We start from the raw sequence: 72089 nt of genomic DNA, 5'->3' as shown, positions 1-72089 counted from the left end.
GTCACAAACAACCTTATCTCTATATCCCATCATATCAAACTGCCAGCGTGATGAGGAGAAAGAAAGGGGTGGCAATGAGACAAAGCAATGTTGCCACAACGGAGGAGTATAGACAGTGCAAGAACATGTGGGAGGGGCACAGGAGCACATAACCTATTGCCTTAAAATCACATGTACGCATGGTTAAAACAATTTTGTCATGATCATTATGTTTTATTTTTTCAAACATGCACACATATACAAGGTTCTTATCAGAGCAAATTGAAAAGTATGCTAGTTGTAGAAACCTCAATCAAGAACCTTCACCACCAACGCCCAAAAAAAGTATGGATCCCAAAGAGAAACCCTATCACACGAGACATGGTGAAATGGTGAAGCTTCTACACCAATAAAGGGTATAAAACCATTGCTGACTATCCAAGCCTCAACCCCATTGATTTCCCTAGAGTGATCCACTATGCAAGTGTCAACTCCATTTCTCCATTGATTTCCCTAGAGTGACCCACTATGCAAGTGTCAACTCCATTGCTCATCTATAAGGGTGAGCCCATAAGCTCCATCTGGTCTTATGAGAGCCCTTTGCTACCATTAAAGCTAGAATTTGACATGCCACAACAAGTAACAAAAGGTGCTTGCAAAAAAACAATGATGGAGCAAAGTTAGAAGGGATGGTTACAAAAAAACCTACAATACCTTCCACCAAGGTCAAGGTATGATAGAAAGTAAGAAGTGGGGACTTATGCTAATATCATTACTTTCAACCTCCACATTTTACTCCTTGACAAAAGGTGCTTGCAAAAAAACACTGATGGAGCAAAGTTAGAAGGGATGGTTACAAAAAACCTACAATACCTTCCACCAAGGTCAAGGTATGATAGAAAGTAAGAAGTGGGGACTTATGCTAATATCATTACTTTCAACCTCCACATTTTACTCCTTGACAAAGTTCCTGTTCATATCAAGAGGGAGCCTATTGGAAAAAGCTACCCCATGGTAATATAGCTTGTACCAACATGTACAGCAATATAGCACCTATACACATTCTAAATATCTGACTAACCATTAAAAAAATGGGAGATGGTGGTTACTGCAGGGCAACTAGGTGAGAGAGAGAGAGAGAGAGAGAGAGAGAGAGAGAAGGGGGGGTAAAGGGGGGGTGTCGGTGGGGTGGGAGAGAGAGAGAGAGAGAGAGAGAGAGAGAGAGAGGGGGGGGGTGGGAGAGAGAAAGACATAGCGAGGAGTGGAGGAGACACAGAGAGAGAGAGAGAGAGAGAGAGAGAGAGAAGGTTGGTGCCGGCGGGGTGGGCGAGAGAGAGATGGGGGTGTCAGCGAGAGAGAGAGAGAGAGAGGGGGGGGGAGTCTTAGAGCCAGAGAGGGGGGTGTCAACGAGAGAGAGAGGGCGTGTGAGATCCCTGACCCCATTGTGCAACGAATTCTGGGGTGCTAGCAGCGGAAGCAGCACTTCTTGTGCGGGGCAGGGTCCCACACTCGGGGCCTCGCCCAACAGATATCCAGACAAGAGACTAATCCATCGGTTCTTCCAAAACCAAACTCGAAAAAACTTCCCTTGCCCGGAAAGCACGGGGCGATTCCTCCAGGATAACTTTTCTCTAACATAGTCAAAAGCCTTAACTAATTAAACTTATTTGACCGAACCCGTAAGTCCCATAGTCAGATCAAGGGAAAGATTGCACTTGGATCATAGAGACCAATGCTTTTTTCCTCATTGAGAGGCAGAGCCGTTGATTCTTTTCCATAGAACAATTTTTATCCGGGATTTACTTCATCTATCGTACCAATAGAAATTTAGTCTCATTTTAGGGATTCATCAGTCCAGCCTAACCCCATCCAGTCCCATGGGTTAGAGCCAACCGCCCAACCACTGTAGTGAAGGGATCCAATTAGGAATTTGGTTAGGTTTTGTCCCAGGTACCAGGGAAAAGAGTTCCCAGGTTCCCTAGCCGAATATTCATGCAATCATAAAACTAGTCACACCACTTACACACCCAATATGAAATTGCCTTTTTCACAAATTCAGTTGTCTTTAAAACAATCATTTAATGAAATCATAGAGTCACTGATCATAATCCTCCAAAATATCCGGTTTGAATTCTCATTTTCAATCTTTCCTTCATCGGTGTACCTATGGCATCATTGGCAACCAGAACGCTCACCACCTATCCACTCAAGGGCCTTTTCGATAGTTTCTAGCTCATAGTACCCGGTAATATATTCACTAATAAAAATCCAGATGTGTACCTATGGCATCAAACCGAGGCTGGTCAAGATCTTACTACACGAGACGTCCTCCATTGACTCTCCGTCAGCAGTTGCAACTTTAACAGATAGGTCTCCACGACCTCATTCACAAGACGGTCAAAATGCTTCCTCAGCATTCTTGACATAAAACAGTCATTTAAAAACAGATTTCACATACAAATACAGTTCCAACAATATTTCCATCTTTTCTCATCACTCCACATCCTTTCACATTAGTCCCCATCTTTTCTCATCTTCCCACAATTTTTTTTCCTTCATTGATCCCTACTATCACATCACATCATTCCCACATCAAATCACATCTAATCGCATCATCCACACATCAAATCACATCATTCCCACATCAAATCACATCCAATCGCATCATCCACACATCAATCCACATCATCCATACATCCATTCACGTCAATCCACATTACCCACATTCATTTCATAAGTATTCCCATTCTCATCTAATCACATCTTTTTCTATCTCATCACTTATTTCCTCATTTATCCTCATCAGATCACATCCACTTGCATCTACCCATACATCTCGTCACTTCACATACATTAACATCTATTGAGTTTACATCGCATCTTATCACATCCATTTCACATCACACCTCATTCATTCACATCCCGATTCACATCACATCACATCCATTCACATCCCTTATCATTCATTCACATCTTGATTCACATGCTATTACATTCATTCACATCCCATATCATTCATTGACATCCTATATCATTCATTCACATCCCTTATCATTCATTCACATCCTATATCATTCATTCACACATTCATTCACATCCTATATCATTCATTTACATCCTGATTCACATCACATCACATCCATTCATATCCCTTATCATTCATTTACATCCTGATTCACATCACATTACATCCATTCACTTATCATTCATTTACATCCTGATTCACATGACATCACATCCATTCACATCCCTTATCATTCATCTACATCCTGATTTACATGACATCACATCTCATCTATTCATTCACATTTATCTGATTCACATCACATATCATCACATCTATTTACCTCTCATTCTCATCACATCCATCCATCAATTCTTTCCCATTTATCTGATTCGCATCCCATCTCACACATCTATTTACTTCTCATTCTCATCACATCTATTCTCATCACATCCATCCATCCATTCATTCCCATCTATCTGATTCGCATTACATCTCATCACATCTATTTACTTCTCATTCTCATCACATCTATTCTCATCACATCCATCCATCCATTCATTCCCATCTATCTGATTCGCATTACATCTCATCACTTCTATTCACCTCACATTCTCATCACATCCATCCATCCATTTATTACAATCTATTTGATTCGCATTACATCTCATCACTTCTATTCACCTCACATTCTCGTTACTTCTATTCTCATCACATTCATTCACATCTATCTGATTCATATCACATATCATCACATCTATTTGTAGAATGTAAGAGAATTCTTATTTTTGATATAAAGATTCTTTACGCATCTATTTATGCATAAGAACAACTTCAGTGGGAAATAACACTTTTATAAAAATCTGTTTATGCATCTTTTTATGCATAAACTCAATTTTAAGGAGAACAACACTTTCGAAATAAAAATAAACCTTTTATACACCTTTCCATGCATAAATTCAATTTTAATGAGAATAACTCTTTTGAAATAAAAATAAATTTCTTTATGCATCTTTCTATGTATAAAATCAAAATTGATGAGAATAACTCTTTTGAAATAAAAATAAATTTCTTTTTGCATCTTTCTATGCATAAAATCAAAATTGATGAGAAAAACTCTTTAGAAATAAAAATAAATTTCTTTATGCATCATTTTATGCATAAAATCAAAATCAATGAGAATAACTCTTTTGAAATAAAAAGAATTTCCAATATGCATCTTTCTATGCATAGAAATTAATTCTAATGAAAATCTCACTTTTATAATAAAAAAATTATCTAATATGCATTTTTCTATGCATAGAAATTAATTCTAATAAAAATCACACTTTTATAATTAAAAAAATTCTTTTATGCATAAAAATCAATTTTGATGAAAGTAACACTTTTATAATCAAAATATTCCCAATATGCATCTTTCTATGCATAGAAATTAATTCTAATGAAAATAACACTTTTATAATAACATCTTTATAATATGCGTTTTTCTATGCATAGAATAAAAATAACACTTTTAGAATACACAAGCGGTGGGGATTACTCTTTTTGAATAATAAAAAGATAAAACTTATTTCACCAAATTTAAGAAAAATTTGCCATAACCTCCTTTGTATGGCCGACCATTTTTCAAATTTTTCACTCTAAAATTTACTAGAAATTATCCAAGATGATTTAAATCATTCTAATCTAATCAATTTCCACTTTATTAAGAGTAAACAATATGAAAAGTTTAATTCTATCAATTTGATTACACATCTAGGATAAAGAGAAAAAGTAGAATTTCTAACTTACTAGGAGTTTTGTGAGCTTTCCTTTGGCTTGATGGTTTGAGGAATCTACTCTTGTTTGCAACAAGAGTGGCCACCAATTCTTTTGAAGAGGAAATGGTCAAAAACAAATGAATTATCAATGAATTCACTGTTTTTGGCTCTGGGGAGAGGAGTAGAGTAACAGTGCATAAAACACTATTAAGCTTTTACAAAGGGGGAGGCTTCTATTTATAGGAAAAAGTGAGCCTCTAACCAAGCAAACTGATTCTAGAGTTTTCTAGATCAGTTTGGTCACTTTTTGACCATTTTTAGGTCAATTTAGCTTACTTTTTGGTTCTAATTGAAACAGTTGAGAGGAGAGATGAAATATCTCATTATTTCAGAGTTTAAAACTCCACCACACATGTGAAGTAGGCACCTCCTTCATGAGGGGAATTCCCCCACACTGAGGTGTAAAAAATGCATCATTTCCTCTAAATATCTCTTCTTTTTTAACTAATAACCTTGTCCTTAGTCAACTCTTCATCTTATGTGAGTATTTACTCATTTTTGGGAGGGATTTTCTTTATTTATTCAATTTATCTCCTCCCTACATTTGGATTAAACTTATTGGTCCATAGGAACCTTAATCCAAAATTTTCAGAAAATCTGGACCCTCAGGCTAAGGTCCTTTTTACGTATTTTCAATTTATTCCAATTGCATACAGGAAAGTTCTTTTTGAATTTTTGTTTCAGGGGAAATCATTTTGATAAGAAGGGATATTTTTCCATCCAAAGATATCTAGAAACTGGATTATCTCTCTCTAGAATATTTTCTCTCTCTAGGCCAAAACAAATAGAAACAAGATCTATTATTAATCTGAAAAGGGGATTGATTACAGGGGGAGAAACTGGACATCTTGAGGGCTGGGGGGGAATCTTACATCTTACCCCACTTAAAAAACGCGAGATGTCCTCATCTCACAACATTAGAGGACAACTCTTTTCCTTAAAATCCAACTGATTCTGGGGTTCCATTATAATCTGGTGAACCCAATAGAATCCTCGGATAAAGATCCCTTATATAATCATACATTAACATCTATCCAGTTTACATCGCATCTTATCACATCCATTTCACATCACACCTCATTCATTCACATCCTGATTCACATGCTAACACATTCATTCACGTCCCTTATCGTTCATTCACATCCCGATTCACATCACATCACATCTATTCACATCCCTTATCATTCATTCACATCCCGATTCACATGCTATTACATTCATTCACATCTTATATCATTCACTCACATCCCCATTCACATGCTAACACATTCATTCACATCCTATATCATTCATTTATATCATCTTGATTCACATCACATCACATCCATTCACATCCCTTATCATTCATTTATATCCTGATTCACATCACATCACATCCATTCACATCCCTTATCATTCATTTGCATCCTGATTCAGTGACCTCACATCTCATCTATTCATTCACATTTATCTGATTCACATCACATATCATCACATCTATTTACCTCTCATTCTCATCACATCCATCCATCCATTCTTTCCCATCTATCTGATTCGCATCACATCTCATCACATCTATTTACTTCTCATTCTCATCACACCTATTCTCATCACATCCATCCATCCATTCATTCCCATCTATCTGATTCGCATTACATCTCATCACTTCTAATCACTTCACATTCTCATCACATCCATCCATCCATTCATTCCCATCTATCTGATTCGCATTACATCTCATCACTTCTATTCACCTCACATTCTCGTTACTTCTATTCTCATCACATTAACTCTCTATTCATTCACATCTATATGATTCATATCACATATCATCACATCTATTTATAGAATGTAAGAGAATTCTTATTTTTGATATAAAGATTCTTTACGTATCTATTTATGCGTAAGAACAACTTCAGTGGGAAATAACACTTTTATAAAAATCTGTTTATACATCTATTTATGCATAAATTCAATTCTAAGGAGAATAACACTTTCGAAATAAAAATAAATCTTTTATGCATCTTTCTATGTATAAATTCAATTTTAATGAGAATAACTCTTTTAAAATAAAAATAAATTTGTTTATGCATCTTTCTATGCAAAAAATCAAAATTGATGAGAATAACTCTTTTGAAATAAAAATAAATTCCTTTATGCATCTTTCTATGCATAAAATCAAAATGGATAAGAATAACTCTTTTGAAATAAAAATAAATTGCTTTATGCATCATTCTATGCATAAAATCAAAATCAATGAGAATAACTCTTTTGAAATAAAAAGAATTTCCAATATGCATCTTTCTATGCATAGAAATTAATTGTAATAAAAATCACACTTTTATAATAAAAAATTCTTTTATGCATCTATTTATGCATAAAAATTAATTTTGATGAAAGTAACACTTTTATAATCAAAATATTCCCAATATGCATCTTTCTATGCATAGAAATTAATTGTAATGAAAATAACACTTTTATAATAAAAATATTTCTAATATGTATTTTTCTATGCATAGAATAAAAATAACACTTTTAGAATACACAAGCGGTGGGGATTACTCTTTTTTAATAATAAAAAGATAAAACTTATTTCACCAAATTTAAGAAAATTTTGCCATAACCTCCTTTGTATGGCTGACCATTTTTTAAATTTTTCACTCTAAAATTTACTAGATATTATCCAAGATGATTTAAATCATTCTAATCTAATAATTTTCACTTTATTAAGAGTAACCAATATGAAAAGTTTAATTCCTTCAATTTGATTACACATCTAGGATAAAGAAAGGCTGAATTCAATAATGAAGAGAAGGGGGAAAGCCTTTCCAGCAAGGCATAACATCCATTTTCATTTTAAAGAAAGCAAAAATAAAAAAACCATAAAATAGAATAAGAAAAAGTAGAATTTCTAACTTACTAGGAGTTTTGTGAGCTTTCCTTTGGCTTGATGGTTTGAGGGATCTACTCTTGTTTGCAACAAGAGTGGCCACCAATTCTTTTGAAGAGAAAATGGTCAAAAACAACTGAATTATCAATGAATTCACTGTTTTTGGCTCTAGGGAGAGGAGTAGAGTAACGATGCATAAAACACTATTAAGCTTTTACAAAGGGGGAAGGCTTCTATTTATAGGAAAAAGTGATCCTCTAACCAAGCAAACTGATTCTAGAATTTTCTAGATCAATTTGGTCACTTTTTGACCATTTTTAGGTCAGTTTAGCTTACTTTTTGGTTCGAATTGAAACAGGAGAGAGGAGAGATGAAATATCTCATTATTTGAGAGTTTAAAACTCCACCACACATGTGAAGTAGGCACCTCCTTCATGAGGGGAATTCCCCCACACTGAGGTGTCAAAAATGCATCATTTCCTCAGTGTGGGAAATTCCCCCACACTGAGGTGTCAAAAATGCATCATTTCCTCTAAATATCTCTTCTTTTTTAACTAATAACCTTGTCCTTAGTCAACTCTTCATATTATGTGAGTATTTACTCATTTTTGGGAGGGATTTTCTTTATTTCTTCAATTTATCTCCTCCCTACATTTGGATTAAACTTATTGGTCCATAGGAACCTTAATCCAAAATTTTCAGAAAATCTGGACCCTCAGGCTAAGGTCCTTTTTACCTATTTTCAATTTATTCCAATTGCATACAGGAAAGTTCTTTTTGAATTTTTGTTTCAGGGGAAATCATTTTAATAAGAAATGATATTTTTCCATCCAAAGATATCTAGAAACTGGATTATCTCTCTCTAGAATATTTTCTCTCTCTACGCCAAAACAGATAGAAACAAGATCTATTATTAATCTGAAAAGGGGATTGATCACAGGGGGAGAAACTGGACATCTTAAGGGGCTGGGGGAGGAATCTTACATCCTACCCCACTTGAAAAATGCGAGATGTCCTCATCTCGCAACATTAGAGGACAACTCTTTTCCTTAAAATCCAACTGATTCTGGGGTTCCATTATAATCTGGTGAACCCAACAGAATCTTGGGATAAATATCCCTGATATAAAACTCATCTATCAGATAACAATCCATTCATATCATAACATTCAAATCTTTATCACAATAATGGTCCATTAGACCGAATTTTCTATCTGAATTATCCTTCATGGAAATTTTCAATTATACAGGTTTTTAATTTGACATCCCTTAACTTGATCCACTGGTCGAGTGTTAACAGCAGCAATCTGCCAGCACAATCCACTAATCTCATAGTTATTTGCTGAAGTCATTAATATCATTCCAACTACGAACATCATCACAGGGACTCGTCCCATTCATCCTCATTGTTGTTTTGCTTAGTTTATTACATTTCAACCAAAATTCAGGAATCTTCATTTTTCAATCATAATCCAAATCAACTCATCAGTTCTCAACCAGAATTTAAAATCATATCAACCACATTCGAATTCATTATCTGGATAGTATTAATGCTTATAATTTCAAGTCTTAGATTTACTCGTATATACTACCAGTAAAGAGCTGCAGTTATACCCTCAGTATATACGGGTAGTCACGATCCTTGGAACTATAAGGTAAATACCATCATGTCTAGGCCTCAAGCAAGTCGGGGATTCCATACAATTGCGGTACTTCCATCTAAAGACCCAATTACCAATTTATGAATTTCAATTTGAATATCAATTTGTATGAATTTCATCACACAATTACAACCTTTTACTGCTTCTTCATAAATTTTCACATTTTTGGCTTCTCGGTTGATCCTCATTAGCCAATTCGCTTTGATACCAGCTGTGAGATCCCTGACCCCACTGCCAAAGAATTCTAGGGTGCTAGCAGCGGAAGTAGCACTTCTTGTGCGGGGCAAGATCCCACACTCGGGGCTTGGCCCACGGATATCCAGACAAGAGACTAATCCATCGGTTCTTCCAAAATCGAACTCGAAAAAACTTCCCTTGCCCGGAAAGCACGAGCGATTCCTCCAGGATAACTTTTCTCTAACGTAGTCAAAAGCCTTAACTAATTGAACTCATCTGACCGAACCCGTAAGTCCCATAGTCAGATCAAGGGAAAGATTGCACTTGGATCATAGAGACCAATGCTTTTTTCCTCATTGAGAGGCACAACCGTTGATTCTTTTCCATAGAACAATTTTTATCCAGGATTTACTTCATCTATCGTACCAACAGAAATTTAGTCTCATTTTAGGAATCCATCAGTCTAGCCTATCCCCATCCAGTCCCATGGGTTAGAGCCAACCGCCCAACCACTGTAGTGATGGGATCCAATTAGGCATTTGGTTAGGTTTTGTCCTGGGTACCAGGGAAAAGAGTTCCCAGGCCCCCTAGCCGGATATTCATGCAATCATAAAACTAGTCACACCACTTACACACCCAATATGAAATTGCCTTTTTCACAAATTCAGTTGTCTTTAAAACAATCATTTAATGAAATCATAGAGTCACTGATCATAATCCTCCAAAATATCTGGTTTGAATTCTCATTTCCAATCTTTCCTTCATCGGTGTACCTATGGCATCATTGGCAACCAGAACGCTCACCACCTGTCCACTCAAGGGCCTTTTCGATAGTTCCTAACTCATAGTACCCGGTAATATATTCACTTATAAAAATACCAACATATCTATATAAAAGAGCCATGGACTCATCCGTTGAGGACCAGCAAGGTCAATCAACCAGATCTATGCCCGAATTCAGAAAACAACTCTTACTCCTTATTCCAATATCTTCCCCGATGTACGTGTGGGTTTCTTCGGCGACCGAGAGCCCGAGCACCGTATGGTCAACACTCTCTAGGATCCTTCGGAGGTCCACATCATCCACATCAATCCACATCATCCATACATCCATCCACATCAATCCACATTATCCACACATCCATCCACATCTTTCATACATCCATCCACATCAATCCACATCATCCACACATCAATCCACATCATCCATACATCCATTCACGTCAATCCACATTACCCACATTCATTTCATAAGTATTCCCATTCTCATCTAATCACATCTTTTTTTATCTCATCACTTATTTCCTCATTTATCCTGATCAGATCACATCCACTTGCATCTACCCATACATCTCGTCTTAAGTATTCCCATTCTCATCTAATCACATCTTTTTCTATCTCATCACTTTTTTCCTCATTTATCCTCATCAGATCACATCCACTTGCATCTACCCATACATCTCGTCACTTCACATACATTAACATCTATCGAGTTTACATCGCATCTTATCACATCCATTTCACATCACACCTCATTCATTCACATCCCGATTCATATGCTAACACATTCATTCACGTCCCTTATCGTTCATTCACATCCCGATTCACATCACATCACATCCATTCACATCCCTTATCATTCATTCACATCCCAATTCACATGCTATTACATTCATTCACATCCCCATTCACATGCTAACACATTCATTCACATCCTATATCATTCATTTACATCTTGATTCACATCACATCACATTCATTCATATCCCTTATCATTCATTTACATCCTGATTCACATCACATCACATCACATTCACATCCCTTTTCATTCATTTACATCCTAATTCACATGACATTACATCCATTCACATCCCTTATCATTCATTTACATCCTGATTCACATGACATCAAATCTCATCTATTCATTCACATTTATCTGATTCACATCACATATCATCACATCTATTTACCTCTCATTCTCATTACATCCATATCCATTCTTTCCCATGTATCTGATTCGCATCCCATCTCATCACATCTATTTACTTCTCATTCTCATCACATCTATTCTCATCACATCCATCCATCCATTCATTCCCATCTATCTGATTCGCATTACATCTCATCACTTCTATTCACTTCACATTCTCATCACATCCATCCATCCATTCATTCCCATCTATCTGATTCGCATTACTTCTCATCACTTCTATTCACCTTGCATTCTCGTTACTTCTATTCTCATCACATCCATTCTCTATTCATTCACATCTATCTGATTCATATTACATATCATCACATCTATTTATAGAATGTAAGAGAATTCTTATTTTTGATATAAAGATTCTTTACGCATCTATTTATGCATAAGAACAACTTCAGTGGAAAATAACACTTTTATAAAAATCTGTTTATGCATTTATTTATGCATAAATTCAATTCTAAGGAGAATAACACTTTCGAAATAAAAAAAAATTCTTTTATGCATCTTTCTATGCATAAATTCAATTTTAATGAGAATAACTCTTTTGAAACAAAAATAAATTTCTTTATGCATCTTTCAATGCATAAAATCAAAATTGATGAGAATAACTCTTTTGAAATAAAAATAAATTTCTTTATGCATCTTTCTATGTATAAAATCAAAATCAATGAGAATAACTCTTTTAAAATAAAAATAAATTCTTTTATGCATCATTCTATGCATAAAATCAAAATCAATGAGAATAACTCTTTTGAAATAAAAAGAATTTCCAATATGCATCTTTCTATGCATAGAAATTAATTCTAATGAAAATCACACTTTCATAATAAAAAAATATCCAATATGCATCTTTCTATGCATAGAAATTAATTCTAATGAAAATCACACTTTTATAATAATAAAAATTCTTTTATGCATCTATTTATGCATAAAAATCGATTTTGATAAAAGTAACACTTTTATAGTCAAAATATTCCCAATATGCATCTTTCTATGCATAGAAATTAATTCTAATGAAAATAACACTTTTATAATAAAAATATTTCTAATATGCATTTTTCTATGCATAGAATAAAAATAACACTTTTAGAATACACAAGCGGTGGGATTACTCTTTTTGAATAATAAAAAGATAAAACTTATTTCACCAAATTTAAGAAAATTTTACCATAACCTCCTTTGTATGGCTGACCATTTTTTAAATTTTTCACTCTAAAATTTACTAGAAATTATCCAAGATGATTTAAATCATTCTAATCTAATCAATTTCCACTTTATTAAGAGTAAACAATATGAAAAGTTTAATTCCATCAATTTGATTACACATCTAGGATAAAGAAAGGCTGAATTCAATAATGAAGAGAAGGGGGAAAGCCTTTCCAGCAAGGCATAACATCCATTTTCATTTTAAAGAAAGCAAAAATCAAAAAACCATAAAATAGAATAAGAAAAAGTAGAATTTCTAACTTACTAGGAGTTTTGTGAGCTTTCCTTTGGCTTGATGGTTTGAGGGATCTACTCTTGTTTGTAACAAGAGTGGCCACCAATTCTTTTGAAGAGGAAATGGTCAAAAACAAATGAATTATCAATGAATTCACTGTTTTTGGCTCTAGGGAGAGGAGTAGAGTAACACTGGATAAAACACTATTAAGCTTTTACAAAGGGGGAGGCTTCTATTTATAGGAAAAAGTGAGCTTCTAACCAAGCAAATTGATTCTAGAATTTTCTAGATCAGTTTGGTCACTTTTTGACCATTTTTAGGTCAGTTTAGCTTACTTTCTGGTTCTAATTGAAACAGGAGAGAGGAGAGATGAAATATCTCATTATTTGAGAGTTTAAAACTTCACCACACATGTGAAATAGGTGCCTCCTTCATGAGGGGAATTCCCCCACACTGAGGTGTCAAAAATTCATCATTTTCTCTAATTATCTCTTCTTTTTTAACTAATAACCTTGTCCTTAGTCAACTCTTCATCTTATGTGAGTATTTACTCATTTTTGGGAGGGATTTTCTTTATTTCTTCAATTTATCTCCTCCCTACATTTGGATTAAACTTATTGGTCCATAGGAACCTTAATCCAAAATTTTCAAAAAATCTGGACCCTCAGGCTAAGGTCCTTTTTACCTATTTTTAATTTATTCTAATTGCATACAGGAAAGTTCTTTTTGAATTTTTGTTTCAGGGAAAATTATTTTAATAAGAAGGGATATTTTTCCATCCAAAGATATCTAGAAACTGGATTATCTCTCTCTAGAACATTTTCTCTCTCTATGCCAAAAAGATAGAAACAAGATCTATTATTAATCTGAAAAGGGGATTGACTACAGGGGGAGAAACTGGACATCTTGAGAGGCTGGGGGAGGAATCTTACATCCTACCCCACTTAAAAAATGCGAGATGTCCTCATCTCGTAACATTAGAGGACAACTCTTTTCCTTAAAATCCAACTGATTCTGGGGTTCCATTATAATCTGGTGAACCCAACAGAATCCTCGGATAAAGATCCCTTATATAAAACTCATCATTAGATAACAATTCACTCATATCATAACATTCAAATCCTTATCACAATAATGGTCCATTAGACCAAATTTTCTATCTGAACAGTCCTTCATGGAAATTTTCAATTATACAGATTTTTAATTTGACATCCCTTAACTTGATCCATTGGGTCAAGTGTTAACAACAGCAATCTGCCAGCACAATCCACTAATCTCATAGTGATTTGCTGAAGTCATTAGCGTCTTTCCAACTACGAACATCATCACAGGGACTCATCCCACTCATCCTCATTGTAGTTTTGCTTAGTTTATTACATTTCAACCAAAATTCAGGAATCTTCATTTTTCAATCAGAATCCAAATCAACTCATCAGTTCTTAACCAGAATTTAAAATCATATCAACCACATTCGAATTCATCATCTGGATAGTATTAATGCTTATAATTTCAAGTCTTAGATTTACTCGTATATACTGCCAGTAAAGAGCTGCAGTTATACCCTCAGTATATACGGGTAGTCATGGTCCTTGGAACTATAAGGTAAATACCGTCATGTCTAGGCCTCAAGCAAGTCAGGGATTTCATACAATTACGGTACTTCCATCTGAAGACCCACTTACCAATTTATGAATTTCAGTTTGAATATCAATTTGTATGAATTTTATTACACAATTACAACCTTTTACTGCTTCTTCATGAATTTTTGACATTTTTGGCTTCTCGGTTGATCCTCATTAGCCAATTCGCTCTGATACCAGCTGTGAGATCCTTGACCCCACTGCGCAACGAATTCTGGGGTGCTAACAACGGAAGTAGCACTTCTTGGCGCGGAGCAGGGTCCCACACTCGGGGCCTCGTCCCCACGGATATCCAGACAAGAGACTAATCCATCGGTTCTTCCAAAACCAAACTCGAAAAAACTTCCCTTGCCCGGAAAGCGCAAGCGATTCCTCCAGGATAACTTTTCTCTAACGTTGTCAAAAGCCTTAACTAATTGAACTCATCTGACCGAACCCGTAAGTCCCATAGTCAGATCAAGGGAAAGATTGCACTTGGATCATAGAGACCAACGCTTTTTTCCTCATTTTGAGAGGCACAGCCGTTGATTCTTTTCCATAGAATAATTTTTATCCAGGATTTACTTCATCTATCGTACCAACAGAAATTTAGTCTCATTTTAGGGATCCATCAGTCTAGGCTAACCCCATCCAGTCCCATGGGTTAGCCAACCGCCCAACCACTGTAGTGATGGGATCCAATTAGGAATTTGGTTAGGTTTTGTCCCAGGTACCAGGGAAAAGAGTTCCCAGGCCACCTAGCCGGATATTCATGCAATCATAAAACTAGTCACACCACTTACACACCCAATATGAAATTGCCTTTTTCACAAATTCAGTTGTCTTTAAAACAATCATTTAATGAAATCATAGAGTCACTGATCATAATCCTCCAAAATATCCGGTTTGAATTCTCATTTCCAATCTTTCCTTCATCAGTGTACCTATGGCATCATTGGCAACCAGAATGCTCACCACCTGTCCACTCAGGGGCCTTTTCGATAGTTCCTAGCTCATAGTACCCAGTAATATATTCACTTATAAAAATCTAGATGGACTCTCCGTTGAAGATCAGCAAGATCAACCAACAGATCCATATAAAAGAGACATGGACTCCACACGACCTCATTCACAAGATGGTCAAAATGCTTCCTCAGCATTCTTGACATAAATACAAATACAATTCCAATAATATTTCCATCTTTTCTCATCACTCCACATCCTTTCACATTAGTCCCCATCTTTTCTCATCTTCCCACATTTTTTTTCCTTCATTGATCCCTATCACATCACATCATTGATCCCTATCACATCATTTTTTTCTTCATTGATCCCTATCACATCACATCATTCCCACATCAAATCACATCCAATCACATCATCCACACATCAAATCACATCCACTCGCATCATCCACACATCAATCCACATCATCCATACGTCCATCCACATCATACATCCATCCATACATCCATCCACATCATCCACATCAATCCACATCATCCATACATCCATCCACATCAATCCACATTATCCACACATCCATCCACATCTTCCATACATCCATCCACATCATCCACACATCAATCCACATCATCCATACATCCATTCACGTCAATCCACATTACCCACATTCATTTCATAAGTATTCCCATTCTCATCTAATCACATCTTTTTCTATCTCATCACTTATTTCCTCATTTATCCTCATCAGATCACATCCACTTGCATCTACCCATACATCTCGTCACTTCACATACATTAACATCTATCCAGTTTACATCGCATCTTATCACATCCATTTCACATCACACCTCATTCATTCACATCCCGATTCACATGCTAACACATTCATTCACGTCCCTTATCGTTCATTCACATCCTGATTCACATAACATCACATCCATTCACATCCCTTATCATTCATTCGCATCTCGATTCACATGCTATTACATTCATTCACATTCTATATCATTCATTCACATCCCCATTCACATGCTAACACATTCATTCACATCCTATATCATTCATTTACATCCTGATTCACATCACATCACATCCATTCACATCCCTTATCATTCATTTACATCCTGATTCACATCACATCACATCCATTCACATCCCTTATCATTCATTTACATCCTGATTCACATGACATCACATCTCATCTATTCATTCACATTTATCTGATTCACATCACATATCATCACATCTATTTACCTCTCATTCTCATCACATTTATTCTCATCACATCCATCCATCCATTCTTTCCCATCTATCTGATTCGCATCCCATCTCATCACATCTATTCTCATCACATCCATCCATCCATTCATTCCCATCTATCTGATTCGCATTACATCTCATCACTTCTATATTCACCTCACATTCTCATCACATCCATCCATCCATTTATTCCCATCTATCTGATTCGCATTACTTCTCATCACTTCTATTCACCTCACATTCTCGTTACTTCTATTCTCATCACGTCCATTCTCTATTCATTCACATCTATCTGATTCATATCACATATCATCACATCTATTTATAGAATGTAAGAGAATTCTTATTTTTTATATAAAGATTCTTTACTCATCTATTTATGCATAAGAACAACTTCAGTGGGAAATAACACTTTTATAAAAATCTGTTTATGCATCTATTTATACATAAATTCAATTCTAAGGAGAATAACACTTTCGAAATAAAAATAAATCTTTTATGCATCTTTCCATGCATAAATTCAATTTTAATGAGAATAACTCTTTTGAAATAAAAATAAATTTCTTTATGCATCTTTCTATGCATAAAATCAAAATTGATGAGAATAACTCTTTTGAAATAAAAATAAATTTCTTTATGCATCTTTCTATGCATAAAATCAAAATCAATGAGAATAACTCTCTTGAAATAAAAATAAATTCCTTTATGCATCATTCTATGCATAAAATCAAAATCAATGAGAATAACTCTTTTGAAATAAAAAGAATTTCCAATATGCATCTTTTAAGAAAATTTTGCCATAACCTCCTTTGTATGGCTGACCATTTTTTAATTTTTTCACTCTAAAATTTACTAAAAATTATCCAAGATGATTTAAATCATTCTAATCTAATCAATTTTCACTTTATTAAGAGTAAACAATATGAAAAGTTTAATTCCATCAATTTGATTACACATCTAGGATAAAGAAAGGCTGAATTCAATACTGAAGAGAAGGGGGAAAGTCTTTCCAGCAAGGCATAACATCCATTTTCATTTTAAAGAAAGCAAAAATCAAAAAACCATAAAATAGAATAAGAAAAAGTAGAATTTCTAACTTACTAGGAGTTTTGTGAGCTTTCCTTTGGCTTGATGGTTTGAGGGATCTACTCTTGTTTGCAACAAGAGTGGCCACCAATTCTTTTGAAGAGGAAATGGTCAAAAACAAATGAATTATCAATGAATTCACTGTTTTTGGCTCTGGGGAGAGGAGTAGAGTAACGATGCATAAAACACTATTAAGCTTTTACAAAGGGGGAGGCTTCTATTTATAGGAAAAAGTGAGCCTCTAACCAAGCAAACTGATTCTAGAATTTTCTAGATCAATTTGGTCGCTTTTTGAACATTTTTAGGTCAGTTTAGCTTACTTTTTGGTTCTAATTGAAACAGGAGAGAGGAGAGATGAAATATCTCATTATTTGAGAGTTTAAAACTCCACCACACATGTGAAGTAGGCACCTTCTTCATGAGGGGAATTCCTCCACACTGAGGTGTCAAAAATGCATCATTTCCTCTAATTATCTCTTCTTTTTTAACTAATAACCTTGTCCTTAGTCAACTCTTCATCTTATGTGAGTATTTACTCATTTTTGGGGGGATTTTCTTTATTTTTTCAATTTATCTCCTCCCCACATTTGGACTAAGCTTATTGGTCCATAGGAACCTTAATCCAAAATTTTCAGAAAATCTGGACCCTCAGGCTATGGTCCTTTTTACCTATTTTCAATTTATTCCAATTGCATACAGGAAAGTTCTTTTTGAATTTCTATTTCAAGAGAAATCATTTTAATAAGAAGGGATATTTTTCCATCCAAAGATATCTAGAAACTGGATTATCTCTCTCTAGAATATTTTCTCTCTCTAGGCCAAAATAGATAGAAACAAGATCTGTTATTAATTTAAAAAAGGGATTGATTAAAGGGGAAGAAACTGGACATCTTGAGGGGCTGGGGAAGGAATCTTACACAGGGCGGGTATCGGTGAGAGAGAGAGGGGTGGTCAGTGGGATGGACGAGAGAGAGAGAGAGGCGAGGTGTCGCACAAGAGAGACATAGAGAGAGGGGGGGTGTTGGTGAGAGCGAAAGGGGGATGTCGACAAGAGAGAGAGAGAGAGAGAGAGGGGGTGTCGGTGAGACCGACACGAGTGACCCTATCTTGGACCTGGATTGCCATGAATGGTACTATCGAGGGCAGCTAAGTATTCCTCCTTTCTAGACCCACTCATGCTATTTTTATGCAACACTAGGGGAGAGATGTTGTGGAGCCAGCTTTGTGGACCTATTCTACGTACAATTCTATCCCCTTGCACCATGCATTACCTATAGGCATCTATGGATGACTTCACCAGTCCTTGCTAGGGAACTCACGGACTACCTACACAACCACTATGGTTTAGGGAAAGAGAGTGGATCCTCTCAAGGAAGTATACCTGCCAAGGCTTGGTCAACCTCACTGGCTAGACATGTAAGACCTATGCTTCACACTGTCTACCATTCTCTCCGACCACCTCCTAGCACCGCAGTATCCCCATAGACCACTCACCCCACACACAGAGATAAAAAATTGTCAAGAGAGTAATATTGTATACCAAAAATGCAGAGAGAATGATACACTTGAGGAGAGAGTGCTCCCCTTTTCTTCTCCCCCCTCTTCTTACAACCCTGAATCCTTCTTGGGTGTCCTCCTTCTCAAAGTTCCAACCTTTTATCATGTTGTGTAGAGGGAACATCTTCCGCTTTAGATGTCACACTCATCGGGAAAAGGTAGATGGTGCTCAAAGAGGATCTCGCCTTGCCTTGGGAAAGGGAGAGTGGTGTTCATTCGGAGTTGGCCATGCACGTCGTAAGTGCCTTTGGTAGTCAAAGGACCCAATGGGTAGGAGATGTTGGAGGGCATCGACAATGACGGAGGTCGGAGTGTGATCACGGAGGTTGGAATGTGGTCATGGAGGTCGGAGGTGATAGTGGGAGGAGTTGCTGAGACAACCCTACCAGTGCAAGCTCGTCTTGGTGATAGAACACGAGATAAAGAGAGACCCAAGGGGTGGTGAGGAAATGATACCTCAGCCAGTGTGGCAAGGCCAATGATGTAGTGGTGGAGCGAGGATGATAGTCAAGGAAGCCACGAGAGACGTGATGGTGATGGGACGCCACAAGAGAGGTGGGCACGAGTGGGATCCAAGAAGTCGAGGTGACGGTCTCAGGGGTGGGCCGAAGAGGAGCGACATCACCAAGGTAAAAGTCAATCCATGGGTGTGGGCAGCATGACTGTTGCTGCTTGTTGCCAAGGTGGTGGTGACCGTAGGGAAAGGGCGTTTCTCCATGATGGCGATGGTGACGGTAGGGAAAGGGCGTTTCTCCATGATGGTGATGGCTCTGCAGGCGGGGACTGGCAGCAGGTGAACGGGTGGCGATGATGGGATATGGTGGCTGCTCTATAAGGCAACTCATTGAGAGAGAGAGAGAGAGGGGGGGGTAAAGGGGGGGTTGGGTGGGGTGTCATTGGGGTGGGAGAGAGAGAGAGAGAGAGAGAGAGAGAGAGAGAGAGAGAGAGAGAGAGAGAGAGAGAGAGAGAGAGAGAAAGAGGGGGGTGCCAATGGGGTGGGCGAGACAGAGAGGGGGGTGTCGATGAGAGAGGGGAGGGTGTTCGCAAGAGAGGGGGGTGTTGAGATGAGACAGAGAGGGTGGGTGTCGGTGAGAGAGAGAGAAGGGCGGGTCAGTGGGATGCACAGAGAGAGGCGGAGTGTCATGAGAGAGAGAGAGAGAGAGAGAGAGAGAGAGAGAGAGAGGGGGGGGTGGGTCGGTGGGATGCACGAGAGAGAGAGAGGTGGGGTATATCGCGAGAGAGAGAGAGAGAGAGAGAGAGAGAGAGAGAGGGGGGGGGTCGGTGGGATGCACAAGAGAGAGAGAGAGGTGGGGTGTATCGAGAGAGAGAGAGAGAGAGAGGGGGGGGGTGTTGGCGAGAGAGAAAGGGGGGTGTCAGAGAGAGAGAGAGAGAGAGGGAGAGAGAGGGGGGGTCAGTGAGAGCAAGAGATAATGGTTCCATGCTGGAACGTCTCCAGTAACTTGATGATCAGATTGAAGAATCTGATGGTGGCAATCGCAGGATCTAGTGCCAGACCATATCTTCTAATTAATTTGTGGGGATGCACTTTAACATGCTGGCTTCAGTGTACAGTTGGCTGGGGCATCGGAGGAGCAAACCATGGGAAGTTGAAGAGAAGTTTTGGGTTCTTTGTTTGCTCCTCATGGAAGAGATTCCATGCCCATCTGCATCGGATCATCAGATATTCAGGGTTTATTTGAAGTGGGCTTCAGCAAGAAAGGTCGCCACCAGGCCAGCTTCTCACCCATGAAATCGAACGTGATGAGACAAGCAGTGGGCGATGGCTGGACAACGGTAGTCGCCACGCTGTCAAGGGGGGTGCTCTCGCTTGCAGCTACAATGCTTTTCGTCAATGTAGGGATGCAGGACACGGATGTCCATGTGATCTGTAACCTTGGTGAGCAGCTCCTCCTGGAGTTGTCAACCAATCAGGATCTGAATTGCCTAGTCAAACTCCATTTAATAAAGCAGATCATGCCAATTAAGGGGGTTGAGAGGATGGTCGACTTCCTTGCACTCATGGGGTGTGGCAGTGGGATGTTGCCTTCGTTCAAGGGTGGGGGGAGGGGTTTCTTGGTGGTGGTGGTGATGAGGTTGGAGGGGTGGGTGATATAGAGGAAACGGTGGTGAGGCTAGCTTTAAGGACTGAGGGAGGCCTAGCCAATGTTGAGGGTAATTCTGTAAGGGTGGTGGGCAGGCCTAATATTGATGGATGTTCAGGAACATGCTTATGGATGATATGTGGCAATAAGAGGGCATGGATTTTCCTATGCTATTATCATGGGGATATCATTCACCTATGGTTCTATTTGTTCATATTCTTTGATGTTGACATGGAGGATAAAGTCCTTGAAGGTTCTTTTTGGTGCTTGTCTACACACATGCAGGATGGAGCAGATTTCTCTTATTCTTATGGATCATGCATTGTGCATGAATGATGAGCTTACTTATGATGATTCTCTTCATCATGGTGATGATATTCCTTTTGATGGCGAGCATAGTTATCCACTACTGGCTAGACATGTAAGACCTATGCTTCCTACTGTGCTCTCCGATCACCTCCTAGCACTGCAGTATCCCCACAACCACTCACATCACACCCATAGACCACTCACTCATCCCACACATAGAGATAGAAAATGCTGCAAGAGAGTAATATTGTATAACAAAAGTGCAAAGAGAATGATACACTTGAGGAGAGAGTGCTCCCCTTTTCTCCTCCCCCCTCTTCTTACAACCCCGACTCCTTGGGTGTCCTCCTCCTCAAAGTTCCAACCTTTCATCATGTTGTGTAGAGGGAAGATCTTCTGCTTTAGATGTCACACCCATTGAGAAAAGGTAGATGGTGCTCAAAGAGAATCTCACCCTGCCTTGGGAAAGGGAGAGAGGCGTTCCATCCATGAGTATACTTGGCCAAAGAGATGGCCATGCACATCCCTTAGGAAAGGTGGATAGTACTTGAAGATCTCTTTGTTGTGAGACGGAGGGGTGTACCCCCAGGTGTACCACTCATGAGTACCTTTGGAGTTCGCCATGCATGTCATAAGTGCCTATGGGGTAGTCGAAGGACCCGATGAGTAGGAGAAAGCAGATGTCAGAGAGCACCGACGGTTATGGCGGCCAGAGTGTGGTCACGGAGGTCGGAGGTGACAGTGGGAGGAGTTGCTCTCGGTGGAGTGTGGATGAACTGACTACCTATCCATAGCATCGCATGTTGTACACAATAGTCTAGTTATGTTGGCACTCTAGAACTTATTTTAGGTGCTATGGGATAGGAGTATCCTAGTCCATGGAAGAAGATACACCACAACGACAACGATCAGTTGAGATAGAACTACACAGGAATAGCTTGTAGAGTAGGGAAGAAGGGCAAGAACTTATGGACTTAAGTCGTCATTTATAACAGTAATGTTTTCACTTCCTTGTCCCTTCTAGAGCATGGTGGGGGTGATTTCCTAGACAGCTTAGCTCATGGTAGCTACTTAGCTCACTTACCTATAGTACCCATGCCATATCATAGTGAGGATGCACTCAAACCGTTGCCTAGTATATATGAAGCACATAGTCCAAGTAAGGGGGAAAATCAACCCAGTGATGAAGAATCAGAGCATGCTTATATACTATGGTTATCTAACACGATGAGCTTGCTAAATGAGTTTGATCTACAAGTTATTGAGATGTAGTCATGTAGGCCAAATCTAGATTTACAACATGCAGGATGTGTAACCTCAATATGGATAGGACTTTCCTCGTTGCCCAGGTGCATTCTAACCCATCCTCAATTTTTCGATTATTTCAATATTTTTTATGATTCTCCATTTAGTGTTTGCTTGAGTGCTTGCTTGCATATGTAACTGGTCTATAAATTTTCTAGTTATTACTTGGATAACTATTTAGGCTTTGGTATGAGTTCAATCCTCTCCCTAAGATCGACCTTAGAGTATGCCAACTACTCCACCTTCCTTAGTGTGCCCTCTTTAGTTAGAATAGATCCTTCTAAGTGAATTGTGAAAGTGAAACTAGTTTATTAAAAAAAACAAAGTAAAATACAAAAAAAAACCCACAAGTGGGATGGGAACTTGTGGCTAAAAACCTATCAATAAAGGGCTTTTAAAAAATGTAACCATCACTGTAAAGGTACTTAGTGGTTCTTAGATACTCTTGTATGAGGTCTCTTGGCCATTGTTATAGGGTGGTGCCCTACTTTTATATTTTTAGAATAAAAACAAACGCTTATAATAATCACTTCGTAGTTTCATTTATGAGGCTAGATAATAGCTAGAGATGGTTTCACCAAAGTGATAGTTTATCAAGAATAAGGTCATAACTAGAGACATGCTTTTTGTTCCATCTTAGTTTAGATCAAATTTGGACCAACCTTAATATTACCCTTGTCTTAACTAGAAAATTTGAGGAGTCCGCAAAAATCTTTCCTCGTTGCTTGATTGATGTTTGTATTATGCTTGATGTTTCCACAAGAACACCTTACTCATTGTACCATGTTGCCTTGTAGAACTCCCAAGACTTTCGACATTTCCAACGCCAACATGCAACCAGCCAGCCTTAACAAATCTTCATCAACATATTCCAAGGATGGAATCTGCATCAAGAATGGGGTCATGTTAACCCTCATTGGCCTTTGATGTTGAGTGACGTTCAATGGTCGTTGTTCCTTCGAAAGGAATATGAAAGGCTAGTTAGTAAATGAAAAGGTTAGAAATTAGCGAAAATTCCTAATGGGGTGGGTGGGTGGCGGTTTTTGCAAGTGATTGCATTTTTATTTGTGTGAGCCTTTTTTATTTGTTAGTAGTACCCTTGTGCTTGCAGTAAGACTTTTCGTACCCACACTTTTAAGATGTTGGAGTTCTTTGAGGAACTCTCATAGACTTTTGTGGACGATGTTGTGGAGTACTTTTATTTATCCTTGGCCTCTCAGTTTTGCATTGAGGAGGAAGAGGCTCTGATGATCAAGGCACCTAAATTGGATTGGTGCCTTTCGTAGTAGCCTTGACCTACAAGTAACTGTTTTTCCACCTACATTTTGATACTATTAAGATATCATATCTTGGTGGAGTTTTCTCTTTGGTTGATGTGGAAGGTTTGGGGCCCTCCTTTAACGTTGGTTGGGGTTGAGGTTACGGATTTGAGACTCATGGGCGTTGTTGACGATGATGAGGCTGGAGTCTCTTATGGAGTAGTGTTGGCTGATGATGTTGATGCCTTTGAGCATGCATTCTTCTCCGGTGGTGAGGGTGGTGGTTGAAGAGGTGTGGGATCCGGGGCTTTTCTTGTGAGTTCCTTTTTATAGGTAGATGGTTGCACTTAGGGAACTTTTTTAGGAATAGCTATTTTTTTCATGGTTTTGGCATTGGAAATAGAAGCTATTTCTCTTGTTGGTGAAGATGGAGTCGGAGGAGTAGATGCTTTATCAAAGTCAGTCATTGATGCAGATGGCAGGTCTTTGTGTAGAGGGGCTTCCGAGGAAGAGACTTGTAGCTTTTTGTTTTCAGCATCATAGAAATCCATTAGGGTTGGATCCTCTCCCTGCTACTAGCAGTATGGTATTGCCAACTTTGTGTCGTTGACCATCATGATGACCCTATCGCTAGCAAAGCACAGTGGTGCTTGGGTAGAAATAGTCCATTTGTGTTCCAAGATCAAATCTGCTTCCAACACATACTCAACCACAAAAAACTTACAAGTAAGGGGGTTAGTTTCAATATACATTGTATGTTCAAAGTACCCCAAACATGGCATGTTCAAGTCTTGTGTGAATGGAATTCTATTAGGATGAGCCGTGAGTGTTGGTTGACCTAACAAATCCCATAACTCGAGGGTTATGAGATTCTGCTCTCGTGTTGGATAAAGATGTGCTTAAATTGTGGTGAGTCTAGTGGAAAGTTCTAATCCAACCAAATTCTTGGGATATTCTCAGTAAGATATGTTGGAATTTCCAGCTCCTCCAAGGTCTCTTCCTCCCGTAATAGCAATTTCGCAATGCCTGTAGGAGTGTTCAAGGTGACCGTTTATAGGGATTCATCGATTGAATACAACGAACCACTTACCCAAGTTCCACCAAGGATGACATCATACTCAAGGGAATCTAGGGTAACATGGAATCTAAATTCCACATCTCCATCAATTGTTTGAGTAGCATAGCTAAACTAACCTAGAACTTGAATGTTTTATCCATTGGCACCTGTTACAAGACCATTGTCTTTAGGGATGATTTTAGGTTTTCCTAATGACACCCAAGTGTCTATTGTCATCAACGTGCGTTTGTGCTTAATAGCATTGTCCACAAGGAAATCCAACCATACAATGATAGAATCTTCAAGAGAAACCATGGATGTGTCAGTTTTTGTTTCAGCTTTAGATTCCATTTCGGTCTCATATTCCCATTCACTTTCATCCTCTTTTTGGCTCTCAGCTTTTTTAATAGTACCCAATGTGTACAATGGCACACTTGGTCCTCTGAGAATTCTAACTGAGGTCTGTTTGAAAACTTGTGAATCCTTATAGTCCTGTTGTATGTAGCTCTTGATGTCTTGGTATAACTCATGTTTAGCCTTTAATGGTGCAAGTGTTGACGCTATTCTAGTTTCACCCACCATGAGAGAAGAGCACTCGTCCAAATGAGGATTTGAGAGACTGCTATAATTTCATAAGGGATTCATCGAATTCCTCACGTGCTTTTTCAACTGCATCATTCGTGTAGTCTACCTCTAATGACTCCTCTTTAGAGAGTACATCTTCCTCTCTTGAAAGGGGAAATGATACTCCTCTGGGTTTTGTATTTTAGTTGCTTTTTTAGGATTTTCATTATATGAGGTTCAATCACACAACCAGTGATCCTGTATGACACTCAACAATGCTAAGCATGCTCACCTGAGCTTGTTTTTTGCGTTCCGCATATGTCATGTGATCATGATTTTTAGTTTGGGGTGGTTGGGCGGGTTCTAGTTTCTTGATTGGTCTAAGGTGCACTAAGTGATGAATCAAGACTTGTTTTATCCTCACTAAGTGACATACTAGACCTTGTATCATGACTTTCTTTGGATTGTCGAGTTTTCATTATGTTTGCCCATGCGTGACGAGAACTTTCTTTCTTTCTTTCAAGCTTTTGTATCCTGTGTCACACATGTTGGTGTTGTGGTTTGTATGGTAGCCTTTGAGGACGATGCTTCAACATCATGTGTAGCTTTGGGCTCTTTTGGGTTCATTTCAGCTTTGGTTTCAAAAGTTTGTTGCCCCTTATTTTTCTTGGGTTTAGAAGAGGTTTTGCTTTCGTTTTTGGATTTTGTTTTAAAACATGCTCTTCTACCCATTTCGAAGTATTTTCTTTTGCATTATTTTTTATTGTATCTTGTGCCTTGGCTTGTAAACGTATAAGCACATTCAAGGGTACCATAGAAAATTACCCGTTTTGTACACTCAAGATGTTAAGTGTTGTATTTTATGAGACAGCAGGCTATAGTGAAGCAACTCGCTTTGGGAGATCTTGGAATATGTGATTGATGCCACATCATTCATATATGGGTTGCAAAATGTCAATGATGACTGTGGGCATGGAAGTATTCCAAACTGTGCAATCTGCTACTTTGTGCGGTCCATGACAATAGAAACACTGAAGTGTTCATTTAACTATTTCTTGAACTGTGTTTGGTTGGGGCACGGGAGATAGAGGTTTTGAGTTAATTGTAGATGAATTGGGACATTGCAGTGTGTCATGACTAAAGGTTTTGCAATAAATGCACTACAAAAAAAAGGCACCTTGTACGTACAATGGGGATTGGGATGGACATAGTGATTGCATTGAACACAAGGCATCTTGTCCATTACTTGGAGAGGCATTAAGGATGTTTGGTTTTTAGGGGGCTCGCCTCTCTTGGAGATTCTTTTTCAAGCCTTTTAAGCAAGGCTTTGTAGAATTCAAGGAATGATAATTTCAAGATCAATTTTTCTTTAGCCTTTGCTTTACTTGGTTTAGAAGAGGGACATCTAATATCATGATCATCCTCCATCATCTTGTCATCTAAACATATTGCTTCTTTACAACATTGATCGAATGTTTCTGAATTAGATACAATGATCAAGTTGTGTAAGCTATTATTCTTTATGCCTATCATGAAACATCTCTTTAATTGAGTATCATTTAGTTTCTCCCATGGCTTGCATTGTAAGTGCAATATTTTTATCTGAAGGATAAAATCTCGAATAGTTTCGTTTTGTTTCCGCTCAATTGAATAGAGTTCTTTCACTGCACTCCACCGATCACCTTATCTTGAAAAGCCATGGATAAAGGCTGTTTTCAAGGTCTTGAAGTTGGTCTTAATCATTGGCATCAATGTGATGAACCATCGACTAGCCTTTCCCACTAAGGAGAGGTTCAACACGTGTACCTTGGTGGGGTAGTTTGGATTTCCAAAGGCTTCACATCGTTGTTCAAACATTTGTATGAATTGAATAGGATCAGTTGTTCCATCCCATGATTTTGGAAATCTATATATCTGTGTTTTTATAAAAGTCACTAAGGCCGCGTGTGAGTGTTAATGTGGGTAGGGACTCACTTAGTCCTTGGGCAACCCCCCTTAGATTAGTCAATACGTCAAATGTGCGGGTATCTAGAGGTTGTAAAGGGTTGGTACCTAGCATGTCTAAAGACTTAGGACTTGTTATAGTGCTAGGCAAGGGGCCAAATCCTGGAGAGATTCATATGACAATGGGTGTAAAACTCGATGACACGCTTGTTGTAGGCATGGCAAATGGAATTGGGAGATGCATTTGGGACATGGACCTCAATGGCTTGAAGATATCAGCCAATTGGGTTCAGTTTGGGTGTGAGGCCATATAATTCCTCCATCATTGCCATATCTGATGTTGTCAATAGCTTCTTAATGAGCAAGCACAATTTTTCTTTAAAAGGTTTTTTTATAGCCCGTTATACAGCCTCAGAAGGCTTAGCGTTCCCTTCATTGGGTCAAACGAGTGTCTGCTTGCCCTAATTAGCTTAGGCGCAACATGCACGTGGATGACTTAGAGATATTTTTCTAGAAAAAGTACATGCCAGTAGCATCCCAAATGGAAGAGGAGGTCTCAAAACCTGTTTTCCATCACTATCTCAAGATGATTTTTTTTTCGAAAAGATTTTCCCTGTTTCGCAGCCCGTTTTTAACGTGTTCGAAAAGGAATTTGGAAAAACTCTGTATGAGAGAGTTGTAGTATTTTTAGAGTACTACAACTTTGTCTCTTTGAGTTTTTCTTCATTTTGTCGTTTAGACACTTAAAAAGCAGCCCGAATATGGTTTGTAATCGTTTTCCCGCCGTTTTTTTTAACCTCGATTTTCGAGTCGAATTTTGAGGTTGCTAGTCAGAAGCCAAAATGATGGATTTTGCCCTTAGATGCTCAAGACCAATTTTGAAGAGCTCGATGCCGGCTTATGGACGAGAACTAGAGCGCATTCATCAGATTCACGGTTTAGGAGATATGAGCCTTCAAACAGGGGCTGTTTTCCAGACTTTTTTTTAAAAAGGTCGACGAACCCCCCTTCACGATGTGAACTAGCAAGGTGCAGTTCACGGCGTGAAACAGACTTCATAACAAGAATTAAATTTGATTTTATTTATTTTTTTGGGCGTGAGGCCTTATGGTATGAACGCTTAAGGCATGAAATGTCTGTTTTTTTTGGGGGGCGTGAGGCCTTATGGTATGAACCGCTTAAGGCGTGAAACCGTAAGGTGTGAAACGTCTGAAATATTTTTTTTATATTTTTTATTTTTGGGCGTGAGACCTTAAGGCGTGAAACGTCCATTTTTATTTTTGCCAACAGACCCCCCTTCACAACGTGAACTAGTAGGGTGCAGTTCACGGTGTGAAGCAACATACTTCATGAAAAGAATTAATTTTGAATTTTTTTTTGGGCGTGAGACAACCCCTTACACCCTCCAATAAATAACCCCCAAAATGGACAATTTAACAACTTATTAGCATCTTTTCATTCAATGCTCATTAGCCTTAACGAGTTATGTAAAAAAATGGTAATGAATTAATCAAAGATTAGCTTTTCACTAATCTTTTTTTCTTTTAGACTAATCAAATACTCTAATTAACCACTAATTCACACCATTAAGCACATCATTGGATAGAGCATGAAATTACTAAGCTATGTGCATCAACTAATGTATAAATTAATTTATAATTAGAGATTAATTAAACTCTTAATTTTAGTCTCTTCTCTTTATGTAAAATTAAGCAAAAGAGAGCCAAATTCCTCCAATTGATGTAAATAGATGTTTTTATGCATCTAGATGCTCTCAAAACACTCAAAAACACTAATTTTGATTTCTTACATGATCAATTTGGATCCCCAAAAACACATTTGCTAATCTTTTTGCCTCTTGAACTAGATTAATCACCCTTAATGACAAAAACTAGTCAATTAAGGAAGATTAATTGATTTTAAGAGTTTTTTTTAATGTTTTTGAGAAATTTTTAAAGGATTAAGCTACTCATAACGCTTTCTAACACTCTAATGCATACAATTCAAACAAAAAACATATAAATCAAACAAAAATTAATGATTCTAACTCTATGTTTAACTCTAAAGAGAGCTAAAAATCACTAAAAATTGCATTCCATAGCATCGTTTGATGCAATGATGCAAACTAAACCTAACACACTCTATGTGTGCAAGCCCTAGGAACATAAAAAACAATAAAAACAATGATTTAAGCTAAAAATTAAGCAAAAAAACATTCTTTATAAAACAAAAATGAGAGCTATTCTACACCAAATCACACACAAATCTCCATCAAAACCACATCTTTTTTATGGGAAACCATTAATAAAGACAATGGGCAATGGGTAATGCGTAGATTAGAGAAAAACGATGGAAAAAGCCAAGGATGATTGCGCGCTAAAAATTGTTATGGCTCACCCTAACCCTTCTTAACACATATCCAACAAAAGATTACCTGGTGAACCACAACTGTCGTGAGGATCTTTCCAATGGCCGAGCTCCTAACCCTTAAGGTCTCTAAGCTTTACAACTCTTTGAGAAGCAATTCCACCACGTCTACAAGCGTTGTCACACCGCCGCGTTGCACTACGTGTACTCGTCCCTCCTCTCACCTTACTTCACTCACACACACACACTAGCATGCATTAGAGAGATAGAGAGATTAGCAAGAGAAAGACTCTATTGCACAATGGGAGAGTTCTTTGTATATGAGAGATATTCACTTATATACATGGCCATAAGTGTTCACACTCACTTAAACTATGGCTGGTCAGGCACTTTAGGCTCATAAGAGGCCTAATGCTATTACAATGACTACTCTCATAATACATCCATGAAGTACATCACTTGAGACTTCATCCTAACTTACTACCACACGCTCTTGAAGTGGGAATCGCTATAAGTATTCCATCAAACCTTTACAGGCACCCGTCCAAGTTGTAGATTTGGATACCATTGCTTCATATATTGAATGTATGACCTTTTGGTGTATCTACCTTGACTCATTAATATAAGATAATGGTAATAGCTCTTGTTAACCCTAGGAATATGTTAACATTTACCCGTGTACAATCACCATCTCTTTCCCCAGACTCATGCAGCCACAGACTAGGGTACTTTCACCGTACATCGTCCTTTGTACCCCACTTTGCTCTTTCTTTCCCTGCACCCATACCCACAAAAGCCCCTATATAAACCCCCTAGCTCCCTCATGGCCAATACCTTGATGCTCTATGCTAGCCGTACCCGACACTCTGTGTAAAGATTGTATTCGACAGTCCGTACACAACACTCTGTGTGGGACTGTACCTAACGGCCCTTTGCAACCTCTCTCAGAGCAAGCCCTTTTTTAGCCCATCTCCAAGTAGGCTTTGTAGATTTTTTTTTCAACATCCCATCCTTGTGTTGAGGAGAGGGTGTCCTAAACTGCTCTCTCTCTCTCTCTCTCTCTCTCTCTCTCTCTCTCTCTCTCTCTCCCCCTTCCCCCCGGTGCTGTGAATAGACTGAAGGAGAACTCCCCTTCTCTCCCTCTAAGTGCAAGCTTTTGCCCTAAATTCCAGTTTAAGGACACCTTCCCCCCCTACCCCCTTTGTAGCGACTTTAGTAAGTACACTTTGGCTCTTAGAGGTGGTTCCCACATAAGAGTTTTATGCTTCTAAAGTGAGCAAACAAACTCCAATTCGTGATCCAACTGAAGTGTTGAGTTCTTGGCGGCGTGGGCTACGAGAAAGTGAATAGAATGGCTCCTCCTCGAAGATGCCAAAATACCGCCTTGGGAAGCATGCATAACAACGACCCTAGAGAGAATGGCCAGATGTGGCCCCAACTCTCCCCGGAAGAGTCCTGTAAGGAACTAATGGCCAGTAATCGTTTAAAAAGAGGTTTTTTTTAATTGACTTTTAATGTTAGCATTAATTAAATAAGAAAGAAGGTGTTACTTTTCCTTGCTTTGAAAATACCAAAATTCATGTGAAATGCTTTCTTGAGAAGATGATGTTGTTTCAAATATCCCATGGTTTAGTTAAGCAATTGTGTTGTTATCTTGATTAAGTTAAAGTAAAAATACATCTTCTCCTCGCCTTGATGCTAATCCCATTTTCGTGCTTGTGTAGTCGGGCGGCAACGTTAACGAGGCCGAGAGTCTCGGCCTAAGGTATCCCTTCTACCATTGGGAAGATGAGACTTGCCAGTTTAGGCGAATAAGCCCATCCTAGCGTGTCGACATCCCTATGAGGGGGACCAGGAGGATCAAGCGATGGAGCCTGAGAGAGCGACAGGCCGGCTTGAGTCCTCGCGCCAGCTACCAACGACGATGTTCCCGTAGGGATTGCCCAGTCTATAGAGGCTGGAAGGCCGAATTCTAAATCATCGGCAGAATAAAGTAAAGGAATAAGAGAGCTTGAATCTGGCTATGGATAGATTTGAACATTGTATTTATTTTTTATTAAATCCCTTGTTTACTAGCATTGTTGTATCATTGTCAAGGGCTATTAAAACGAACACTGTTGTGTAAGGTCATTAATTAAGGAACTTGTTTATATATGTCACACAGTGTGGTAGGACTAATTAGAAAATAGAATTGAGGCGTGAGTTGGGTGGAATGTGGGAGGATGGAATGCCTTGACGGCACCATCCTACGAAGAGGTAGATCCAATTAGTCGGGTCGCTTTCTAACAGAATTAATTGAAAGCTCTACATTAGGTAAGTAGGTCCCTGGGGGGCAACCCTACTCTAGAGGATTAGGCCACGACTGTGCCTCGCATAGATGGGGAAAAAATTGTTGTATCTAAGAATCAAGAATAGAGGTTGCCCAAGTTAAGGCCAATCACTCTATGGGTGATTTGATTTTAAGAGTCATTTAGGAGACCACGCTCCCCCTGTGGGGGGATAGAACTAATAAAACTAGGTCTTATCTATTAGTAATATCTTTGTATCTTTACATGGTCGAGGTGTTGAGTATAAAATTTTTCTCTTGTTAGATTTAGTACTTTCTTAAGGTTTCCCCTATTTATGATGGGGGAGACCTTACACGCACGCTTGGGCTAGATTACACTTCTTGGCTGTGCAACTTGCTTATCGAATCGAAGTAGGGAAAATCGTGGGAGAGGAAGGGATGAAGGCAAAAAAACGTGGCAAATGGAGCGCTACATAGCCGGAAAATAAATAGGGGCAGTGGGTGGCTAGTGTGCCTCTCAAACAATAACCTTAGCCTAAAAACCTTTGGTTAATCAATTGGGGGTGCCAACCCTGATTACATAAACTACAAAATAGGGGCCCATATGCCTCTCAAACCTTAGGTGTACCTTAGTAACCTTAGCATAGAAACCTTAAGTTGTACTAGCCTCGATTATACATACCATAAAATAGGGGGCCATGCTTGTGAAAAATGGTTAAATTAGTTGTGTGAATTGTTGGTTAACCTTTAACTCTAAGGTTTTTGAGAATCTTAATTAGAAATAGGTTAATTTTTAAACAAAAAAGAGGCTTGTCTTCACAAACAACCTTATCTATGTATCCCTTCATATTAAACTGCCAACAATGAGGAGGAAGAAAGGGGTGGCAACGAGACAAAGCAATGTTGCCAAGGGAGGAGCAGAGACATTGCAAGAACATATGGGAGAGGCACATGAGCACATAACCTATTGCCTTAAAATCACATGTACTCATGGTTAAAACAATTTTGCCGTGATCATTACATTTTATTTTTTCGAACATGCACACTTGTACGAGGTTCTTATCGGAGCGGATTGAAAAGTTTGCTAATTGTAGAAACCTCAATCAAATATTGCATATATTTTCGAATGGCTCTATCTCCCTTCTACGATTGCCAACAATCCATGATTTTCATGGTGATTTTAATTTTCTAGTCGAATTATGGATTATGGTGTGTGAATGAATAGCCAACTAGGAAGAGGCTCTAAGAGATGGCCATGCTTGAAATATATGAAGAAGATAAGAACACGATTGAAAACCTTTAAGAAGAGAAGGTTCAAGGAAGCATTCTAAGAAGGAGGGTCCAAGGGTTGATGTTGTTAGGTAGGCCTGAAATTTGTAACCCTACCTTGGCCTTCAATTTGAAACCCTGTATGAGGGCTTAGCCTTTAGAGAAGAAAAGTTGCTTTTTAAGTTGGTCTTCAAATGCCAAAGAGTTTTTATGGGTTGCCCTTTAGAAAACAATATACTAAAACATAATTTTTGTAGTAAAAACTTTAATAAGTCACTGACCAATAAAGCTCATCGAACGAAAGCCTACAGGATACGATGAGGGAGATTGGACAATGAACTATGGAGACTTGAGAGTGGAGACTCGAGACCTCGAGAGTTGAGAGTCTCCACAATAGAGAAACTTGTGTTGGAATTTGGAGCATGGAGGGAAAGCAATTTGAGGAACGTAATCTCCTTTACCTATTAATAATTCTCTCTCAAATAAATGTTAGAGGAGAGGTTAACAGTTCAAATATTGACTGATTAAAGACATGCCAGTAAACACTATCTAGAGAGAATCTTGTTATAATTGTAACCACCCAAATTGCTATCACCTTTCTCTTTCAAAATTCAAATTTAAGCTTTCAACATCTATAGACTCGAAATCAAAAACTTTATATATTATTTTCAAAAGTTTGAATACTCTTTAATATTTATGTCTTATCTGTAAATTTTTGTCTTATTTAAAGTTTTTTTATTGATTATATATAGCTATCTAAAGATTAATTAAATTAACCTATCTTAAGGAAGAGTTTTACAAAGCTACCACGTGGCAAGAATTTGGAGGTTTGGGAAGAGGAGGAGGAGGTTTGGGTAGAATTTGATTTTGGAAGCCTCAAAAGAGGTGCCAAGCAAGGGTTCCCAACTATATTTTGAAAAATGAGAGAATCACTTGACACCCAAAAGTATGAATAACACCGAGTGAACTTTGAAGCCTTCAAATGTACCGAGGTTGACATAAATGGTCAATAAATAAATGTAGTACTAATCCTATGAACTGGTGTACATCGACACACGTGTCGCTGACTTTCATTTGCATGCTTTTCCTCCATAGATTTTTTATACTATTAAAAAAAAAATTTTCGTGGAGGTAGGTTTACGGTTCATGGCAGAGAATGGTTTTTTTTTTTTGAATAAAACCGTCTCTCTTTGCCTCTCAGTCTCACTTCATCTCGAATCTACTGTATCCTCTGCGTACCGATATACAGCGTTGATCTCCTCGTACAAAAGTTGACTTTACCTTCCAGCAGCTACAAGGCCTGGCACTCACCTAAGCGTTGCCTTTTCACACAGACACAGACGCACACACGCAAGAGCCTTTCTCAGGCATGGTGCCTCCTCCGCAGAGGGCGTCCGGTTTTTCTGGGCTCAAGCTTGTTGTGGTAATGCTGGCCCTTGGGCTTGCAGTGTATATCGTGGGCCCTCCTCTATACTGGCAGCTTGCCGAAGGTGCTGTAGGCTCTGTTGGCTCCTGCACCCCCTGTCTCTGCGATTGTCTGTCGGAGAGCGATTCCATGCTGCTGCCAGGTAAATCTCCGTTTGTTAAACCTTATGCATGCTTATTTATGTATATCCGGGCTACCATGTGATTTTGTGCCATATATATATTGAAGCCACCATGCGATTTTTGTTCCATATGCTTGTGCGTATATCTAGGCCACCATGTGACTTTTGGCTATGCATGTGGAGGCTGCTATGCGTCTTTTGTGCCATGCATATGGGGGCCACATATATTGTTGGTTTAGGGTTAAGGTTTGCACAGTTACAAGCCTAAGTTATGGTGAATGGAAGATATCCATTGCGTGCGCAGAGAGAGAGAGAGAGAGAGAGAGAGAGAGAGAGAGAGAGAGAGAGAGAGAAATGAAATGATATATTAACCTCTCTAAGAGGCCATAGTGGCCTATGAGACCAAAAGTGAGAATACATCTGAAGTTGGTGTCTCATCAAAGAGAACAACTAAATGAGACTAAAAAGTACAATAAATTGATTGTCCTACAGTTATAAGAACAGAACTGTAAGACTTCGAGATGATACTGAGTAGAAAATACTGGAAAATACTGAAAAATGTATATCAGGTAGATCCATGTATGCTGATCAGTTGAAGTGTTGCCCTCTCCTTAGATCAAGTATCTCCACCATGGGGCTGTCTAGAATGGAGAGGTCGTAGAAGCGAGGTAGGCATCTCCGATGCCGAGCAGTAATGGCTCTGATCTGGCGATGGTGAGGATGCCGTGGTCAGGATCCTGGTGGGCGTGGCCGATGAGCACGACATAAGATAACCGCTCTATCAGTGGTGACTCCTTGGGAGCGTGGTCGGTGCCCTGATGGCCCAATGGAGGAGGTATCAGGAGGTGTGTGGGCTTGGTTGCTGGTGCTGGTGCCGAAGAAATCTATCAGGGTCCTCTGTCTAGGTACATCATGGCTCGGCCTCCTGTTTGCCAAGAGGGTCTCTCTGTGTCTCTTGAGCTCAAGTCGAGACAATCCCAGGCATCTCTGATCCTCAAACTCCATGGCCCTGCGTAACGGCCCAAAACCCTCTCGGAAGAGGCAGTGATATCTCCCTTGGATCTCATAATAGACTGTACATCGGCAAATGTAGTGTTCCTGTGTCTCTACCTCCTGGTAGCATAGCTGAAAAATGCGGTCATCCAAGATCTGATGCACATATCGCCCTGTCTCAATCCGCAGCTGGTGTGATGAGGTCCGGATCTGTCCAATGGCACAACGTATCCCATGTGATAGGTGTACATCTGTCATGTGCATGATCAATGCCATGGACAATCTTCAGACGCTGATCCAGAAGAGGCAGCCAGATAAAGACTGAAGAAGAACCAGAAGCGGAGCAAGGAGTGCTGTTTGGTGGTATTGGATTTGGAGCATGGCATGGAAGAGGCAGTCGGCTGCAAGTGTTTGTCACCTGAACCTGATCAGGATGCGGCGGCTGTACTTCAGGAGACTAGGCGCATGAAGAGTCCCAGTCGGCAGAATATTGGGATTTATCCGACTGCTGGTCGGCCAGATCTCCTTTGGTCCAAGAGGCCTATAAAAGGCACATGAGCTCATTGTTGTAGTCATTCATTCCTTTATGGGGTGGATCATTAGGGTCCTAGTTTAGGACAGAATTTTGGGTGTTATCACCTTTTCTTCAAGGCAGCCTAGGGCTATGGACTAAGTACCTTTTCGTACCATATTGATATGAATATACTGAATTTTCAGCACCTCTCTCTCTATATCTGCGTTTTGCATCTGATGGTTTCCAAGAGTGTTTAGGGCTGAAAGAAGACACCCAGAGCTTCCGCGTGTTACATTGGTATCAGAGCATCAGGCTCAGCAAAGCTAAACACTGAATCAGTCCCATATGATGGTGTACAGATCCAAGGTACAGGAAAGTACATGGATACGAAGCCCAAGGCAAGGAACACAAAAGGAGGTTTGTTGGTGGTGTTCCACAGTGCCAAAGGGGATGGCAGTCCTATGAGCCAGATAGGTTCTCGGGCAACGGTCCCAAGGGAGGTTTATCCTCCAAGGGTGATGTGAGAGTGCCAGACTCATTTCTCAGGAATGAAGACCAAGACGGTGTTCAGAGTCAGGGCAGGGATGGATTGTAGACTTGATGGAACTAGATGCATAGATCTTAGTCTGTGACAGAGTGGTTTGGAGAACAGGCCGGGCTTTCAGAGAAAAGGGTTGCCAGGGATGGATGGATGACAGAGGGACTTCGGGAAAAGGATTGGGATGATGACGGTCATCCAAGAGCAGGTTGGATTCCCGTCATCAAGTTTAGCAGAGGGGGATGTCATGTGCATGATCAATGCCATGGACAATCTTCAGACGCTGATCCAGAAGAGGCAGCCAGATAAAGACTTTGAAGAACCAGAAGTGAAGCAAGGAGTGCTGTTTGGTGGTATTAGTTGGCTGCAAGTGTTTGTCAGCTGAACTTGATCAGGAGGCGGCGGCTGTACTTCAGGAGACTAGGCGCATGAAGAGGCCCAGTCGGCAGAATATTGGGATGTATCTCTAGTCGGCTGGCCGACTGCTGGTCGGCGAGATCTCCTTTGGTCCAAGAGGCCTATAAAAGGCACATGAGCTCATTGTTGTAGTCATTCATTCCTTTATGGGGTTGATCATTAGGGTCCTAGTTTAGGACAAAATTTTGGGTGTTATCACCTTTTTTTCAAGGCAGCCTAGGGCTGTGGACTGAGTACCTTTTTGTACCATATGAATATATTGAATTTCCAGCACATCTCTCTCTCTCTACTCTCTCTCTATATCTGCGTTTTGCATCAGATGGTTTCCAAGAGTGTTTAGGGCTGAAAGAAGACCCCCAGAGCTTCCGCGTGTTACAACATCCATGTACGCCTGGCGGGTGATAAAATCATCTGGTGAGAGGTGTAGAAAATGGCTCTTGTAATGAGCCATTTTCGTGCTCAAGGGCTCAAGGGGGATAGTCCATGTCCTCTCTGTGTCCACTCTGATGATATCCATCCTGATCACGCGGTTTTGCTCTGAGCGGGTGAGATCCAAAAATGGACAATCCAGATTGTACTGAAAGGGTGGTAGTGCCTCTATCCGCAAACCATGTAGGTCAAACCATGATCTCATCTGAGAGTACCAACAATGAGTATCTCCATCCTCTGCCAACTGTATGGATGAGGTCAATGCCAATCGGGAGTACCTCTGCTGAGGGAGCTCCCATAGCCGCTGTAAAAAGGTAATTGCCTGGAATAGGGCCTCGGTTACTACTGGTGGGACACCCAGCTCAGCCCGAACAATCTCATGTGGTACTGATGATTTGCTCTGAATCATGTGGGCAATCATCATAATGAATGGTCTCTCTATTTGCCTCCATCCCTCATCTGTCCCTCTCTCAGATCTGTGATGTATACTGGGCCCCCAAATTGGAGCTCCGTACAGGAGGGTCGGTGTGACAAGCGTATCAAATAGCCACAATTTGGTGCGTGGCTCCTGAAACTGTATGTGTGCACGCTGCCTCTCAAGTGCCCCCAAGGCTGCATGCCCTAGAGCTAATCTAGCTGTTGCTGCCTCCTTTAGGGAGAAACGTGGTCCTGTGAGTGTGACATGTGAGGGCTTAAGACCGTAGTAATCACAACCTTAGTCTGACTAAACCGCACTTAATGATGTTCAAGAGATAGACAGATATGTGTCAATGCAATGCAGCTATATTAGATGAATGAATGATGTTACAATGAGATCCAAATGGATCTGTACTGCTGAATATGCTGCCTATATGCTGACTATGCTGAATGAACTGAATGAACTGCTGTCCACTATCTTTCCCTTGTTTCCTGGGAAGGAAACGCTGAAGGGAGGCTTTGGAACAGATGCTGAATGCTGACCTGATGATGAAACGCAGATGCGTTTGCAGATCTGAGGGCTGATGATGATGCGTTTGCTAAAAATGATGCTGATGCTGATGCTGATGCTGATGCGTTTGCTGGATATGCTGCTCCCAAGGCTTCCTGGAGGAGATGCGTTGGAGCACACTGGGCTGAATGCTGCTATGATGAGCTTGAATGGCTGAATGGAGAGGCGCCTGTATATATATGCAAGCATGCTGCTGGTCGGCCAGCATAAGGGCTGTCGGCCAGATGCCATGTCCACAACTGCTGTCGGCTGCCCCATAAATGCCTATAAAAATGCCTATAAAATTGCATAAATGCCAGTAAAATACCTGATGACTCTTGATGATGATAATGATGCTAGAATGATGCCATGTCACTGTACACCTGACTGGTGTGCACGTGACATTCCCCGCTGCTAAACTGTTGCTGGGTGGTATACCTGGCAACCTTCGACTCCTCTGTGATCCTTCTCCTCCGAACCACTGCCCCCTTCTGTCTTCTGCTGCCGGGACTGAGGCCGTCTGCAGGAGTGAAATCCTTTGAGCCAAGACTCCATGTACTGCGGGAATTGAATGGCAAATACCTGAGTCGCCCCTGACTTGCCTGTGGGAACCTTTCACCTACCATCTCCGTCGTACTTGAAGCTCTGAACCTCCTGAGGCGATGTTGGAGCAAACTTCCGTCTTCTGTGGAAGAGAAACCCCCTGCTGCTGCTAGTTGAAGCCCAAAACTTATGTCCTCCTTTGATGATGGATGTCATTGTTTCCCAGAGAGTTCATGGGCAACATGTATGCAAGACTGACTGCTAAGATGACTGCTAAGATGTCTGCTATGCAAGCCATGTGCAACCCTATATGCTGTGCAAGAATGCAGATGGATGGGTTACTGATCCAGACCTAAGGGAAAATCCCTAAGGGTGGCTTGCAAAATTTTGAGAACTGGGTTTAACTGTGCGGAAGCGATAAAAATGATGTCTGACTGAATGACTGATGAACTGAACATGCTCTAAGGCTGGTTACCCTGTAACGCTCTGATACCAATGTGACATGTGAGGGCTTAAGACCGTAGTAATCACAACCTTAGTCTGACTAAACTGCACTTAATGATGTTCAAGAGAGACAGATATGTGTCAATGCAATGCAGCTATATTAGATGAATGAATGATGTTACAATGAGATCCAAATGGATCTGTACTGCTGAATATGCTGCCTATATGCTGAATATGCTGCCTATATGCTGACTATGCTGAATGAACTGAATGAACTGCTGTCCACTATCTTTCCCTTGTTTCTTGGGAAGGAAACGCTGAAGGGAGGCTTTGGAACAGATGCTGAATGCTGACTTGATGATGAAACGCAGATGCGTTTGCTGAAAATGATGCTGATGCTGATGCGTTTGCTGGATATGCTGTTCCCAAGGCTTCCTGGAGGAGATGCGTTGGAGCACACTGGGCTGAATGCTGCTATGATGAGCTTGAATGGCTGAATGGAGAGGCGCCTGTATATATATGCAAGCATGCTGCTGGTCGGCCAGCATAAGGGCTGTCGGCCAGATGTCATGTCCACAATTGCTGTCGGCTGCCCCGTAAATGCATGTAAAAATGCCTATAAAATTGCATAAATGCCAGTAAAATACCTGATGACTCCTGATGATGATAATGATGCTAGAATGATGCCATGTCACTGTACACCTGACTGGTGTGCACGTGACAGAAAGTAACTCCCAAGTAGACATATGATTGACGCACTCTACCGGCTCCCCTCGGAAAGTGAACTAAGGCTCTGATCTCGTCACCCATGCCTGTGTGGTGTTAAACACCATAACCTTGGTTTTCCCAAGGTTCACTGTCAGATCTCTATCCGCACAGAAAGCCTGTTATGCATCTAGGTGTCTCTGTAATCCCTCCGGAGAGTCTGAGATTAGAACAATATCATCAGCATATAACAAGATGGGTATCAACACCCCTGCTAGGCATGCCCCTGGGCCTCCCACTCTGTCTACATAATCAGAGACCGCATCAATGTACAGTCCAAAGAGTAGTGGGCATCCTTGCTTCACCCCTATCGTGCTGGTCACCCTATCAGATAGTCCACCTGGAGCTTGGACTCTGCCTGTCACACAGACTCATACAAAGCATATATTCCCAACTGCATATCCTCGGGTACCTCAATGTCATGCAATTTGTGCATAAGCTTGGCACGTGGTATGGTATTGAAGGCTTTTCGGAAGTCCACAAAGCAGCAGTATATCCTTCTCTTCTGTGCCCTGCCCTCTTCAATAAGTGCCCAAAGTGTTAGTATGTGATCCAAGGTAGTAAATCCTCTCCTGAAGCCAGCCTGTCCATGTGGTCGATGACCATGCCTCTCTGCCCATCGGCTCAGCTCCGACTCCAATATAGAGCCATATAATTTGGCCAAGTAATGACCAATCATGATCGTCCTATAGTAGCTGGTACCATGGGGTCCCCACTCTTAAAGAGTGGTACAATGATATGCTCTGTCAAGCTTGTCGGGAAACCCTCACAAATGGCACGATTAGACACATGTACGATGAGCGGAGCCAAAGTGTCTCGTGCATATGAGAAGTGCTCTCCAACTAGCCCATCATGCTCCTGTGCCTTTCCATTCTGTAACCTGACTATCGCATCTAGCACCATCCGCATAGTAAAAAAGGTGTTGCTAGCCGGTCTAGCTCCCAGTGGACGGGGGGTGGGGGGCTGTCTTGGTGCATCATATAGCTCTCTAGCATAAGTATGCCATGCCTCTGGTGCAGTAATCAGAGTACCAGGTTCTCTTCTGAAACATCTTTCATGCCCTCTTGCTGTCCTTCCCCAGGAAGAGTTGGTAGATCTCCTCCTCTAGCTTAGCCAGATAGGCTCGTTTCTTCCTCCGCACAAGGCGTCGAAAGATCACTTGGCTTGTCTATGCGTGTGAGACCCAATGGCAATCTCACGCTGTAGCTGTGCTCGTGTCTCACGACACTCATCATCATACCAACTATTCTGTGGGGCAGTGTTGCGGGGGTGGGTGGAAGGGATCATAGTGCAGGGAAATGCATATGAGGCGGATGCATGTAGCACACCTACCAATCCTCTCGTGATCTCGTCCAGAGGGCTGTGGGGGTCTAAAGCGAACAAGCCATCAGATACTGCATCCCGATAAACCCCAACTGTCTCATGTGTAAATTGATATCTTGGGTACCTAGGTAGATGAGTGGCTGGCCCATCTCTCGGGGATCTACCTACTAATGTGAAACTCAGGTATGCATGATCGGTTGCTATGCCAATGGGCCTACTGGAAATCGTGAAACCCGGCACATCAGGTATCAATGAAGGAGATCCCATCAAGTAGTCCACTGCGCTCGCTTCCCCTTTAGAGTTCCAGTGTGTGAGAGCATTTGATCCTTGCCATCTCGATAAGCCATTGTATATGACCAACCCATGTGCACTCCCGAGTGTGAGAAAATGCCTGCCATAATCTGTAATCTCCCCCTCATCCTGTGCTGATCTCTGCAACCCTACATCCTTTGCCGTGATTGTTGCACAACTCAATGATGTGATTAGATTCATTGAAGTGATACTAAATACAACGCTTTTGTAGGCTAGGGAGTAGCCTTGTGTTTTGACACATAGCTGGACACATGTCACATATTGGGGACACACACACACACTAATGGCACATGGCACACTTATCCTGTGACTCATAGGACAATTCACATGCTCATAACAAGTACACATATATAGAGGGTGTTCACACCTAAGAGGGCATTCCCACCTACTAGACTTCGAATATCCAACAACCCTCCCTTCGGAGTGAAGTTGGAGATGCTTGAGGAGTCCTTCAATAGCCATGATGATTTGGGCTTTAAACTGCAACACGTGATACAAAAGAACATAGTATGCTAACATCTGAAACTCTCCTGTTAGGCATGATATAAGAGCTTGACCACTCTCGTGTGTGAACCCTTGTGCGTGCGTGCGTGCGTGCGTGCGTGCGTGTGTGTGTGTGTGTGTGTGTGTGTGTGTGTGTGTGTGTGTGTGTGTGTGTGAAGAGCCCCTAAAAGGGTTATTATGCTAGTTGTGTGTGAACACACTCTTATAGCTGGATAAGATAAGTGGGCCATGTGGCATACACTTATTAGTGTGAGATATTTGTATGGGTCAAAAGGTAAGGTTGCAAGCCTACAAACGCATTGTACTTGCTCAATGAAGAACACGTATATCACATCAATAGAATCTATCATTGAGTTGTGGAACATTTCTCTCGTGAGTAGGAATGTCATGTGAGTAGGGATGTCATAGCTTATTGTCCACGCTATGCATGATAGAGTTGATGAACCTACACTTCATGTTTGGACAGACATTGGAGTTAATGGTTGCACTTTTGAGTCGAAGTCTTTTTTAAAGTTTAGTTTAATGTTTGGTTCTGGCTCTTAAGTGCTTTAGGTCCAGAGTTTACAGTTCTCTGTTTTGCTATTTTGTGGTGTTGTTTAGTATCTCTTCTCAAAAGGTTTAAGTTCTTATTAAGAAAAAGTGTGTATGCTTTTGTGTGTGTGTGTTTTATTATTTATTTTTAAAAGATTCTTTCATTCATGTAATTGTTTTGGTTTGTTTTCTTGTTTTCTAGTTTTCTTGTTTCTTGTTTTTTGTTTTTTTGTTTGTTTGCATTTGTTTTTTGTTTGTTTTGTGTTAATGTCTTAATTAGAAGTCTTCGTTTGATATTATCTTTTGATTTCCTCTCCTTAGTAGCTAGGTTTGTTAGTTTATGTATTTTTGATCTTTCAAATGCTTTGTTTTTATCTTTGTCCTTCTTCACTATTATTTCTTTCTCAAATCTCTCAATTCGTAAGTTCAGATTTTTCTGACCTTATGAAGGTATATAAGAGCTTGACCACTCATGACTGGGTCTACATTAGTCTACTCAAAACAAACCTCCATGGCTCTAAGTAGGGATATGTGAAAAACATGTAGCCTTTTATAATTCAAGAAAAACACAAGATTATTATCAGATTTTCGGAGACATCCCAAGGAGATAACCCTTGACTTATACAAAGTAGGAAATCTAGAAAGTCCAATCATAATCTTCCTCTTTAAGAGAAAGATTAGTCTTAACTCTGTGGGCTTTCTCCAGTGCTGTGGATGTCTCTGGTACATCTATATCTACGTCCTCTTCTTCTCCTACCAGATTTGCATGATCTTCAGCTTGCTTTTTGGCCATCCGCTTGAAGCACCTATCTTCGGAGTGTCGAAGTTTTTTGCAGCAACTTTTTGATCTTACTTGGTTGCCCTTGTGTTTCATCTTTGACATGAGTTTGCTTCAAATCCAACATCTGCAAGCTTCTTGAGGAAGAAGGTCCTCATCAATGAGCCACCCTAAGAACAATGAGGGTGTTTGCATACTTGGGAATCTCTTCTATATCGGATAGAGGTACCACTTTCATGTCATTCTCGTCAGCTTGTGCCTTGAGGGCAGCGAGTTGCTAAAGAAATGAGCCTAGATTGCTCGGGTGTTTTTTTTTCCAACTGACATTAGGCCCAAGATCCTCCTATAGTTACTGATTTTCCACCGCCCGTAGGTGCTTAATTATCTGCTCGTAGGCGATGCCGTTGAGGAAGCATCAAGGGGGTTTTGAACCCAAGACCTCTTGGTCCTAGTGTAACGTGCATCGCGGAAGCGTATTCATGATTAACGCTAATCTTATGTTTAGCAAAGACACAGAAGAGAAAGAGAGAGAGACCTAATCTACTGTATATTGCCAAAACATGCTATATATACAATGATCTTGTTAATTCAGAGCTTCATGCAAGTGATCTTGCTGATTCATCTGTAACTCGCGGCGGCGGTGCCCGGGGGACTAGGGCCTTTGACACACTTGTTGATACCATCAATGCATATTAAAACATTTAAACATGGCCACAGCCTTAACACATATCCATCATCACTTTGCATAAAATATAAAGCTGGACAAAACATCCACAAATGCTGAAAATGGATCTTGCACATGTGACACCACATAGAGGCCGGAATGGGCCGACTCCCCCCTTGGAGTATTTTATTACCCAAGGAGAATAATATCATGTACAAGCTTTGAGGGCCTTACTCTCCCCACGAGAGATGCCGGATTATCCATATACAAATGCCATAACACAGCCCAACACAAGGCAACTGAGCCGGAACATAGGCTGTAGAAATGTCGAGCCAACAATATAATCCATATACCTCCGTGTGGGTACTGATTCTTCCCCAAAAACCATGCAATAGAGCTGGTACAGCAAGTACAACTCTCCATTCAGTCGGTATAGCAGGTACAATGGCTGGTACATAAGGATAAAATAATAATAATAACATATGCTAAAACTACAAGAACATCTTATACCTAAGTCTATTATTGGCCATGAGACCATTACTACACAAACTAGCAACACTTATGGCAAATATCTTGAATCATCCTATTGAACATGTCAAATAGATTCCCAAAAAGTTTTCCCGTTCTTACTAAAATTTCATCCACTCATATCATCCATACAATTGAGGTCAATTACAACCCGAGTAAGAGGGAATGTTAGTCATATCCTCTATGGGGATGGCCATTATTTGATTTCGGGATATTCTATTCTTGGTTGCGCTTTTTAATATCATCTATCCCATGATTAGTATGTTTATAATCAAGCTATGTGCACTAGTATGATGTTTACTAGGATTAATGTGTTTAATTAGCTATGTGCGCTAGTATGACATGGTTAAGATTAATGTGTCTAATCAGTATATTCTGTTTCATAGCATGAACTGCTACCTGCTACTTCACGGTGTGAACCATTCTTTGCGGTTTCACGGATATCTGCTATTTGCTTGAAGGCATCTACACTCTATGTGTTTGGGATTGGCCACTCAATATTGCCTAATGAGGGAAATATAAGCTTTCAAGTCTTTCATAGTTTTTAGGCCTAGAGGGAACTATGCAAGATTGTGTAAAAAAGAATATTTTACTGCCAAGAAGTGTCATAGGGTTCTTGTTAGGAAATAAAACCTCACCTATAGTGAAATGGAAAGCATTGAAGGTCCCTGTTATTCTCTTCACTGGTTTTTTCTCTATGTAACTTGATGGGAACCTATAGTGAAATGGAAAGCATTGAAGGTCCCTGTTATTCTCTTCACTGGTTTTTTCTCTATGTAACTTGATGGGAATATGTCTGCATACACAAAACCACCAAAAAAAGAAGTGAACAATGAGGGTATGACAAAATGATTTGAATAAAATCACATTAAGAACAAAATACTTAGAATTACAATGAAACTTGGTTTTTGCCATTTGAGGAGGAAGATGAGTGTCTGAAGCCATGTAGACATGTTGAACCACTACCACCATGCCTTCTTCCGAAAGCTAGAATTATTCTCTTCCAATGATGTTCCAAAACACTACAAGCTTTGACTCTTTGTGGCCATCTTGAGCTTGGCTATAAGTAAACCACGTCATTAACCCCTGAATCTCTCTCCAACCCACATACCTTGCTCATTTCTAGAGTTGTTAAGAACATACTCAGAGATGGAATCACTAGGTCTCCTATTAGATGTTTCCATGGCTGAGAACTTGCTTACAAAAAGATAAAGTAAGTTGTGTGGGATTAGAGGAGGATTAGGGAGGTTAGAAGGGTACTGGAGGATTAGACAAGAGCTGTTAAATCTTTCAACCAAATTTAGAGGTGGTTAGATATTTATTAAAGAGGTTATAGCAAGATTAGTAGAGATATGGAAGCTTGCAAGAGGGTTGGAAACTTACTGTAAGATTAAGGAGAGATTAAAGACACACAAGATGATTGGAAAGAGATTACAAGATCCCCAACTAGAATGATCCAGCAGTCAAGTTGAAGAAGATAATTCCGTAATGCCGGCCTAGAACTTGTAGGGCTAGCAACATACACAGAGACTATGTATCTCTCAAAGTTAGTTTCCATCTTAACTTCAAGCCATTTATTAGATGGGTTGACTATAGTATCTTTAATGCAACTGTTCCATTTCTTATGGATACCCATGGCAGTTCCCCCACTACCTTAACTATGGTCAGTATAGAACTAGGTAAGATCCTTAGAATTCTTATCCAGGTTGGACAGCAAGTACAGTGGCTGGTACAGCAGGTACAGTGGCTGGTACAGCAAGTACAGTGGCTGGTACAGCAGGTACAGCAAGTACAAATGCTGGTACAACACATGCAATGGCTAGAAATCATAATAAATGATTGAATACCCTTGCCTTCAGTATTTCTTCGCGATGGAAGCCTCCAAAACAGTCCCCAACAGCCGGTATTCTTCATGGGCAGCCTTCAAGCGAGAGAGAAAGAGAGTAGCCATCATTAGAGAAACCTTCAACGGTGGTAGAGGCTAGTGTGCAGCAAGAGAGCCTCTATTAATGAAGAGAGAGGGCTCCAATTTATAGATTTGGGCCTCCCATGAGCTAAAATGGCAAGAGAAGGCTACAATGACAAGTGGAGAGCCACACAATAGCTGAAGTGACAAGTGTGAGGCCACTTGTCTCACTTTGATCCATTTTCTAACAAGTGTCAGGCCACTTGTCTCACTTTGATCCACTTTCTTGCCACATGTCCCAATCTAAGAGATGGATTCTCCCATAATCTTTAGCTCTAAAAATATCCCAACTAGTAGACATTCTGTCATAGGCACTTTGCCAACTCTTGGTATCTGCTCAATTCCAGATGTAATGACGCGAACAAAATTTCCATCGGAGTCAGGCCAAAAATAGCAACTCTCCTAAATTTTAGGAGTGTGGTCCTTTGTATTCTAGGATAATCCCCCATTCCCAAAGCTTGTACTTTCCAAATATTTAAACATCTTGGAGTCCACCAGACCCCTTTCAGACTGGGAAATGTCCAGGTTGGTGGCATCATCATTCGTAGTTTCATGATGCATACCAAGGATCCTTGCGGCCCTGTGGTCCTCTACTTGCAATTAGACAAGAGAAGCTCCGATTGATCCACCACTGTGTCCTTGCTGCCTCGCAGACTCTGACAAATGGATCCTCTTGATCTTTGAATGATGATCCTAATGAATGCTTAATGATCCTATTTATAGGGAAAAGGTATCAATTCGTAATCAACTCGGTTTTGCCTAATTTTTCCCACAAAACATTGTCCAAAAAGTCATATTTTGTGTCCAAACTCCACCCAGAAGATATCCCAATCATTGGGCTATGTCTTGGGCACTTCCGGAAGCATGTAGGGCTGCAAAATTTGCTCTAAATATGTCCCTAAATCTACCCATATATTTGCTAATGAGAATATACATGTCTATGAGCGTTGGGGTTAACGGATGCACATGACACGTAGGCAAACACTGTCACCACTTGAGCTATCACCTCATTGGCGAATTGCTTAGGTGTTCTTACAGAGTTTGAGCTTCTTTTATTTTTATATTGACTATTTTTTGCTTAAGAAAAACTTTGGAATATTGATCTTGTTTTCGAAGAGATTCTTAAGTTTTTCCCATACCTCTTTGGCCGGCTTGTCTAGGTCAAAATGATGTACGAGGTTGTCAGTTGGTCCCAAGCCGATGTGCGTGAGTGCTTTGTCGTTCTTGTTCAGCCAAGCTTGCACTGTTGAGGATCCCTCTTCTCCTTTTAGCTCTTTTGTAGTGTCCTTGATTGCATTCTAGACTCCATCTCGCGTGAGAATCTTGGTTTGCTATGTAGGAAATTTTACCTTAGAGAATTTCTCAAAGGCAATAGTACTTTTGTTGAGATCCATGCAAGAGGTTGATTTTGCAGAAAGCCCCAAATTTTGTGGAGTTCAATTTGGCCAATTTTGACTGGTTTCTAAAAACCCTAATTTTTTGAGATTGTAGGAGCTTGAATGTGGTGTTTTTTACTTGATTTTTGAAAAGACTCAAATATGTTGCTAATGTGGCATTTTGAAGGTGCAAAAACCATCGGGGAAGTTGCTTCTGTGAGCGTTGGAGGTGATGAGAGCACGTGGAGAAGGCAACAAAGGGCGTTTGTGATGTAGCTGGATTGTTTTTTTGTGTGTGTGTGTGTGGGGGGGGGGGGGGGGGGGGGGGCTAGGAAGGGCAGAGATACTGCAACAAGCGGTGAGCAAGCCAGGGGCAGCGCACAGGTTGGAGCAGTGTTGGTGGAGGAAGTTCGCCTGGCGGTAGACGCGCCGGTAGAGACCACTGATGGTGATGAAGACGACGACTCTATGGTCAGCAGCAGAGATGACTGTGGCAGTGGATTGAAAACATGCGAAAACCCTAAAAAGAAAACCCTGATACCAATGTTGGTTTAGGGTTAGGGTTTGCACACGTATAAGTCAAAGTTATGGTGGATGGAAGATATCCATTGTGTGTGGAGAGAGAGAGAGAGAGAGAGAGAGAGAGAGAGAACGAACGTCTACTAAAGACCCAATGTGCCTATGAGAACAAAGTCATATATGTGCATGGCATATCTCATCATGGAACGGAAAATAAAATAGAAACAAAACAAACTATCTCATTGGAGTGATACAAAACTGTCCATGGAAATCTCATCAATGAATACGAGGAACATGAAACATGAGAGGAGCATGAATTCCCAATAGATGGTATACTGTGAAGAAACAACACTTTTCCAGCCCTAAAAAGGGAGTTTCTAGTTATTTATATTATATTTTTTTTTTGGGGTTTTTGTCTTGGCTGCTGGCCTACACCTTTATGGTGACCGACCAGCACCCCCCTTTACTATATATATAACATTGCCCATACCTCATCATCAGTGTACCACTTCATCGCCATATAAGGTACCATCTGGCCGCCTACAAGCAGAGGCTCTCATCTGCGTTTTCCTCTGCTGGTTCAGGCCGCCTACTTCAGGGTTCACATCAGCCAACATCAGGCTGTATTCTGGCGCTTACATCAGACCTTCTTGTGCTCACATCTGTGTTTCACCTCAGCATATGTCAGCGCACATCAGAGCATATATCAGCGTTTATACATCAGCTTACATCAGCGTTTTACTTCAGCAGACATCTGCGTTTTGCTGCAGCTCACATCAGCCCACATTTGCGCTTTCATCAGGCTTACGTCAGGGTTTATATCAGTGTTTATCTCAGCCTTCTTCAGCGCATACATCAATGCTCACACCCTCTCTGCTACACATTGGGACGACTGTCATGTGCACAGTGTATCTACCGTGTGCTACACACACACAAGACTAGATTCGAGGTTTGGGGAAGCTTGGAGCTAGGCAGGCTGATTGGCGAGCTAAGTTAGGGATATACTAATGGGCGGGCACCCAAGTAATGGACGGGCGGGCGCCTAAGTGTGGACGCCCGATGACCGGCTTGATTGAATGTGCAGCGGAAGAAGGGAAAGTGGAAACACAGGGGAGAGAGAGTGAGAGAGAGAGATGGAGAGGAAACACAGGTGAGAACCTGCTCTCAATATCATCACCAAAAGGAATACATGTCCCGAGCGTAGCCAAACAAGGGCTACAAACCTGAAACTTCAGGCCAACCAGTGTCCACACCTCCTGTGAGGAAAAACGCTAAAGAGAAGGTACCTTCGGGTCCAATAGATGAAGCCCAAGTGAAGGTAGAGCTACCAGCAAGATCGGTTCAGAAAAACGCAGCAACCATGGTTGCAAATCTGAAAACGCAGAGGTATAAGGGGCTGAATATGGAAACGTTGAAGCCTCAGATCAAGAACTGCTGCAAAGAACAATCAAGGGGTGGGAGGGATGGCACAAGATAACCAGAAAGGATAGGCAAAAGGGAGCCCAGAGAGCTCCAAGATCAGGGCTGGGAAAGCAAGCCCAAACAGGCCAAAAACGCAGCCTGTTTGGAACAGCTATGTTGCTGTCCAGACCTGAAAAAAAAATGCCTGAGAACCCCTGGAAGGTGCCGCCAAGATGGGCAGGTATGCTGTCCAGAAAAAACACCCTGTCAGGCTGCCTACAGGCTGCAAACTGACGCCCTGAAGTGGTGATGAATCAGCCCTTGAAAATCTGAAACGCAAGCTTCAACTAGAGAAAAAACGCAGATCTGTCCATGGGCGGAAAAACAAAGATATGAAGAGGTAGAGGAGGGAGCATCCAACGCTGAAAATCACCGGCGCTCTGATACCATGATAGAATGTGCAGCGGAAGAAGGGAAAGTGGAAACACAGGAGAGAGAGTGAGAGAGAAAGATGGAGAGGAAACACAAGTGAGAACCTGCTCTCAATATCATCACCAAAAGGAATACATGTCTCGAGCAAGAGGGGAGAACCTCATAAGTGAGGGACTGTAGCTAGACAAGCTAGGCAAGCGATGAAATATGAGGGAGGCATGCCGGCTATATATACCTCTACATGAAGGCAGCCGACTAGTGATAAATGTCTCCACGATTGGGAAAAATACCCATGACCATAAATGGGGAATAAATATGGGTAAAATACATGTGAGGGGTGACCAGCCCCTCAGACTAACATGGTCAGCCCTAGAGGCTAAAATAGGACACCAAATAGGAAGCCAGCAAGTAGGGGATGATATCTAACACGGCCAAGAGCCTATAAAAGGGTGGCCAAGGTTAGTCATTAGTCATATAGAGTCTCGTGTGTCTTTGTGAGAGCTCTATGGTCAGGAGCCTGGATCTAGTGCAGACGTGCACCTGCTTTATGTAGCCGAGGCCAGCAGCAGTCTCAAGGCCCGTAAGGGTAGCTTCGTGGCGGTATGGGACGTCACGAGGTAGAGATTGGTCGGTACGTTCATCTAGTTAGCTCAGCTCGTGGCTCGGTGGGGACAGCCAAGACTTGTGGGCTTGCCCACGGCTGTCGAGGTTGGGAGGTGAGTAAGGCTTGCACCCCCGTCATGTTTGTTTCGTTTGTTTGCAGGTTTCGAGTCTTGTACCAGGAGCGTTACACGAGGAGATTCGGTGGGGATTTGACAGTGGTATCAGAGCAAGCCTCGTGAACGAGCAAGTCGGTAGGTAGAGAAGATGAGGTCAAAGAAAAGGTATGAGTTCGAGAAGCTTGCTGTTTTTTCTGTGCATACTGCTGTTTTTTCAATTTCAGCATGTTGCTTTTGCATCGTGAGAACCCGTGATGAAGGTGTGGTCTTGTATGGGTTGTTTGCTTTGCAAAGAAGAAGGGCTGTAGGTGTTTTAATTGTATGAACAGTTATGAGAGAGAGAACAAGTAGAAGTCAGTCGGCTGTTGTTTGTAAAAGAGAGAGAGAGAGAGAGAAGCGAAGGCTGTTTAGGTCTTTGTGACGCCTGAAGGTTGCGCAGCCCACCTAAACGAAGACACCTGTATGCAGGTAAGTCTTGCACGCAGGCTGGATGTACACGCAGGCAGCATAGGTGTGCCGTGTATAAACAGGGGCAGTCAGCCAACTGTATGCTCAGGCGCCTAATTAGATGCATAGGCGGCCACGCCAAGCAGGCAAACGCAGTCAGGTGCTATTCGCACAGCTGGGTGTACGCAGGCGTAGGTGCGTAAGCGCTGGCGACAGCCGTATGTAGGCGGTCGCAAGCGGGCGTTATTCACAAGCAGGCGGATACACGCAAGCAGGCGGCGCATGTGGGCACTCGTCGGATGGCATGAAAGCGGCGCTAAAGTGCTGCACGAATTTGCGAAAAGCAAAGTTGCTGACTACAGGGTTTTTTTTTTTAAAATTATAAATTTAGCTTTTGTAAAAAAGAAAAAAAACCCCACGTTGCTTTTGTTTTTTGTTGCACCTTAGAGAGGGTTTAAAAAACCCACTTATTGCTTTGTTAAGTGTTAAAAAAAAAGCAAACAAGAATATATATATATATATATATTTACAAAAAAAAAAAACAAAAGCAAAAGCTAAGTTAGCTTTTGGGGAAGCCTATATATTCTCCTTAAGCGGGCTTCTTGCCACACATCTCTCAAGCTCTCAAGCTCTGATTTTGTTTCAAAATCAGATTTCCAAGAGTTTAAAGTTGCTCTCGAAGCTTCTTCCTTGGAACGTCAAGCACAAATTGCCGCGCAGATGCAGGCTTTACAGAACTCCATCTCTTTGTTGACCACTACCCTATCTACTCTTTCGGGTATGGATACCTTGGCATTTGCTTTAGGCCCCAATAGTACTCCGGAACAATTTGGAGGCCAGTAAAAGTAGCGTACCAAGGAGATAGTGGACACTTGGCTACATAAGTGGCGAGTAAATTTTCAGTTTCATCCATATGACGATGGAAAAAAGATCCAATTAGCAACAGATTTCCTCTCGGGCAAAGCTTTGCTTTGGTGGAAAGAACTCAATCCTAAACCAATGACTTGGGCACAGCTCGAAGACGTCTTCAAGAAAGAATTCCTCAAGAAAGGGGATGACTATGATGTTGTTGCCCGGTTTACTACTTTGACCATGACCTCGCAGAACCTCACTTATGAGGTCTATCTCCAGAAATTTAGGGACTTGCAGATGAAAGCTACGAAGATGGATTCCACAACTCTTTTGGGTTTCTTCGTAGCTGGTTTACCCGACTCATATCGTTTATAGGTTAAAAACAACAAATGTAAAACTTTGGATGAGGTCATTCATTCTGCTCGTATTTATGATGATACAATGGTCTCTTCCAAGTCTAAACCCGTTACTGAGTAGGGGAACAAGCACAAAAGGAAGTTCTCCGCACCGATGGCTAGCACGACAGAAGGAAAGTCTTCGGACCAACCTTCGAAGTATTCAACTTCGACCCCAGCGAAGAAGAAACGTCTCCTCAAGGCTTTGAAGCTCAAGAAGGAGGGACGTTGCTTTATCTGTGAAGAAAAAGGACATATGTGTAACAAGTGCTCGAAGCAAAAGGGTGCAAAGACCAACGCAGGACCCAAGCCAAAGGCAGCTAACCAATTGTCTTTGAAAGGTACGTCAGTTACTGTACTTTCTCGCCCTCATAAATGTTTTGATTGTCTGTTCAACTCTAATGTTTTTGGCTTGCATGATCTTCTTCGAGTTTATGGAGAAGTGAATGGCCATAGAATCCACATTCTTCTAGACCGTGGTAGCTCACATAACTTTGTTAATTACAAACTTGTGTAGAAATTGGGTCTTGACACAACACCCAGTGATCATACCTATGAGGTACGCCTACCTGCGGGTCAGTAAGTATGGGATCGAAAGGTGGAGATGCTACCGATCCGGATTCAGGACTACAAAGATACTCTGAAATGCAATATTATGCACCGAGAACATGTAGACTTGTTATTAGGGATTGAGTGGTTTAAGACTCTTCAAGTCCAGATAGATTGGTCTAGTTATATTTTTTCTTTTGAACATAGGAACACCCAGTATAGTATCTTAGGTGATTGTATACATCCTTCTCAGGGACCTTTTGTAAATACAGTTGATTTTGGTAATATAATGGATTCTTCTTTATATACTGCTTTCCATTGTGTATTGATTCTACTTTCTTCATTTCTCATACCTTCTATGGATGTCAATGAATTAAGTGTATTTGAAAGCAAAGAATTACAGAAGATACTTGTTTCGTTTCAAGATGTATTTCCTAAGGAACTGCCATCGGGCTTACCACCTGAAAGGGCAGTAGATCATTGTATTAACCTCATCCTGGTGTTCACCCTGTTAGTATTCCACCTTACAAGATGAGCCAAGCTGAGGAAGATGAGTTGGCCAAACAACTCGAAGATTATTTGAGAATGGGACAGATCCGTCCAAGTAAATCACCTTAGGGTGCACCTGTGTTGCTTAGGAGAAAGGAGAACAACACCTGGAGAATGTGTATAGATTACAAGAGATTGAACAAGCTGACAATTAAGAACCGTTATCCTCTCCCTGGATCAGATGATCTGATTGACTGGTTAGCTGGAGCGAAATATTTCACGAAGATAGATTTACGTATTGGCTATCACTAGATACGTATTCATGAAAGGCATGTCGAAAGAACCGCCTTTCAGACTAGGTATGGCTATTATGAATTTCTCGTATTACCTTTTGGATTAACCAATGCTCCAACCACTTTCCAGTAAATGTTGAACGATCTTTTTCGTGAACATTTGGGAAAATTTGTTGTTGTGTTCTTGGATGATATTTTAAATATATAGTCGTACTCTAGAGGATCACGTTAGACACCTCACGATTGTTTTAACTCTTTTAAGATAGAATCGACTATATGGTAAATTAAGTAAATTTGAGTTTTTCATGACAGACATCATTTACTTGGGACACAAGATCACTAGAGATGGATTGAGCATTGACTATAACCGAGTTTAGAAGGTTCTGGCCTGACTATGACCGACTTGTTGAAAGGTCGTGGACGTAAGTCAAATCAGTCTATCACTTGGAATAACGATCTGGATATGACCTTCAAACTGCCATCGGGACTGCTCTATTTCAAGATGGTAGACCTGTTGCTTTTGAAAGCAAAAAGCTAGACGACACTCAATTTCGTTGGCCAACCCTTGAGAAGGAGCTTTATGCTGTGATTCACGCTCTCAAGGTTTGGAGACATTATTTATATGACTCCAAGTTTGTGGTATTGACTGATCATCAGTCAATCAAGTATGTGTGTGATGCGGATGATTTGAGAGAAAGGAAAGCTCGATGGGCTGAATTAATGCAAGATTTTGATTTTGAGATTTATCATTTGTTATAGAAAAGGGTCCATGAATAGTGTCGCAGATGCGCTTAGTCGAAATAGAGAGGTGAATACTTTGTCGTTCACCGAGATTTCTACTGACTTATTTCAGTCATTGAGAGGGCTTTGCAGGACTGATAGTTATTTTGGTCCATTTTGGTAGAAGATCCAGGACGAGAGCTCATTGATTGACCAAGACTCAATGACTGAGCAGCCTACCATTTAGGTTGTAGGAGACCAGTGGATGATACAGAATGGTTTACTATTCCGTAATGACAAAATTTGTGTACCACAAATCCCGGACATTAGGTCCAAGATTCTTAAGGAGTGTCACGACGCCTCTTTTATTGGACACCCATGGGTACACAGGACATTATCGTTAGTGAAACACACTTTTTATTGGCCAAAGATGAAAGGGTATGTAGAAGATTATGTTCTCAAGTATCAAGTTTGTCAAGCAAATAAAGCTGAACGCTTTAGACAGGCTGGGTTGTTGCATCCTTTGCAAATCCCAGGTAATAAATGGGAAAGTATTTCCATGGATTTTATTACCGGATTGCTAAGAACACATCAAGGCCACGATTCTATTTGGGTTGTGGTAGATCGCTTTACAAAAATGGCTAGATTTTTACCGACTCGGAAGACCATTACAGCTACGCAGTTAGCAAGGCAGTTTATCGAGCAATTGTTTAGACTGTACGGGTTACCGCACGACATAGTCAGTGATAGGGACTCTAAGTTTACGAGTGATTTTTGGAAACTTGTTTTTGAGAAGTTGGAAACAACTTTGAATTTGAGTTCCTTAGATCATCCTCTATCTGATGGCCAGACTGAAAGAGTGAATCAGATTTTGGAGGATATGCTTTGAGCATATGTATCCAAAAGGCAGAGTTCATGGGAGGATTATCTTCCTATGTTAGAATTTGCATATAATAGTACTAAGCATACGAGTACATATTTTAGTCCTTTCATGCTTATGTATGGTTTTCAACCTAGATCACCTGTTACAGTGGGATTCTCAGGACTTCAGCATGATGCAGCACGTAATTTTTTGCAAGATATGCAAGAAATGTTACAAGTTGCGAAGGAATCTATTAGAAGTGCTCAAGACCGAGACAGATTTTATTCTAATAGACATTGTTCACCCAGACAGTTCTCTGAAGGAACTATGGTGTATTTGCTAGTTCCGAAAGATTCTGAGACTTTACGGATAGGTCGATCTCTGAAATTATTTCCTAGATACTGTGGTCCATTTCGTATTACACGACGGTTTGGTTGAGTCGCATATGAATTGGATTTGCCTTCTCATGTGAAAGTTCATCCTGTATTTCATGTCAGTAGACTTAAGGAAATACTGGGTGGAACATACCAGTTAGTTACTCCTCAAGAAATCATAGATATCGAGGACATGCCATTTGTTCCACACGAACCTGAAAAGATTCTTGGATTTCGTGAAAGAAGATTGCGTAATACGCTTATCACGGAATACAAGATCAAGTGGAAGGATCATGTTGAGGAGGACGCTACATGGGAGACATTGACTTCTCTTCAGAGAGATTACCCTGGCTTTTTAGTGAGCTCAGGAGTGAGCTCTTAGAGGAAGGGGAGTATGTCATGTGCACAGTGTGTATCTACCGTGTGCTACATGCACACAAGACTAGCTTCGAGGTTTGGGGAAGCTTGGAGCTAGGCAGGCTGATTGGCGAGCTAGGTTTCGAGTCTTGTACCAGGAGCGTTCCACGAGGAGATCCGTTAGGGATTTGACGACGACAGCCCTTTATGCTACTTCGGGACAGCTGCCCTCTCTACTACACATCAAGACGGCAGCCCTCTCAGCTACACATCGGGACGGCAACCCTCTTTGCTACATCGGGACGGCAGCCCTCTCTGCTTGAGGTACACAGCACCCGTGTCACCAGAGCTTGCACCACTCGAGACGACAGCCCTCTCTGCTTGAGGTACACGGCACCCGTGTCACTAGAGCTTGCACCACTCGAGACGAGAGCCCTCTCTGCTCTAAGTACGCAGTACCCGTGTCATCAAAGACTGCACCACCATCATCGTTATTGATGTTACCTTTTTCCATTGCCACTATCACCTTGGAGTGCTTTGCCACACATTGACGCGAGCATTCGTCATCGATCGTGCTTATCTTCGACGTCCTTCTCTGCTTCAGCATTGGTCTTCTTTTTGCTTAGAGTCACCTCTCATATGAGGGCTCTTGTACATATCTGCACTCACCTTTTTATATATATTCACTCACATATTTCATGCTGTGGTTTTACTCTGATCTCTCGTATATCTGGTCCTTCCGTCCTTTTGCCCTCACATATACCACTCCAAAATATCAAGCATGGGGCTAATGAGTATGGTCGAGAGGTCTCCCTCGGCTACGTCATGTGGAAAGGTAACTTGGTGGCGATGGAGCATGTCTTGGATGTGGAGCAGATGACATGGCATGGGACATGTGAACACTCTGGTAGTCCGTTTGCTAGATGAATCCATCGTCAGTGAGTGTTCTCTTTAGAAGTGCATCTTTGGTGGGAGCTCTGAAAGTGTGATCCATGTGTAGTGGGTGTAGAGGTTGAGAAGATCTAACCAAATAATCTGGTTGGTGTTCTCATGAGAGAGCTCGAGAAAAGGAGAGTCCAAACTGTACTGAAGGGGTGGGAGGCGGTCCACACGGAGCCTATATCTTCAGAACCAAGTGGAAACACGGGCATACCATACTCCAGGGTGACAAAGCTCAAAGAGAGAATGTTGCATGACTTAATGGTGTGATTAGATTGATTGAAGTGATTGATACTCACCAAGTACAACACTTTTGTAGGCTAGGGAGTAGCCTTATCTTTTGACAAAGCATAGTTGGACACATGTCACGTATTGGACACACACACACACACACACACATAGTTGGACACATGTCACATATAGGACACACACACATACACACTAATGACACATGACACTTATTCTATGACTCATAGGGAGTGTTCACATGCTCATAATAAGTACACATATAGAGGATGTTCACACCTAAAAGGGCATTTCCACCTACTAGACTCCAAATATCCAACATATATCCACTAGGCATAAGAATTGAACTCAACTTCAGAGATGACGGTTGGGGCCAAAACATTAGGCTATTGCTATTTGTTGGCATTATGGGGGCTTAAAATAGGTGATGAAACTCATGGTGAAAGCGTGGAGACAAGCTAAGTAAAGATGAGATTAACACTGATCACATGGCTTAATCAAATGGACAACATAATGACACAATGAAATAGGAGAAAGATGTTGTTCTCTTGCATTAGATCATTGTCTTTAAATAGGTTGGAGTATAATGGTTTAAGAGTGTGGTTAACCCTTAAGAAAAAACCCAAACTACCCTTGATTTGAGGGCCTCCAAGATCTCCCTTTTTGCCTAGATTTGGGTGCAACCTAGATCTCCTTACCACTTGTAGGAGGCGCCTTCTTCTAGCTGAGTTGGAAGCCCCTTTGACCATACTACATGTTGCATGTGTGGAAGCCTTCTTCTTTGATCCAACCCTAAGCTTGATTATGGAACGCCTGTGGATGCTTAATGAAACGATTAGATAGAGAAGACAGAGAGAGATGGATGTAGGTATTCAGTATATTCCTATTTTACAAAAATGTTGGAAGATGGTTCACCCATGGACATACCCACACTCATTAGAGCAAATTTATGTAACGTGCGGAAGCTCTGGGGGTCTTTTTTCAGCCCTAAACACTCCTGGAAACCATCTGATGCAAAACGCAGATATAGAGAGAGAGTAGAGAGAGAGAGAGAGAGATATGCTGGAAAATTCAGTATATTACTATAGTACAAAAGGTACTTGTCTGCAGCCCTAGGCTGCCTTCATACAAAAGGTGTAACATACCCAAAATCTGTCCTAAACTTGATCCACTCCATAAGGGAGAGAATGAGGACAATGACGAGCATCCATGCTATTTATAGTCACTTGGGAATATTGGGCTGCTGGCCGACTGCTGGTCGGCCAGCCGACTGCCCTCTTTATGTCCATAAATCATAACTAGCCATGGATAATTCTGATTTTCCATCAAAAATCACATCCCGACTAGTGAATATCTTCTTGGACAGTGGTTCATATAACCGGTAGCCCTTGCTCTCACGGCTATACCCAACAAAAATACATTTTGTGGCTTTATCATCCAACTTCCTCCTCAACTCTTTGGGTATGTGTGCATATGCAAGACACCCAAAAGTATGAAAATGTGATACCGAAGGCTTGCGGCCAGGCCAAGCCTCAAAAGGAGTAATGGAAACCAATGCCTTTGTGGGACATCGATTCAAAATATGACAAGCACACATAACAGCTTCCACCCAAAAGACATGTGGTAGCTTCTTTGCCTTTAACATACATTTGGCCATCTCCATGAGTGACCGATTCTTCCTTTCTGCAACCCCATTTTGCTGTGGAGTATAAGGAGTAGTATACTGATGCTTGATACCTCTACTCTCAAGAAAGGAATTCAACATGTGTGACACATATTCCCCCCCTCGGTCAGAACGGAGGGTCTTAACCTTGCATCGTGACTCTGTTTCAGCAAGTGCTACAATGGCCAAAAATGCATCATATACCTGTGATTTCCGTGTCAACGGATAGACCCAGCATGTACGAGAGAAGTCATCAATAAATGTAGCAAAATAGAAGCAACCTCTTAATGACTTCGTCTGCATGGGACCACAAAGATCACTGTGTATAAGCTGCAACTTTGCCGTTGCTCGTAGAGCCTGATCACGTGGAAAGGAAAATCGATGCATTTTTCCCAAAATACATTCTTCACATATGTGATCTGGAGGCTTCTCCATAAGAGGTAGGTCTGTCAACATGTTATGTGGCTGCATAAGCATAAGACTACCAAAATTTACATGTCCCATGCGAGCATGCCATAACTCCGCATCAACCATAGTTGGAGTAAGAGTGAATGCATGATAAGCGGAGTGATCCACTGGCTGAAATGTATCCAACTGATAGAGTCCATGACATAATGTACCAGTAAGCATCAAGGTCAAGGCATTAGCTTTGTCTCTGACCATGCATTTGTCATCATCAAAGTTGACTTGCATACCACACTGTGCTAAAGAAGAAATGGACAACAGATTCTTCTTTATCCCTGGTACATATAAGGCATCTGTAAGGCGAAGAATAGAGCCATCAATGGCTGTGAGCTGAATCTCCCCAATGCCACGAACTGGATATGAAGCATTAGTGGCACACTGAACGGTCTTGCCAACAGGGGCAGGGCATACATTACAAAACAAATCCTCGCGAGATGTGATATGCTTTGAAGCACCACTATCAAAATACCAAGTACATGCATGCTCACTCACACTGAGTGCCTGTGAAGACCAAGAGGCATCATAACTGCATGTGTAGAAGCAGTAATCCCTGTCTTCAACAAAGGAAGCAGTCTCCGGAGGAGCTTTAGAGGCATCGTTTACAGACATCCCAGATTCCTTTGCCTTCTCTTTGGCAATCCTCTTCCTACACTCTGTGATGTAGTGACCTGGCTTCTTACAGTAATGGCATTTGCCCTTCTTCTTGGGGTGTCCATCACCTTTCTTGGTATCCTGAGATGAACCACCATCACCTGAATTCTGATTTGAACTCTTTGGTTCACAGAGAAAATGCCCAAATTTCAAAACATGTAAAGCTGTAAATTTTTACCCAAAAGATTTTGTAGGTACACTCGGCTGTAGGTTGTACGGAACAAAGTGGTCGGCCAATGTACGGAGCAGACTACTGGCGAGCTGCAGCTGTACAGGCAGGCGAACTGACGGCGAGGGCCTGTACGGACAGGGCAGCTGTCTGCTGTACGGAACAGAGTGGTCGGCCAGTGTACGGAGTAGACTGCTGTACGGAGCAGTATACGGAACAGCTGTCGGCGAGGGCCTGTACGTGCAGCTGACGGCGAGCTGTACAGACAGCTGCAGGGTACGGAACAGCTGTCGGCGAGGGCCTGTACGTGTAGTTGACAACGAGCTATACGGACAGCTGCAGGGTACGGAACAGCTGATGGCGAGCTAGTACGGGCAGTTGCAGGCGAACTTGTACGGGCAGGACAGGCGAAGGCAGCTGATGGTGTGGAACTGTACGGGCAGGGCAGGCGAACCTGCTTTGATACCAAAATGTGGGATAAGGCTATTAGGGTTAGGGTTTTGGAAGGCACATCAACAGGAGGCGTGAGAGTGAGAGAAAGGAACACGCTTGCTCATATATTGATGATTGATAAAATGAAGTACAATAGCCACATAAAAGATGTGACCTAATAGTGTGTTCACATGGTCCGGTCATAAATAGTGCCAGGTGGACCAAATCACTTATAAACCTTTATAAGTGAAACTAAGCTAAACTGGGGGAAAAAACCTCCACTAACTGAAGTAAAAAGTGCCCTAGTAACCTACTGATGATCACTAGCACTCCCCTGGGTGCATACACAACATAAAACCCAACATTTATCCTCCTTGGATATACCTAATTGTTGTGCTGATGTGATTACTTTATTAGAGTAAGTTAGCATTGGTGACCCATTTTGGGAGAGTTTGTAAAACTCATCCTCAAGGTTGGTCATGTACTGTGGAGGGAGAAACCTTTTCCTTAGGTCGGACACAAAGGTGTCCCATACATACCATAGTTGTTATGAGGCACGCCTCTAACAATTCGAGGCGTTCGATTGCTTGATCGAGGCATCCACATTTTTTTTTTTTGGGTTGGTTTGAGTCTTTAAGGGCCCAAGGCAGCCCCTCTCACACACTCTCTCCCCCTCATTCTCTCCCTCCCTCCCTTTAGCCTTTCTCAAGATCCAAAGTTCAAAGTTCAAACTTCAAACGCACTAGGATGATGATGTTTTTTATACCTACTTTTGGAGCTATCTCTATACACTACCGGTTCATTTCATTTTACATTGTACCCTTGAATCTTGATGATGTATCCAGATGATGAGGATGGACTATCTTGGTCTCATAGGTCATTTTGGCCTTAGGCAGACGTTTAATACAGCTTTCTTTCTTTCACACACACACTCTCTCTCTCCCTCTCTCATACACACCCTCTCTCTCCCTCCCTCAAGGCTCATACATACACACTCTAGTCTCTCTCTCTCTCTCTCTCTCTCAACTTTCACTATATATCTATCTATCACTATATATATATATGTGTGTGTGTGTGTGTGTGTGTGTGTGTGTGTGTGTGTATAACAGACGCCTTTGACACACCTCTAACGTCTCTAAAAAATACGAGTCTTTCGAGGCGCATACCATACCCGCCTCTTACCAAACGCCTCTGATGCTTCTAACAACCATCATACATACTGTGGAGCCCTTGTGTACGGGTCTACATGTAGACTCGACCAATGCTGCCACCAAGTGACCGCTTAGCCTGAAAGGTGAGGTGCCCTTAGCCAAAGGAAAATATGCGACAAATTGATGAATGAATTGTAAAACTGCAGCATGATCACACTTACTAAAGTTCGGCTGAGCTCATATGACAGTGGTGGTTGGGGTGGTGGAGGAACTTGCGCCTTGGTTCGCTAGTGTAGGGAGAATAGACAAAACATTCGCCTGCATAGCGGCTATCAACTGCTGACTTTGGAGTTGCATAGTCTCACGATGAAGCCTTTCGCGGCGGGTAGCTTGGTCCGCCTGCTTTTGGTCCTCTTCATCCCTGCATTTAGCTTCTTCGGCCCTTCGTTCATCCTCACGGTGAGCTTCTTTGGCTAGCTGGTCTGTGTGCCGTTGTTGCTCCATGAGAAGAAATAATTTTTCCAATTCTAAGAGCTCTTTGGGCTTTTTTGCTTCTTCTTTAACTTTTTCAACTGCTACTTTGGCTTTTTCAGCCTCCTCTTTAGCTTTTTTTCTTGTGCCTCTTCTTCTTCTTTGGCTTCGGTTTGTTGCCGTAGCAACTTGTTTTGCTCCAAGAGCAATCTGATGAAATCTTCATTGCTTGGTGGAAGCGTTTCTTTAGGTATCTTCCCTGTAGAACTCCTCTTCAATATCTTTCTTGTAATTTGGTGATGATGTCTCTCCTGACATTGTGGAGGCTTGGGTGGTTTTTCCCGACTGCAGTTTTACCATCCATGGAACGCTCTCACTTTAGGGTAGCCAAGTTGGGTTACAACCTGTAGCTCTGATACCAATGTAGCATGCAAGAGGTTGATCGTCGTAACACACAACAAAGCCTTCTTTAAACACGTGAGTCTATGCAGTTTTACTTAGAGAGAGAGAAAGTAGGTAAGAGTCGACACAGTATTGGGTCCCAATTTACCCCCCCCCCCCCCCCCCCCCCCCCCCCCCCCCCCCCCCGCGCCCTGCAACTAGGAGTATTTGATCTTTGGAGAACTTACAATGAGTATGAAGGATGAGTGAGGATTGCCAAACGCAAGGACGATGTAGACCCAATGCAGGCTGATCTAGATGCTGTCCAAGCTCCTTTGAATGGCACTTCAATGACCACTATGCAACCCCGAAACTGAGGGATGCACATATGCTGGCTGAATGCTGAAGATGCCCTTCGTGGAGACTTGGGAATGCTTGGAACTCATCCTTACCTTGGCTGAATACCTGAATGAAGGAATGGGAGGGATGCGCATGTTTTTATATTTACCAAAGCAGCCAGTCGGCTCATTCATGCCTTGTCGGCCAGTCCCTTGTGGACAAATAATAATATTTGGCTGTAGTCTGTGATGAGGCTGTTTATGCTGGCCGACAGCCAATGGGGCATGTGTAGGGCAGCCGACTGGCTGCCCAAGCCCTCCTATGGCCTGGATGTTATGGGCTGGCCATAGCTTGGCCCAGAGGCTTACCGAAATGCTACTAATGCAAACCTAATACTAAGGTTGACACTACACGCACTATCTGATAAATACTGACCTCTAAGGCTCAGAGACTAACCTACGTAGCTCGTGCCTGACTATCCCTGGACTGAGGGGTTACAATGGGGCCACGGCATACGATAAAATATTCATAAAAATGTGAATCCTACTGATGAATGGTGCATTGATATAGAGCCAGTGTGTCATATAGCACTCCAGTGCAGGGTGCGTGTGACAGAGGCAAACAGCTGCAGGCTTTGGTTTGTTGATGTGGCAATGTTGACATGGCATTTACGTCACTGCTGATGTGGCACTGCTTAGTGGCAGTAGTGGCGGGGCAGTGGCTCTGCTGTGTTGCCGAGGTGCGTTTGGAATTACAATCATTTGTCACAATAGCCCTACAAGCACATGTATCCAGCCATGTACTTGACCTCTGCGCTGGCCAATGGGTAGAAGCATGTCCATGTCACACTTAGAGGAGAGTGCTTGTGGCTGGAAAAGCCCTCGGTCGGCTTTCCTCGTGTAAAGGGCTTGCAGCTGCCATTGCTTGTCCCTTCTAGAAAGGCTTTTCCCTAGTCCATGTCTGTGTAGGGCCGAATCTCCAAAGTTTACTATGTGCTTTATTGGCCTCACAGAAAGCAAAATGTGCATTGTTGTCGTGTTTAGTTATGTCAGGTCTTTCTGAAGCCATAGCTAGCAAACAGGTAGGGTAAGCTTTGTCATTTGCAATTTTGCCTAAATAAGTGTTGTCATGAGAAGATAATTCTGTCCATATATAGGGTCAAGAAGCTCAGCGATATTATGTTTTGGCTTGAGCCATTGGTGTATGCACCCTGTTTTCCAAGTGAGTAACTGAGCTGTGAGGCATGTGGACACCATCCTGGCCAATGTAAAAATCGGCACCCAGCCAGTGGGCAGGCATGGGCTGTTGTGGGCAGGCGGTGGCTGGTCATTTAGTGTCCATTGGATACCCAAGGCTTTTTTTATAGTTGTTTACCCATGTAATTGACAAGGATTTAAAATTATACTGAGACTTGTAATCATTCCTTTAGAAATTGAATCTTTATTTTCCATTGTGCTGTCTCAGATTGTGAGAAGGTGGATCCTATTTTGAAAGAGGATCTGGAGAAAAGCTCCTTTGAACTGCTTTCAGAAGAGCTGAAGCTACAAGAAACCGTGGCTGAGGAAAGCCAGCTGCATGCGGACTCAGCATTGTTGGATGCAAAGAAGTTGGCTTCTCAGTATCAGAAGGAAGCGGAGAAATGCAATGCGGCGATGGAGACTTGTGAGGAAGCTAGAGACAAATCACAAGCAGCTATACAGGCACAGAAGAAGATCTCCGCAATGTGGGAGAATAGAGCAAGGGAGCTTGGTTGGCGAGACCGATCAGAGCAACGAAGCATCTTCAGTAGAATCGGGCTATCTGATCCAAAAGCTGATGGCGATTCTTCATTTTTGAGAAGAAAGCACAAGCTATGATAAAAATGGTAATCATTCTCTTGGTGAAAATTTTGTTTCCCTTGTTTCTCGACAATTTATCACAGGAGTACATAGTTGATGCGATTGTGGACCTATTTGTGGCTCACAAGTTAAAAGCCTGCAGGAAGTTTACTGAGTTGAAGTGTGCTTGCCTTCTGTATATGATTACCTGTTTATCACTATTGTTTATATTATTCTAAATATTCTATGTGGCAGTACGTAAATTCTCTCTCTCTCTCTCTCTCTCTCTCTCTCTCTCAGCAGACTACTTCCACTAGCTGCCCTTGATTGCCCCATGGTTAATGTTCTACATGGACCATTACCATGGGAGGTGCACCCTAAGGAGCTCTATACATTACCTCATCTATCACTTAGCTCTATCATTGTACCCAGCTGTTACCCTTTTACATTCAGTTCATTTCATTTTTGTACTATCTAGGATGAGATATATCTTGGAAACATTGTATCACTTTGGTCTCATAGGCCAATTTGGCCTTTTGTAGACGTTTAATATAACTTTCTTTTCTTTCTTTCTTTCTTTCTTCAAAGATTAGGAGGAGAGACCACTCTCTATGCGGTGTCACACCTAGTCACACCCTTGGTTTATAGAGGATCATTTTTTGTCATCCTTTTTTTGTGATGCCACACCTAAAAAGAATCCTTAGGGATGAAGGATTATTTTTGATCTTAAGGTGGTCCATGAGTTTGGATTCTCATGTTTGCCACTGGACAAAATCTTGAGATGGTTCTTTAATTTTATTAGAGTTTGTCATACCTTGCCTTCATTATCCATCATTATCTTCTTGGCACAACGTACTTATTATTTGCATGATGTTTTGTTATTTGCACGATGTTTTGTTTAGGTTATAAGGGATGCCCTATGCATCCCACACCACATTTATTCACGTGTTTTTATTTATCTTTGATCTCATGGAATGTTTCAGCTTTCCGAAGATACTAACAAATTGTGCCCAAATAATAGTGACCTTGGAAAAGTTCAGCAAAATGTGAAAGTTAAGAAGCATGAGTTAGGGACTTCACCTTTGAGGATATGAAAAAACACACTATTCCAAGGAGGGTGCTGGATCCATGCCTAAGTTTGGCACCCTTGTTGAAGTCATGCCTTCATCGCTCACCATAGATGATGTAAGACAAGGCTTGAAACGATGTCAAATTGCAAGGGTTAGAGAGACTCAAATTTGGGGAGGTGGGTTTGTGATGTGCTAAATTTGGCTTTGTGAGGTAGCATGCCTTCAGATTGGACACTACATTGGATTGAACTATAGCATAAAGGGGGAGCAAAGAATCAACTTGGAAATTACCGCATGCTAACATATTCCAAGTGAGGGCATGCATTGATACACATCATAAACGAGCATTTGTGATGCTAGTTTTTGTTAGTACTATTGACCATCTAGGAGCTCTTTAGTAATACAGGAGAGTAGGTTGTGAAGGGATTGTCTATGACATAGTTTGATGTGATAGCTTTAGCTGAGTTAATGCATCAAGCTGCAAGACTATATGGGAGTCTGTTGCCACATGGGGATAGGATAGGAAATTTGGAGATACTTAGCAATGACATTGGGGTCAAAGAAGGGTGTTTTTTGCATGGGCTTTGCATTGTTAAACTTGAGACCATGGTGCTTGAATATGCATCCGAAGGTGGTATTGAAGGACCTTATGCTGGGGGGTTGTCATTCTTTTCCTTTGTGTGCAAATGTAGTTTTCACTAAGTTGAAGAGGCTCATCAATATGACTTCTTTGGAGCAATTTGTTTAAAATTTGGGATGTTTGGGGAGGCATGAGAGGGAAGGCAATGTATGGTTCATTGGATCAAAGGTTTAGCGAACGAGTGAAATGTGAAAGGGAAAGAGATGAAAGAAGAATCTAGGAAATGGTCAAAAGGTGTAGATGAGTTGTGTAAGTAGAGATGCATTCATGAAGATCGAGGTAGATGAGGTCTAGAAGGTTCCAATAGGTCTTATAAATTTGTTTGTATCTTGTCTTTTAAATCAATGTGAAGCTTGATGAGTTTTTGGTCATGATTAGTGTCTTAATCTAAGCTTTATTACCTTAATCTTATAACCATGAAGTTTCTTAGTCGGTTTAAACCATCCTAGCTTGCCTAATATTTAAGTTGGTGTTAGATTCTCTTTGGTCAGCTTATAGCAAGTGATTAGAAGCCTTCATTATAAAAGATTAGGGAGCATATAGTATTAGGATCTACTTTCATATTAGGGAGCAAATTAGGATAATAAAACCTAACTTTGTGTAGAATTAGGATTTGGTGTTGAGAGGAAGAGAAAGAGAGATTCAAATGTGCTTCTTTTGTTGCAATTGAGAGAGAGAGAGAGAGAGAGAGAGAGAGAGCTTTTCCTTAGTTGGAGAATTAGCGACCTTGGTTAGATTGGGCATTTAGAAAGCTTTAGGACATTGTCCGGCGTACAACAAATCAAGTGTACCCTATGATAGTGGAAGATAAGCGCTGGATCATTGAGAAGGCTAATAGGGTATGAAACACCAAGAAAAGTAGCCCTTGGTGGAAGGAAGTAATCTTACAGGGCTGGTGGTCTAAGATTCCATATCAAGGGAAGGTGTTCTTATGGCGCATGCTAGTTGGAGGCCTACCATTGCGGGACAAGTTTGCGGAAGCGGTGGATTGCTTTTGGTAATTGTGTGTTTTGTATTACATGCTTAGAAACATGCCCTGCATCTTTTCATTTCATGTTCGGTGGCAAAGAAGGTGTGGGGATTTCTTTTCTCGCGTATGGATTCCATTGACAGATAGGCTCGTAAAGGTTTAAGATTGGATATTTGGCATGATTCCAAATGGATCGGGACAATCCAAAAAATTCAGTTTTCTTTCATTTGTTTCAAGTGGACAGGTTTGTGGCTTATCTGGTTAACTAGGAATGCTTTCATATTTGATGCAAAAGTTGGTATTACAGCTTACATAGATTGTATAAAAGAGCTACTATTGTGGCTAGTCTCTTCCTTGCGATCAACTCATTTGGTGGAGAATGACATGGCTATATATTGGATGAGGGTACTTCGAGCTACACCTGTGGTTCGGTGTAATTAGTGAGGGAAAGCTAGTACATCACATGGCGGCCATGTGGCAATTTGTGAAATAATTTTTGGTAATGTATCTTCTATTACGGAAAAAAAGAGAGATTTTTCATTCAGATGAGAGAAGAGTAGTTCTTGACTTGGAGACATCACAAGTAGCACTTGTAGAACATGACTCCAAGCAACGATAACTCTTCTGCAGTTATGAAAAAATAATGCTGATTAAGGTCTCATAATTTCAATTTCTATTATTTCAAGTTGTTTTGTGCATACTTGTGCCTGTGTGAGAGTCTCACAAGTACACATGATCAAGTTGCACACATCTTCACCAACCCATTGAGCCAAGATAAGTTCACAATGTCCAAGAATCACCTAGGAGTCTATAAAAATCCTAGATGCACCAATAACTCAAAATCTATAAGGAATTTGGTAGAATTTCTATAGAGAAGTATGATTCTAATGGAGTAAAAGCCTACCACGGTGCGTGGAGGGCATATACAAATTTTTTGCACATGCCGTCCATGCACCGAGGTGACTTTTTGCTCCATCAGATCCCTTTGACCTTAAGATCGCGCTTCCCTAAAGAAAATTTGCCAAATTCGTATAGATTTTGAGTTATTCAAGTTTTTGGGTGCGTCTGGGGTTTTGACAGACTCCTCGGTGATTCTTGAACATTGTGAATTTATCTTGGCTGAGTGGCTTGGTGTAGATTTCTTCAACTTGATCATGTGTTACAGAAGCATCAATGGATTAGGATTTGTCTGTGTGTTGTTACATCATAATTAATATTTATGGGGATTTAGATAAACGGTTAATATGTTGGGGTTTTTGAAAAAATTCTCGTTGCTTCTTGAATAAAGTTGACTTCTCTCGACTTGGTGGCTCTCTATTACTATGGGAACAATTATGGAGCATAACCTTGTTTTCTCAATACTTTGAACCATGAGAAATGGCACTCAAATCTAGTGAAAGGGAGTTGATCAACAATTTCACCCACCATAGATAGAAGACATACCAAATACCACATTATGGTTCGTAAAGATATAAAAAAGAGCTCAAACCTTCATAAAATTATATTTGCACACATTTCATGCAATCTCTAATATTATGGTTGGGATTTTGCAAGTTACACTTGAGCAAAAGGCTCATATGATAGTGTGAGTGCAACTTAGGAGAGAACATTGAAAGTTTAATAAGTATCACCGATAATATGACATATAATGAAAAAATCTATTAAAATCTTATCAAGAGTATGTGTATTAAACTACAAAATATATATTCAAAAGACGATCCATTTTACTAATCCGACCCTACAAGGGATTATTGTCATGTCAAAATTTTAGCCTATTGAAATTGGTTATTCACAATGGTAGTTACATTAAAAATAGATTGCATATTAATAAGTATACATTAAATAACAAAATAGGTTGCACAAAGGCTAAAGAAAGAGATTTTATTTCATAAAAAGGAATTATTTACGTGTTCAAAGTTTCAACCTTTCTTCTCTTTTACATAGAGTTGAGTACAAGAAGTTGAAAATCAACTCTTGCACTAAACAACCTAATAATAACTAGGATATTGTTCATAACAAATATGAACAATATAGTGCACCAAGTCATAGTCCCTGCAAGAAGGAGGTCCACTCATTACATGAAGTAGACAACATGAGTGTTGGTCACCATCCTAGATCTCATATGGGAGAAGCTCACCATGGATTCTTGAGCCATAAGCATCAAGGTAATGTATATTCATGAAAGATATCAACAAGGTACCTTACAACTATGAGCCATTGTCTTATACTACCTTGGCCCATTTCACACCCAAATTATTATGTCCATGCCCATAAGCTGCCTAGGCCCCAAGCCCAACATATGAATATGCCCATGAACCCATGGCCACCACCACATTACAAACCATCCCCACCCAAATATGTTTCTTCCTCGAAACATTCTTCGACTTCATTGGTATTAGGATGTCCACTATATACAGCATGTAGCAAAATTGTCCCATTGTCTAAAAGGGCATAGCCATTCTTAAGAGCTTCATAATCCCATGTAATTCTCTCCGAACACTAATAAAAACATAGCATCATGCAATACACACTCCCCCATGAAGTGCATATATCAATAGCATCCCAATCGAGCATCATATTAGCCTCTAAATAGTGAATCTCAGAAAATTACAACAAACATATTCATTGCTATTACATGGCTCAATTCTCCCCATCGGATGCATTCAACAAGTGCTCATATCCATCCAATATGTGGGCGAGCTTCCATGTAGCTTCATCTTGAGGTAAGCCCTTCCATTTAAGAAGGCATTTGCGCAAAGAATGATTGCAACGTACCATTTCCCTCATGCCCATTTGTCTCTCGGGAATATACTCCACTATATCGTCCTCATTCATAAGAGGTAGCTCATCCAAGACTTGCACTTCCGGCCCAATGTATGCCTTCAAATGAGACACATGAAACACATTATGAATTCTTGTAGGAGATGCAAGTAGCAATTGATAGGCTACTTAAAACCTTCTCACCACCTTGTATTGTCCATAGAAACGGTGTGCAAGCTTTCTATTAGTATTGTCCTTGAGAGAACCATAATGTGTCTTGGGAATCCTCAAGAATACATAATCCCCCTCCTTGAATTCCAATGGTCTTCGATGTGCATCTTCATAATGCTTCATCTTCTCTTGATAATTCTTGATGTTCTCTTTGCATGTTTGCAAAAGAGTTTGCATTCTCTCCACTTCATTCCTTGCATTCGGATTTACATTATCATGCTTGAATGCTACAATTGGTAGATGTACCTTATAACCATACAT

The 72089-nt window shown here is 40.9% G+C and overlaps 1 protein-coding gene across 1 annotated transcript; it reads left to right on the top strand.

The window, feature by feature from the left end:
- Window positions 1-35109: 35109 nt before the first annotated feature.
- On the top strand, window positions 35110-66726 carry LOC147617328 (uncharacterized). Its single transcript, XM_086776970.1, has 2 exons — window positions 35110-35453; window positions 65805-66726. The coding sequence occupies exons 1-2, from the start codon at window positions 35255-35257 to the stop codon at window positions 66194-66196; spliced, it is 591 nt and encodes a 196-aa protein (XP_086633096.1). The 5' UTR covers window positions 35110-35254; the 3' UTR covers window positions 66197-66726.
- Window positions 66727-72089: the final 5363 nt, after the last annotated feature.

Source organism: Cibotium barometz, chromosome 37 (genome assembly GCF_041138505.1).
Source record: "Cibotium barometz isolate CiBa-2024 chromosome 37, ASM4113850v1, whole genome shotgun sequence".
Taxonomy (NCBI): Eukaryota; Viridiplantae; Streptophyta; class Polypodiopsida; order Cyatheales; family Cibotiaceae; genus Cibotium; species Cibotium barometz.
Note: the sequence above shows the minus strand (reverse complement) of the source record. Positions and strands in the feature narration are given on the sequence as shown.

Coding starts and splice junctions, on each gene's coding strand:
- LOC147617328 (XM_086776970.1), top strand. CDS start 35,255: ATGGTGCCTCCTCCGCAGAGGGCGTCCGGTTTTTCTGGGCTCAAGCTT. Junction 35,454..65,804: donor CGATTCCATGCTGCTGCCAG/GTAAATCTCCGT, acceptor GTGCTGTCTCAG/ATTGTGAGAAGGTGGATCCT.